The 62,422-nt window shown below is 41.1% G+C and overlaps 1 protein-coding gene across 6 annotated transcripts; it reads right to left on the bottom strand.

Annotated features, from left to right (window-relative positions):
- Nucleotides 1-11,456: 11,456 nt before the first annotated feature.
- Nucleotides 11,457-59,881, bottom strand: POU2F1 (POU class 2 homeobox 1). 6 transcript variants are annotated; one of them, XM_018077099.1, is made up of 17 exons: nucleotides 59,846-59,881; nucleotides 54,967-55,032; nucleotides 48,054-48,154; nucleotides 45,104-45,157; nucleotides 43,347-43,466; nucleotides 41,479-41,658; nucleotides 35,950-36,076; nucleotides 26,878-26,972; nucleotides 24,573-24,746; nucleotides 20,737-20,878; nucleotides 18,494-18,639; nucleotides 17,807-17,986; nucleotides 14,893-14,998; nucleotides 14,117-14,462; nucleotides 13,252-13,340; nucleotides 12,518-12,604; nucleotides 11,970-12,084 (listed from the first exon to the last, which is right to left on the bottom strand). In XM_018077099.1, the coding sequence occupies exons 1-16, from the start codon at nucleotides 59,871-59,873 to the stop codon at nucleotides 12,528-12,530; spliced, it is 2,031 nt and encodes a 676-aa protein (XP_017932588.1). In that variant the 5' UTR covers nucleotides 59,874-59,881; the 3' UTR covers nucleotides 11,970-12,084; nucleotides 12,518-12,527. The 6 variants fall into 6 exon arrangements, with proteins under 6 accessions (XP_008925936.1, XP_008925937.2, XP_017932590.1 ...); XM_018077098.1 differs by lacking the exon at nucleotides 11,970-12,084 and adding an exon at nucleotides 12,106-12,434; XM_018077100.1 differs by lacking the exon at nucleotides 11,970-12,084 and adding an exon at nucleotides 12,106-12,420.
- Nucleotides 59,882-62,422: the final 2,541 nt, after the last annotated feature.

Raw genomic sequence — 62,422 nt, 5'->3', positions numbered from 1 at the left:
AGATGGTAACGAATGTTTCTTGGGGGGGGAAAAAAAATTCCTTGATCCCTTACTGTTCTTCTGCAATGACAAAAAAAATCTGAGAGAAGTGGGTGATACCTCAGCCACCTGACCTGAAAATTACAGTAAAGTTACTACTACAAAACACCAATGCAAGAACAAACAGTACTGAAAACAGCTTTCTCTTTTTAAATAATCACAACTGTATCTGCAAGATGTAGAAATCACAAGTTTTGGCAGCCATAAAATACCAATGACTTAACAATAGGAATGAAATTCTCTAGGGAAAAAAAATATCACCTTTATGCTCTTTATATATATATAAAAATGGGTATCTTGACTCAAAAGCATCCAACGCTTGTTTTAGGGACACTCACCGTAGGTGTGAGCTGAGTCTCCTCTTTGCCTTCAAGAAGCAACTGGAGATGTTTCTGCTTTTAGGAGAGGAGCTGATAAACAGAGAAGTAGAAGAAAAGCTTCAAGCAGAGTGCAAAAAACCCATTCTGTCTCCTTCAGTTTGAGACAAAGGGCACGAAGGACCAATCTTCTGGCCCACTTTGATCCATGGGGGAAAGGGGAATCCACCTCCCCTAATACATTCAAAAACTACAAACAAGTGCATACATGTTAAAACACTTGGAAAATGGTTTAATGATGTTTACAACAGAAATTAACTGTACAATTACAGTAAGTTTAATATATATAAAAAATTACAGCAGACAAATGCATCTACACAAAATCTACCTTTTCATTCTGATTTACTGTAATCTACACAATCTCTCAATGCCTACAGCTATCTGTAGGCAACCACTGGGAAAATAATAATAATAATATAATAATAATAATAATAATAATTATAAAGGACATCTTTAAAGAGACAGCATTTCGCCTTCCTCCTCACCCTTAGTGTGATCAGCAAGGTTTTGAAATGTGTGGGACTCTCACATTTCAGTCTCAAGAAAAGCTTGGGTTGGGTTTGGGTAGGGTGCTCCCATATGGCCCTTGATTTCAAGTGTTCTGCTGACCTCAAGTGTATAAATGCAGTGTATGAGGAAGGGCAAGAGAAAAAAAAAACCTCCCAGCCAGTGTAAGCAGGCAGCTGCACAGAGCAGTGAAACCATTAGGACCGAAAACTTGCCTTATTTAGGGAAAAAAAAAGCAAAAAGGGACTGCCCAGATGCTCCAGACATTCACAAATCCTCACCTCTTTGGAAACTATAACCGGATTCAGAAGAAAGGGCTTGGTTTTCCACTCTCAATTCTTCATACAAAGGGGTACTTTTCAAACTAACATGTTAAATAATTACTTTATTTTTAAAATAAAATTTAAGCAACTTCCTCTTTGGCCCATCCCTTAAAAACAGTGAAAACCCCTTTACACTGAGAAAGAACCTCAGGTCAATGGGGGAAAAAAAAAGAACATGCTGTCTCTTTAAAAACAAAGAAAGAATCCCAGTTGGGAGCGGCCATCAGTGAAAATGCAATCCAAATTGGCGGTCTGGTGGAAATTCCTCATGGAATATTATGTACAGTTTAAAAACCCTTTGCAGTTGGTTTTTTTTCTTTTTATTATTTATGAACACCTAGGCAGTGAAAACTGTTATGTTAATACATACATAGACACACCCAAAACATACAAAAATACTATTATTTCAAACTACTAAGAATAGGACAAGTTCAGTTATCTCCATGCTATGACTTTAAGAGCATTACACTGAAACAAACAAGAATTTAAACGACAATTTTTTAATATCCCAGAAATATACCAAAATATACATCTAAGCTTTGGAATTACTGAGGTTAGACTAATGCAAGTGCTGGGTAATCGTACTTAATACACAAGTCTAAGGTTCTGCAGGAAAGAAATTATCTTTGGTATCTGCATCAGGCTAATAATATTAACATTTGGATTTTGCTTTGGGATAGAGCTTGTATGACCCTAGAACCAAACACCCCCCAATCAACTGAGATTAAAAAGATCCATGTAAAAAGTTCCTCCATTTGCAATCCCCCCCCAAAAGTTAAAAAGTCACAGGCATCTACCTAGCATAAAAGGTTGAGAAATACAATGCATAGTTGCACAGTGGTGCTGCAAAAATAAAAAGAAATCTAGAAAAAAGGAACTAGAGGAGAAATGAAAAGCTGCTTCTTCTTCTTTCAGGGATTTCTCACAACAGGACAGCCTCTTCCAAGCAGTGAAGGGGGGGGGAAAGCTCAGAAGTGCACCTCAGCGTGTATTAATCAACATCACCCAGCCCCCAGAGGGTTAAAGCACCCAGCAGAGCAGCCAATCCTGCACCCAAGTCTTCAGCTCCTCAACCCACCTGCGAAGCCCCCCCCGGGCCGCCCCCTCCCAGCGCCTGCGCCCCAGATTTCACCCTGGAGCAGGGAATTTCTTCCTGGGGTGTTTCGGAGCCCCGGGCTGGGCAGAGACCCTTGCCCTGGCCAGACCGGCCTCACAGATGGGCTTGGTGCTGAAGACGCCCTTTGTCTTTGGTTTGTTTGTTTGTTTTGAGTTTATACAATCATTAGGAAATCTTTGGTTTTGGCTGGAAATTTTAAAAGAACAAAACAAAACAAAGAAACCGCCCCCTCCCGACTTATAGCAGCCACCGTGACCTGACAAAGCTTCTCTTTCCCATTGGGGGTAGGGGAACTACATTCAAATAAAGATGGACCGGGTTAAGGATGCAGCTTCTGGCCAGGTTGGGGAGTGGGGGAAGTGATACAGGATTGTCAAATAATAAAGAAGAAAATTAAATATTTGGAGATTTCTATTTTTTTTTCTTTGTTTTTTTTTTCTTTTTTTTGGTCATGTTAAAAAGTGAGTAGCATGTACGCAGCACTGGGCTGAGAGTGCCTCGGGGCCCTGGAGTTCAGTGTGGCCCCGGGGTGGGAAAAGGCAGCGCGGGTGGCCCTTTTCCGCAGAGAGTGGAGGGGAGGGGGTGGATATTCACAGACTAATCAAGAGGACCCCTTGTAACCAAAGGAAATAAGATAAGATTGCAATTTGCCCTCACTTTGCAGTAGCTTTTAAGCAGCGACATTCAGAGGCGTTAGGGGGTCACCTCCCCAGGTTGCAGGTCACGGGGTGCTATAGGCCAGAGTTCAGTGTTAATCAAAGGAGGGAGGGCAGACTTGGCAACTCTGTGGGGTTTGGAGAAAGTTAAAGCAAGTTACTCAGTTACGAGTTAGAAATGAGGTATACGACAGCTCCTGTACCTGTGGCGGATAAACACCCCACACCTACTCACACCTAGCCTTAGACACTACCACAGAGGAAGGAAATGGAACAACAGCACTGGCGGGGACGCAGAAGCTCCTGCCCAGGTCCTTCCCATGGGCCGCTGGCACACGAGGCGCCCCAGGGGCCTAGTGCTGCTCCAGCCCTCGCCAAGCCACCCGCGGGGGGCTCTGCAGCGGTCCCTTCCCTTCCCCGGCTTGCAGGGAGGCGCAGTCTGGCTCCCCGGGAACTCGCGGGGAGCGGCCCTGATCTCCAAGTCTTTCGCTTTGCGTTTCCCCCTCGGACTCGCTCAGGTGCCAGGAGCACCAGGGTCACGGAGGCCGACACATGCAGAGTGAATGGGGGAAGAACTAAAGGTTTTGTCTCAACTGCCTTGTTCTCAGGACACTGTCACGGGTGCTCTTGTTCCTAAATTGTTTCCCAAGGGGGTTGTGCGATCTCCATGATTTGCCCCTTGGCGTGCCATTCCCGAGCTCTCAGGATTCCTACTGTTCAATAATTTCAGGTTTTTAAAGCACCGCAACGTGCCGGCTTTGAACGCACACGAAGTTACGACATTCGGGGAATGGGGCTTCAGTAGCTGCTGCTACAAAATTCAGCAAAGGCAGTGTGAATCCTGAAGTGGGGCCTACAACAGATAAGACAATTTTGGGAGGAAAGGGGAAACTAACGTGATAAATTAAGTATCTTACGGTATTATGTAAAGCTCTGCCGGAGAATATTCACCAGCAGATCAACACAGATTTAAGACAGATCAGCATTTTGGTCTGAGCTACTTGACAATGTCCTGTTTGGTAGAGAGATGAAATAAGGCAGAGGGGGTATTGTTCCAGTTCTGGGGCTGAGCCTCAGCAGCACTAAGGAACGCCAAAGGGTATCATCTTCCCTCGCCTCCCACAAGCTGTTTCATTTCCTTCCTCAGATTTGTTTTCCATAAAGCACACCTTGTTTTCCACTTCTTTTGTTCCAAGTGCTCTTTTCTTTGAGAAGTCATTTCTTCAATATCCCTATTACTATCTATAAATCTAACTAGCTCTTTGAAAAGTCACACAATATTAATACCACTTTTACATAATGTCAGAACAACAATTCTATTAGTAAAGCTTTCAGTGAAGTTCTGCAACCCGATTGGTGTCCGGAGGAAGAGTAGCTGGACAACCTGCCTCTCCCCCTTCCTCCCTCCCTTTCTTCACAAGAGCTCACCAAGTTCACTGATAAAACAGCTCAGCCCAATAGCACAATACATGAACATGTACAAGGCTGCTTTGGGGAGCAAAGAAAGGAGTCTTCAAGGTCCCTCCCTTAAGAGAAAGACCATATGCAAAAGCTGTTGAACAGACTCTGACCTTGGACTACACTGCTTCCACATTTGAAGGAAAGAAACAGTTTTCCCTGACTGTATCCCAACATCAGCCTAAGACCTGCAGCACTGGGCAAACCCCACATACTGTTTGTCTTCACAGAGCCAAAGCAACTCTGTGCAGAAAAGGTGGGAGTACCCGAAAGAGATGAGGTCCTTAGAGAAAGGGACACTGACCCAAAGCTCAAAAAACCCCCACCCAGCTTCTCCTCTTACCCGCTCTGAGAACAGCAGAGCTGACAACTTATCAGTGCCTTTGGTTCCCTACGAGGCCACTGGGAATTCTCCCGCCCCAGTGGAGTTGAGCTCCTTTAGAAACCCACCTCTCTGGATCAGCGCACACAGCCAGGCGCACACACGCACTCGCACACACACCCACGCACACCCCTCCCCTCTTCCCCTGCTCCATCAGCCTGGAAGGGAAACGGGAAGGGAGCCTTGGAGTCCGGTCGGAGTGGGCTGCAACGCCCTTCCCAAGGCAACAACCACTCGCTCTTCTGCTACTCCCACCGCAACACCAAGACGTAGGCCAGGAGAACGACCCACTCCCTCGCCAACAACACCTCAAAGCTCCTCTCCCACAACCGTCTCACAGTATTTCAACCCTTTCAGGCAGACCAGCCAGGTGTTAGGAGTAGGTTAGCTTTCACCTCTCAGTTTGGTTTTTTCTTTCATAGTTTTTGGTCTAGACAGGATTAGCATTGCTATTAGAAAAGGAAGTGTTTAAAAAGTTTTCCACCTATTATCAAGCACTACAAGCCCTACATTCAGTAACAAGACAAGGGGGATAAAAGGAACCTGTTTCACTTTTGCTCTCCCAGATAAGATTAAGATGCGACAACCATTCTTGTCCCTTCCCGAAGTTAAACACAATGGACCCAGTTCAGCTCTGGAGCAACTCAACTGGAACGGATTTACACCACCGAGGTTGATTCTAACCCAGTACAGCCATCTCCTTTCCCCCGAGCCTCCCAGGTACGTGTTGCCTCATCTTTAGATCCCAGTGAAGGGCAAGGAAAGGCCAAGAGGGAGGGAAGTGTGCGCACACTCGAAAGGACCCTGAACAGCAACCCCATCAGTAACCTGCATGCCACCACGTGCTGTGCTGCAGATTAGACCACAGATAAACCAACCAAACAACAATCCCAAACCCAGGAGCGACAAAATGTTTCCTTTGGCAAGACAGATACAAGGAAAAAAATTTATGAGCAAACATTTTCCTTCTAACATAGTCAAACCCCCCTTCTCTGCCCCCAACATCCACCCACCCCCACCCGACCCTATAAAGTTGTAACCTATAAACAGGATCTCAAATACATACAGCATAATCATGTTTATCAATCATAATAAACATCAGTTCAACTAAACTCTACAGCTAGAATTATCTCCACTATTTATAAAGTTTGCTTTTCTCTTCTGATTTTTTTCAGTTTAAAACCAGTTCTGCGACAATGCTAAGCTATGCTGAGGTATTTTATGAAGGTGCCAGAAGCCAGCTGCTACCCATAAGTATTGTTCTCAGAGCTGTATGGTGCTACCTTTTGCTGAGGGAAGATGGGGAAGGAACAAGGAGGGAGAGGGGAGGAGGGAAGGAGGGAGGAAGGGGGCCCAGACTATTCCAGTTATGGACGGTTCTTAGCAGGGTATCACTGACAGAGTTAAAAGCAGCCCCGAGACAAAGCTCAGTAGTTGCTCTGGGTTTAGGAATTCGGTCAGAAAAGAAGTAGCTGATACGTTCTGCATGCTGACCTTATTTGTCTACTTGACTAAAAGATGTCTTTTCTCCCACAGTTCAACTATTTCTAATTACAGTGCAGTCTTCCTAACGCCCTCCTAACAGCATCCCACGGGGGTAAAAGGAGTATCCTGGGAGAAGTGGCAGACAGATCAAATAAAAATAGACAAGCTGAAAAAATACCAAGTTTTTTTCCATGTGTTACTTCATGTGTTCATATGTGAAGATATGCAAGCAGAGGAATTGCTTTTCATTGTTCCTAAAGCACTGAAACTGCTTGCACTGACACAGAGGGAACCAGGTACTGTTCAGATCACAGAGACAAAGATATGAACATTTTAAGAAATGGCAAACAGTGAGCCAGCAACTTTCCCACAAATCCTCCTCTGTCAAATATCTTTAAAGTATTTTAGGGGACCTCCCTGCTGGGAAGAAGAGGAAAAACTCACAAGCAGCAACAGGAGGTTCAACAACTGAAAAGGGCAGAACTTGTGCAAGGCAGGTATCTTGAATTCTGTATTGCTATAGTACTTTGGGAGGGACAGGTAAGACGTACTGGTTTCAAAAATACAAAGGAATTTGAGTTGGCTGTGTGAGAACACAGTGGGGGCAGCAGGCCAGCTTACTCCTTTGGTAACACTCCACCCTAGGCAACAGTCAGGTGTACATCCAACAGGGATACCCAGGCCCTGTGGATATAAACATGCTTTAACCACTTCGAGCAGAACATGAATAGGGAACAGTGATTCTTCATCGAGTTAACACGGCAATAAATAGATCTAAATTTTAAGCTTCCAGTTGGAAAACAAGTATCATTAAAAGCTCAGAGCAGATGCACTACTTTGTCTGACCTAAAGCACTCCAATGATCATGAGAAGCTACTTGTTTCTCGAAGATCATTTTGTATAGTAAATCTTTATCTAAGAAAATATTAATATTTAAGGTAAATCAGATGTCGTTTTAAGTTTAATATCTGTGATATGATTCCAGCTGTAACGGTTGTGCTGCTCCATTTGTAACAAAAAAGAGGGAATTTCTGTTTTAAAGAATGTTGCTTTACAGGAATGTGGACAGAGTTAGGGAATTAACACTCCTGCATCCTTTACTAACTCAACTGCAGAAATGTGTCAACACAGTGGCATTTAAACATTAGGTCATAGTTCCAAGAGAAGTGTATATCTACATACACACCATCTCAGAGTAACATGATAAAAATGTACTTAGACTAAGACATACTGCACAGTAACTCAGAAACAAAATAAATCCTCTTAAGGAGGTTTAAACACACAGATATAACTATTGTAAGCAGCCACATCTGTATGTACTTTCATAAATCATAAATCATTCTATGGTGACTACTGTGTTCTGAGGAGATCAAGTGTGCTAAAGCCAAAGTGTGCTAGAGCAAAACATGTTTTTCTTAACATCAGAAAAAAATGTCATCACCAGGCTACACCTCCTCCTGAAGCCATTTTCTAAATTATTCTTGACCTTCTGTATCTGTGCTTCTGTAAATGTTTTGCTTTCTGAGCTAACTGTTCTCATCTGTAATGAGAGAGTTTTTCACCTTCTCTTTTCCTGCATGTGTACTGTGACATGATTGTAACTATGAAAAGCAACCCTCTCACCTTTAAATACAGGGACATGGAGCTCTGAAAAAGAGATGCTATTATCCTTTTCCAACAACACCATCAAATTCCTTCTGATCATATTTACTGGGCCTGTATACAATTGTTATCGTTTCTTTTCAGATGCATCAATTTCTGCTGCCAGCATGATTATGATTTAAAAGGAAACTTCTGCTAAGTTATAGTACGTGATCTCACGTTTTCATGCTCTGAAGGAACACATATGCTCTAACTAGGCAGAGGTACATTCCCTGCCAACCTGATTTCCATATTTCACCAAAACGCCAGAGGTAGCCAGCATCCATAAGGAAAAACACTGATAGGGACAAAAAGCAGGCTCCAGGAACAACAGTCAGTCAGTCACAGGGATGTTTTAGGACAATGAATCAGAGCACACTGGCAATGGATGCCATGGGATATGTCCTGTTTGGGTAGTATGTCAGCTTTTGCAAGCAAAACCAAGCTCTTTCTTGGATATGTGGTTACTGAGTTTCCAGTTTCTCTCAGAAAAAGACTTGCTAAGAAATTCCCTGGAATCTGGGCCCCAGAGAGGGTGATGGGGTAGAGAGGAGGAGGGTAAGGGGGTATAAGGTGCTCACACCAAAGCCATGTGACCAATGCAAAGGTAGTCAGGAAAAAAAGCAGATTTTTATAATAAATAAACCATCCAAGCTGCATTAGTGTTCCAGATATGTACTCAACAAGACCCTCTCCCAACCACAAACCAGCAAGAATGGGACATGAAAACTCATTCAGACAGCTAATGGCACAGTCTCTTTGAACTTTGGAAAGAGGATTTTCCACTGATTTAAGGCCCACCTTTCTTTGTGTTTCCTAGATATATGCAAGGACCGTGCCCCCCCACCCCACCACAAAACCCTTAGGGAGTAGAGGATACACTGGAGAAAAGACCAGTAGTATCCTCCCTTTAACAAAAAAACCTTCCTGATAAATTGTACTTTTGCACAGGCATTGGAAGTAAGCAGGAACTTTCAGAGCCAGGAACCAATGCTATAGCTGCAGTTTTCCCCATCCTCTTACTTCACTGAAGACAAGTCCCAAGGACTTGGCATTCCTTTGGTAGAAACTATAGTCCATGCTATGGCCTCCAGGCAACATAGTGGGTACCAGCATCTCCTCTTCTACTTTTCCCCCGCCTCCCTGAAGCTCACCCAGCTATATCTGTTACTGCTCTGAAGACATTACTGTGGGCCATTTCCACTTTTGCAGTATTATTCATAGCCCTAAAGTCTCCCACACAGCCTGAAGACACAGCGACACATAAAAAACACTTAGATTCATCCACACTGGGGGGATAAAGGTGGGACCTGTTGGATTAACAATCCTCTGACATCGCCATTCTATTTACACATCAAATAAAAGAAAACAAATTAAAATCAAGTTAAGAGTCTGCCCCAAGGATAACACAAATTACCAACCAAAAAAAAAAAAAAGATTAAAAACAAGCAGCAACTTTTATATAAAATTAATAAAAACAAAAGACAAATGAAAAAGAAATTGTCAGTAGCATCTATCGCCTCTCTGCATCTGAACTGCACTTATACAAACTAGTCCATTAGTACAGCAGCTTGCTAGAAATTGACTTTGGTTCAAGCTTAGTTTTAAAAAAATAAAACATAAAAAAATCAAAAACACATAAGAAACGGTGGACGGACATTTGTTAGTTTCCCTGCTTGCAGTTCACTAGTTTTGAAGTTTTAGGGGTAATTGGTTTAAATATCAGTAAAACAGGAAGGTGGAGAGTTAGAGATGAACAGAGCAAAATCATGGCGGTGGGGGGAGAGATAAGGGGTTCTGCCACTTGAGTGCAAACACAAATCCTACATGCTCAGGTCACAAACCAAAGCATATGTAGAATTTAAAGTTGCTGCCTTCCGGATCTTGGATGAGAAGCTCCAGGATCCCCCTGAATCATCAAAATAATGAATATAGCTGCATCAGCTAATTATTTTAGGACACTCCGGTGACAAAAGAAAGGGGGGTGGGTAGGAGTGGGAAAGGGACTCTTCTAATATCCTCACTAGCTAAAAGTAATTTAGTTTTATACACATGGCAGAAACCTTTAAATCCATCAGGAATGGAAAGTTCCAAGTGAACTGCATTGCAGTGATCCAGTCTTCTCTTTTTAAAAATCTTTTTTTTGTTTTTTTGGTTCAGATACTGGATTGTATATTTAAGAATATACGGATCTAACTTCTGTACAGTTCATCACCTCTTCCTCATCCACAGAAATATCCCTTTGCTACACGGATCAGACCCGCCCTTGCAAAGGCAGTGACAGTGACAGGCGACCCCGACGTGCCGCTCGGAGACGCTCATTCCCGGTTTTACTCAGCGAGCGGCGCCGCAGCTCAGAGACCACGTGAGATGGCTCAGGTGTGTGCAAAGCCCCAGAGCTGTGCTGGCATCAACAATGGCAACTTCTGCTCCCATATTCTTGGTTTCTGGGTTTGGCAGCCAGAAGTGCTCCTTTACGGGACAATTTTTCCTAAATACGATGTTGGAAGCATCGGAAAAGGAATATTGCTATGAACGGGGAGAATCCGACCTTTTGAAATCCCGTGCCAACCCACCTGGAGGGAATTTAGAATTGTAAATGCTGCTTTACATACTGCCAATTAGCCTGGGCAATCTGACATTTTTTAAACATTTGTGTGTGCTCTTGCACAGCCAAAGGAAATCACTGGAACAGAAGAGCCATCGCAACGTCACACAACCTGCCCTCGGGAGGTCACATCCCGCTCTCTGAAGTGAAAGGAGCCAAGCACACAAAGCTCAGAGCAGAATTTGGCCATTCTGTCTTAATAATTGAGAGAACTGCAGCTCGGAACTAATTCCTACCTCTGCTTGAAAAGCAGAGACCAGTCTGGAAGTTTGCACACAATGATCTCTGCTGCTACACTGAGCCTCCTGCACAAATGATGGACGTAAATCCTTCTGACCCCTACGAGTAGGCATTAGACAAATTCAAGGATGAGGAAACTGTTCAGAACGTTCCCAGAAGATTAGGACAGAAAGTCTATTTGTGCTCCATTCTTCCTCTCCACCCCCCCGCCCTCCCCCTCGTGGTGTGGGAGCTCGCTGAAAATAATCCAGGAGCAAAGACAAACGCGTCCAAACTATATATATAAAAATAATAATAATAATAATCATAATAATAATAATAGAGATACACCAGTAATACAGGCCTGCCTAAATTGTACCAGTTAAGAAAGGAACCCCCAACATGATTGATACGATTATAAACACCTTGTATGACATAATGGCCTGTACAACAGACCTATAAAATGATAATTAAAAAAGAAAGATATTTAGACCAAAAAGAACCAAGAAATCCCCTTCCTATGTTTGAACTGATAACCCACCTTAACTTGTCATTGTGACTGCTGGAAATGATAAGTAGTCCTTTCACTTTTTTTGTGTTTTTGTGGTTTTTTGTTTTTTTGTGGTTTTTTTTTTGTTTTTTTGTTTTTTTACATTTTTGGTTAGAAAGTTCTCCGATCCATGAAGCGATCCTGAAAAGACAGTGTTTATTATAAAATTAGGCAAATGTCTGTCCCAGCTTTAAATCCTTCCTGTTTCGCTTTTGGTTTTTTTTTTTTTATTATTTTATTTTTCTTTTTTTTTGTTTTTTCCTTCTCTCTCTCTCTCTCTCTCTCTCTCTCTCTCTCGTCCCCAGCAACACGGTGAGAGGATGCCCATGGCATTTTCAGTTTATAAACCCTGCTGGCAGCCAATCCCACCGCACAGTGAAACAGGCTGCTGGCAGCACAGCTCAGCCCGGCTCACTGTGCCTTGGAGGCAGTAGTGGTGGTGGACGTGGCCCCGCTCCCAGAGGCCACCGTGAGGAGAGAGTTCTGGATGGACTCGGCTGAGGTGGAGGTGGCGTGAAGGCTGGCGACTGGTCCAGAGGCCCCTGCGGAGGCTGCAGCTGCAGAGACCAAGCTAACTGGGTTGCTGGTGAGCAGAGAAAGGTTCTGAGGGTTCAGGAACAGAGGGGCAGTTACGATGTTAGGGGTACCTCCAGCATTGGCAAACACCAAGTTTCCAGTTGCATCCAGTGATGTTATTGGAAGAGAGCCACCAGATGCAAGAGCTAAAAAAAGGGAAAAATCGAGCAGGGAGGAGATAACATTAGCAGTAAGCAATAATGCAAAATGTGCCTAAAAGCAAGGGGGCTCTGCATTTTCCTTTCTCTGATACCTTTGCTCTGTGCACCACTAACGATGGCTGTCTCATCATAGGTTGTTCATTTTTTAAATAACAATCAGACAAGACCTTGCAGATACTAAAATGCCTCTGTTGTTTGCTTCTGGGCTAACCCCATTGTGCCTTTCTTCAGACCTTTAAGCACAACAGTGATCTATGTTTCCTGTCAAAGAGAGCCTGTACATTCACCAGCTTGCACTGGAAAGGGTTGAGATGAGTGTTCCTGTGAAATGACAGCTATCAGAAGAAGAAGAAGGTCATGTAACCTTGACTGTAACATTTTGAATGTTGACATATAACCAACCACTGTTGCAACTTACTCTCACCGGTCTAGTGTTCAGTCTGCCTCAGATTATGATCTCCTAAATTTATCTCTGACGCTTTATGAAATGGTTCTTTCTTGTAACCTGGAAACAAGATTTGTTCAGCTAGTTTAGGGGATATTTGAACACACAGGTTAGCTAGACCTCCTGTACTATGATAGACCATGAACTGAGAACAACTTTTGCTGAAGTCAGTGGTAACTTCTGACCACATCTGGCACTCCCAAAATAAATTTTTACTCTTCTAAACGAGGATTTATGTATTTAAAGTTCTCCATAAGGACTTTAGGAGGCAGGATCTTTGTTGTAGGTTCTTTTTAAATACATAAGAGGACAAGAATTCAGGATCAAGACTTGCTGAGAACTGCCCTCCTAACAGACCTCAGAATGGTGCAATTCTGCTCAAGCAGACTAGAGAAGAGCTATAAAAAGCAAATCTCCAGCCTGCTGAGACACAGGCCAATGAGGGGAGGAGAACAAAATAAATTCTAGAACACATTCAATATCTTAAGTGCCTCCTGTAAATCACCCTAAGATCATACACATCTGATTCCTTTCTGTAGTTGCACCTGCTCTTATCTCTGTGATACACATTTAAATTTTGTAAAACCTCAACTCCTATAAAATTTATGTCCAGTGCTGAGAAGTCAATGTTCTTCTTTGGCAGAGAAAAACAAAGCCTGTAAACTGAAGCTGTATGACAGAGATGCATTAATAGGAACACTACTGACCTTGAATAGTTGCCAGTGTACTGTTGCTCATCAGGGCTGGGCTGAGAGCACCACCTAATGTCCCTGGATTGAGACTGAGTAAGGCACCTCTGCAGAAAGCAAGATCACAGAAGAAGGGGAAAAGGGAAAGAGTGTTACTTTTTAGGAAAGGTTGTCACTGTTCATAAATACATCATCATATTTAAAATCAAAAAAAAAGGAGGATGAAGGAAAGACCAGAGACTAAGGACTATTTTTAGTTGATTTTAGTTTTCCCTCCATGAGTGATTAATGACAAGTACAGGCACTGGAAATACATGACTTGTATCGGTTGTTGCTGTAAAATATTTTTGTACAGTATTTTAGGGAAAGTGCCTCTTGTTAGAGAGCTATCATCCTCTCCCAAATTGAGATAAGAAATCTGTAAACCAAGAGGAATTAAAGAGACCAAGAGTCATCTCTCTGAGCAACATTTTTAAACCTACAACTCCAACAATTGTGCATCTTTTACAATTTCTTGCTCATAATGGAGAAATTAATACAGAGGGGTGAAGTGGGTCTAGGCACTCTCTCCATTCTAGAATTAGTTGGACAGATTCTGTGATTCAGTGGTAAGTTGCAGCTCTTAAGCTCTGCAGTGGATGAAAAACTTATTAAATAACAACGTTGTTGCAATGCAGCTTTTTCACCTTTGAAGCGAACACAACATTTGTGTACGTGGACGGGAATGGCAAATTACCACCTATGAGTAAACCTTCAGAATTTGAGATAAATGGCACTAGCATCACCATGAAAACAGTGATACATAACAGCAATTTATCCCAAGAATCCTCCTTCCCTCTTCTGTTCGCCTCACCAAGAAGGGCTGTGCAAAATTCCTCCTTACCCAGCTGCAAACTGTGAGGATGCCATCAAGCCTGGGTTTAGTCCTGCTGCAGCAGCCATGGCAGCAAGACTTGCATTTGCAGGCAACTGTGCAGCTCCTTGTAACGCAGCTGCTGCCGCTGTTTGCAACCCTGATGCCGTTACCATCACCTGGCTGGTCCCAAGAGGGGAGGACAAGGGAGTGGAGGTTGTCTGTGTTGTGCTGGTCTCACTGGCACTGGATGCCTCTGAAGTGGAGGCTGAGGCAGAAGGGGAAGGACTCAGGGAGGGTGATGTCACTGCTGAAGAAGCTGGAGGTGCTGTTGAAATCACTGTTGCCGTGTTGTTAGAGGTGGTTTCTGTTGTGCCTGGAAGATTGATTCTAGTTAGATCAGTACAAAACACAGATATGGCTAAACAGAACCCCCTGCCCACCTGAACAGAGCTGCACACCCAACTGAGAGAGGCACAAACACACATTTCTGTAGTACCAAGAAGCACCAGGGGTTCAAATGAAAAGCTTGGACTACGATGAAGTGACACTTCCCAGCAGAAGGCTGAGGAGCTCTAGAAGCCAGCAATGGAATACAGAGTGTTTCATTTCAGCATCACCTGTGATTTTTATCCCCAGACAAGTCAACTCAATGGTCACAAAGACAAAAGTTTCCTAGCAGAACAACAAGGAACAATGACAAGAATGTCCTGGGATACCAGTGACCAACACAAAATGGTATTTTTAAGAATAAAAAGGGAAAAATGGTAGAGGTTGATGTAGTGTCAGGAGAAATCAGCCCTTACCTGTGACTGACAGACTAGTTACAGCAGGACTGGCCAGAGGGAGCACGGGGTTGACAGTCAGGGTTGTAGCTGCACTGCTAGTCACAAGGCTTGGCGTGGTTGCCACCTGGAGGTCAAAAACGAATAAAACTGCTCAACTGCTCAAAGACAGACAGAGTTAGCTACTAGAGCTGGATTTCTTTCTTCCCATCCTCAGCTGAGGAAGTTATCAAGGAAAACACTGCATATGAACTATCTTTTTTGTATTTCCATTACTTTATCATTCAGTGGAACAACCATAATACCTTCTCTAATCACCAGCAATATCTTTATTCTTAATAACTCAGTATTTGAAAGGAGATATATCCATATTGTCTCAAGACTGCAAGTTAGCTCTCTCTTTCTTTCTCTCTCTCTCTTTGCCTCCCCTCGAGGAGAGCACTTGTTTAAACAGAGTCATTCTTATAGAAAGAGTTACGAAATACATTTTTCTGCATTCTTTTTCTTGTTTAAACATCTTTTCAGCTTCACACCTCTTTCTATGATAAAATTATGTCAATGCCAGCATTACCAAAGGTATTTAGGGTAATGTGTTTACATGGAGAAGCAGAATAACATTTCACTTTTACTTGACCAAACTATAAGCTTTATTTTGATAAGTTTCCTTGTGCCAGAGGAAGGATCTCTGGATTTTAAAACATACAAATGCAGTTTTCACTTGTGGATGGCTTATTACAAGAAAGCTACAATAAACTGAAGATATCACAAATAAACACAAAAGATTTAAGGCTGGAGAAACCAGCTTATGAGGAAAAATGAAATATAAGGAGAGAAAGGACTTTTTATGGACAACAAATGGTGTCCAACAGTAATATTTGAAGGCTGTTATACATCAATGAGAGAAATGAATCCTTTAGAATTGCCCAAGAGAATGTAGCCAAGGATATAGGTTAAAACATTCCTCCTTTCCCCTCTCTTACCTTAAGTTTATTATCAGAGAAATATCTCTCATGCTGCATATCCTCTTATAGGGAATCAAATGCTTCATGCATTTTAAACAAGACTGGGGCAACTGGGACAGATCTAAAAGCTTTCTGCCTATCTGGAATAGTGCATGAGATAAAGAGGAGCTGGATACACAGCACACCTCCCACTAACGCGGCCCAGATGTCGCATCTGTCATCTGTCCACCCAGCAGTTAAGGCCAAGGTCACAATCCATATTTCAGGGCAGGGAATGACCTAGAATTAATACAGCTCACCCCGTGGTCACAGTGACTGACTTCAGCCAATGCAAAACCAGGCTGCCACCAAAAGGGGCCTTCCCCTCCAATCCTGCTTCAGGGCCCCTGCCCTCGTGCAGCCAGGCTGCAACTCACACTGGTTATCCAGCCATATGGAAAATTCATCATTGTTCCTCACATGGCTAATTTGCAGTCAAACTAGTAGACTAAGCCCAAGCATCCTATGGACACAATCTCCAGAGCTGACACAAGGAATCAACAAAGCACACGGTCAGTGAAGGCTGGGGGCAGCAGGGCTGGAACATCCATTTGAGCCGTAGCACAGTCTTAGGAGAAGTTTACAATGACTGAAAATGCTTTGTGAAACATCACTGATAAAAGGGAGACCATGGTTCACACCTCAATTTCTTACATACAATGGCAGATTGTAATAACAGGAAAGTTACTGTAGGAAAGCTTCTTTAAGTTGCAGTCTGAGTGAACCTGCACAGTTCCTAGAACACACTATCATAAATCTCCCTGCTTTGGCAGCAAGGCATGCAACCTTGCTTTGCAATTGGGGAAAAAATAAAGAGTAATAGAAAAAGAGACTAAGTACATTTAACACATCCCTTCCCCTGAAACAAAAGGTTGCATGCACACACCCTGGGACAAGGATGAGGGGAAAGAATAACACATCACCAAAATTAATGGTTTAATGAAGTACTGGAAGATATTAGCTACTACGGTGATGAGGGTGGAATAAATACTACAGAAGGACAGCTACAGGCTACATAAATTCCACCACATTCCTATTAGCATAGCTACTATGAAATCTAATAGCTACTGTTTCTATTTATGAAAACAGACCTCCATGGGCATTGGTAGCAAAGATGCTGAAGGAACCTTGATGCATGTGTTTTGTTACTCTTATTTTCATGAAGTTTGTGTTTACCTGAGGCAAATACAAGTGTGGGAAATTAATAACACGAGTATTAGCTAAACTGTTTCTTTGTTCCATGCCTTTTTTAATATAAATAATTTCTGACTAAAAGTGACAACAATGGTATCAACGGATTTGCATCATGTAGGTCTCCAAACGATGCAGTATCACAGAATGGTTCATGCTGGAAGGGACCACAGTGGGTCATCTGGTCCAACCTCCCTGCTCAAGCAGTGTCATTCTAGAGCACATGGCACAGAATTGCATCCAGACAGTTCTGGAATATCTCCAGCAAGGGAGACTCCACAACCCCTCTGGGCAATCTGTTCCAGTGCATGGTACGTTCTACTGCTGCTCATTCACTTATCAGAGCAGCCAACACAAGAGGGGAGGGGTAGAGCTGTTAAACGTTTTTTTATTACTATTATTTTGCAAAAAAAAATTTGGGTTAGAGGGAAGGTCCAGATATAAACTGGAAGCACTACCTGAAATAAGTTCAAAGCAATAAACCCAAGTGCAAATTTGCCAGTCAGAATATTTGTTTATGAGCTGACTAAATAAAACACCCACACTGAAGGCCTGACTAGTGCCTGATTTCTAAGTATTATCTTAGACAGTATCCAAGAGGAATATTTAAAATGCCAGTAAAATCTAAATATGTGAGAACAAGTCTGCTGTACAAAGAAGGTGCAGCACGTGTAACTTCCACAGTGAGCAGAGTAGAACTACCTCTTTGAGTGAACTTTGCCAACACAGTTCTTAATTCTTACCAGTGAGGTTGGGCAAGGGAAAATTGCTTTGATGGGCGAGCTGCTGGTTCCACCACTGCTGGGTGGGTTGATCCTTTTCTCCTTCTGGCGCCGGTTACAGAACCAAACGCGGATCACCTCCTTCTCCATGTTTAGCTGGTCAGCTATCATGGCGATCTCATCCGAGGTAGGCTTTTGGTTCTGAGGAAAGGAAACAGGGCTTGAAAAGCTGTGAAATTACCTTTGGAGGTTTTTACATTGTAGCCTCTTCTTCAGTAGGCAGAAATCTGGATGGGGTGATTCAGGTCCAGAACCTGATCAGTGGTAGATCAGCAGAGACAAACCATAATAGGTGCTTCTGCCCTCCAGCTAAAAACCTTACATTATATATGTATAGACTGTTGTCCCATTTATCCATCCTCAGAAAGGGTAATGTTTAGATTTACTGCTCAGTATACTGGAATACAAAATCACAAAGTCAGCAAACTGCAAGAACCAATGGGTTTTTTTGAAGGGGTTTGTGTGTGTTTGTTTTTTAAAGTGAAGCAGACACTGATGTGGGCTTCTTGGCACAGCTTTTGTATTCACCTTGTTTAGTGCTAACACTGTCCTAAATAGCACAGTAATGGGCTCACTCTAACAGCTCTAATTGCTAACCAAAGTTTCTTCCTTTCTTCAAAGGCTGAGCACAGCACCAGGATCACTGACCTCCAGGAAACTCTTCTCTAAGGCCACACGTATGTTGGTCTCTATGCTGGTGCGTTTCTTCCTCCTACGGTTCAAGCCTTCGATCCCTTGCCCTGGAGAATTCAGGGCACTTGGGCTGGAGAGAGTTGAATCAGATGAGAGGTTTTCTGAAAAAGAAGAAAGTAACACAGATCAGGAGGTTTTCTCTGAATGCAGTGCAGTCTAATGCAAGTGTTCTTCATCTGTGCAAGGTATGTTAAGACCCACTCTGTATCTACTCCAAATACAGAGAGATTTATGGAGATCACATGCATTAATCATTGTATCTACAAATTACAACATATACTTGAAACTAAAAAGCTACAAGTAAGCCCAGAGGGTGCTCTCTGCTCCATATGCTACCACGTTATCCCCCATAACAAAGTTTGTCTCCTATATCTCACTCCACTCCACACTCTCTGCAAGTCCCAGTTTAAAGAAAAAAAGCAGTAACTGATATCCACGAGCCAGAGCTAAAAGTTACAGGCAATTATGAAAAAATCTGAGCAGGCTGAACTTTCTTTTACCCACTAGAGGAAGAGAAGTTCACAGTCAGCTTCACAGTGTTCAGACTCTTCTCTCTGGACATCTTAGCAGACATTCAGTGCTACCAAACAGTCTACACAGCAAGCAGCTCCCCCTCCTTAGCTTCACCAGGGCTCTAGCTGCTAACCCCTAATCCTGTCTTCACAGAGCAACAAAGAGAGAACACTTAACCCTACTCTGTAGCAGGAAGTGCAATACAACCAACAGGCAAGTTCCTGTAGGGAATTTAAACAGGGAATTTATGCCTGGAGTTCCCTCACTGCCCTGGGGTTTGTGGGTGGTAAGCAGATGTCAAAGTTCACAATGCCTAACATCATTTTGGTAGACTCAAATGGGTAAGTATTTTCTAGATTTTTTTTTTTCCCAGTAATGGCACCATAAATGTGCTGAAACCCTTCCTCAGACTGAAACCTGTCAGAACAAGCTGAGTTCTGTGACAATAAATCCTACAACACTCCCATGTAGAGTAATGGAAGGAACCATCAGTACGCTTTTCCTCCCTGCTTTTATCTAAAGGTAAAATGAATAGCCTTTGAAGTCATCTGAACCTTCTTTTCCAAAGATTTTCATGAAACTGAGTCAGAACCAGAGACAATGGTTCCCCACTTCCAAGCTGTGAAGGACCCCAACACCGTTTAGAGTCCTTAACTTTACAGATCCAAGTATTTCTTCAGGCTGGCAGGAAAAGCAAATGACGACACTCCCTGCAGCACTGGACTCATCCAGGATTGCTGGAAGGTTTGGGGATCACTGGCCTGTGGGCTAGAGCACTCAGTGTGGAGATTTTTATGTTTTCTATCACAGATCTAGATACCTAAAGATAACCCCTGACAGCACAACAGAGTGACACTTCCTTTTCTCAAGGCAGGACAAATTTTCAACACTGCATGCAATTACTTTCAAAATTTCAGAGAACACTGCAGGCACCAGCATAAAGCTCTCTCCATTTCGGTAAAAATAGGAAGGCACACACCATCCCTGCCATCTGTTTAACATACCCATCAGTTTTATACCATGTACAGTTGCATACTTGGAAGAAAAATCTGGCTGACAGAACTCCTGAACACTTTCTATCCTGACACCTAGCACCTCTGTACAAGCTCCTTTTGCTGGTGGGAGATTAAAAAAAAAAAGAACACTACTAACACTGGCATAATGAATAACTTATATCCCAGGAAAAAAAAATATTATAGGAAGGAAAAAGCAAAACCTAACCCACCAAAAAACTCTTCCTGTTGGGAGAGAGTATTTATATGGACCCTTGGAGAGAGATGAAAAGAATGCACATAGGGGTGTGGAAGGAGATGGATGCAATAAGCTCTGCCTACTGAAACAACAAATCATGCAAACCTCTCTCTAATACACATCTGAAAAAGAAAGCTGGAAGAGGATTAGAAGTTATATGCATTAACATACATGAAGGAGGAAAACCATGACACATATTGTACCTCATCCCATGCAATGACTCATCTGTCTGCAGAACACATACTGGAACTATTTTGGATGCATACAGGCACATGGAAAGGGAAGCACAGACCCTTATTTCTACACCCTTATTTGTCCCATGGACAGTTACAAAGACTGGCAGCTTCATAAAACCATAAGGGCACCAACGAAGCAGTTTTTCCAAATCCTACTGACTTTGGTAGGCTGGTGAAGAAATACACAGACTCATTCACCTGCATCATTGAGCCACTTTTCCAGAAGTGGCTTTAACTTGCACATGTTCTTAAAGCTGAGGTTCAAGGCTTCAAAGCGAGAGATGGTAGTTTGGCTGAAGTCATTTCCATAGAGTTTGCCCATAGCGAGCCCAACATCACCCTGGACAAAGAAAGAGAAAAAAGGGATTCACTGACATAGGCACTTCCAAAGCAAGGAATCCTGTCACATTCTCGTGTTCTCTTAGCGACTCCGCTGCTGTGTGGGATTTCAGTTGCACAGAAGCTTTCTCAGTGCTACCAAGATTCATGCTAAAGCAATAATCATAGAGAAATGTCAAACCTCAGTCACTTTAACCATGTAACTCTTTCCAGGAAATCCCTGATGCTTTGTCTTCTTAGCATTATCACTGAGCAGCACATTCCACTGAATATTAACTTGTGATTTTTTTCTTAGTTCTTTAAAATAAAAAAAAAAATGGCCAAGCTCTCTTTAGGAGCAGATTCAAGTTTCTGCATATTTCACACAGAAGAAAAAAAGTTCAAATAATCAGAAATGCAGTGAATTCATGTTGTCAAATTGCTAGAAAACACTTCTGAAAAGATGTCTGCGAACACATATCACAGTTAAACAGATGCAGAAATATTCTTATCTGAACTTTTAGTATCTTCTGAGGTTCAAGCCAAACTTCTCCCCAACAGATACATATTTCAAAACAGATAAGAAGTTGAACCATTTCAAATAATGATTAACTGTAGTCTTGACTATCATTACCCATCTGCCAAAAAGCTATCCAGGAGATTTACAGACAGATGCTCACCTCTTCATATCTGTTATTGCTTTTCAAAACTCAGTTTTATGAGACATTCTGCTTATCTTAATATCTATCTATCTATCTACGTAGTATATACTTTGAAAGTTTTGTTTAAAAGAAAAAATCAATCTGTTCTTGATTGTGGCCATTAAAAACACCATAGCATTTTCTTGCTTTGTTTTAAAGCTGGAAGGTCCTGCCCTTCAAAAAAACTGTATTTCTACTTCAAGTACACTGTTTGATCTAAAGTAGTTTTACTTAGATTTTTATTTTTTAGCACACAAAAAAAAGTACGAGAAGTCTAGAAGAAGAGATTGAAAAGCTTGAGCATTTCGTTAGTGGAGTTTAATTGCAAATAGGTTAGTTGGGTTGTGCATAAAGCTTGCCTTTCTTTTAGGTCAGATCCACACCCACAGTTTGGTGTGAGTACACTAATAGCATGCAGAGTGGCCACACGCAAGTGAGGAAGAAAACAACCTTCGATAAGCTTCGTAAATTGTGCAGGTTGTGCAAAGAAAACAATTTCCTTCCTAGAAGAGGACCAGAACAATTGGTTTGTGTGCCCTTCAATCAGAGGAAACACGTGGGAATTCACATTTATACCTCTACTTATATGCCAGGATTCTGTGCATTTTAAAACTCATAAATCATTCCAAGAAGAGAAACGTGGATGCTCTGCTGGGTTTATGAAGAAGAAAACCTGGCTATGTAAACCATTTTAGAGATAAGTTGATTTATGTCTTGGCAGGAAAGAGTTATGAAATTTGCTCCAGTCCCCCAACTAAATTTAATTCTGGTATTTATGTTGTTCTTACTAACATTTGCCATCTGATTTAAAATGAATAGTTAGCCATTTCTTTGTCAATGCCAAAAGGTGGCAGCATTTCAGTTGTAGGCAAAGGAATTTCCATATAGGGATGAGAATTTTATATATTGAGAAGGACCACTGAAAAGATGGATCGAACAGAGTATAAAGGCACTGTACACACATCTGATCTACTCTGCACATTGAATGAAGCTCTGGTAATGATCTGCAACTGATTATAAGATACATCATTGTTGTGTGTACTGGTCTGTTAAGAAGCTCAGATGGACTAGCAGAGGTAATATCTTTTACAGAATAAAAATAACATGGTCTAAAAAGTACACTCACGTAGCTTGAATTAGACCAAGCAATTAGTCACAGGCCTGCAATCATGCTAAGATGCAGTATGTTCATTGTGCCTCTGTATGTCAAACATGGAGATATTTTTGAGGGAAACAAACAGAAGGATTTAAATCCATCACCCACTTTTCAGGGTGGGAGAAGAGACAGAACTGCTGAAATTCAAAACAGGTTATATTGTTCACGGCAGAATGTAGTAAGTGATTAGTTTGCAATGCAAACTAAATCTTACAATTATTTTTGAGATGCAGGGGTGGCATGAGTCTGAAAAAGCTTGCACTGCCACTGGAAATAAATTTCTTTTATCCTCTGAAAGGCAGTCTATTTATCCAACTATAGGAAACCAAAGTAATCAGGGTCTCTAATTATCATCCAATTATGCAATTAGGTAGAAGTTATTAGAACAGCCTAATTACACACATACCCACTCAGAGTAGGATAGGAATGACCAAATGCAATTTTAGCACATTCTCAAGATTCCCCTTTTTTAATCTCAAAAGCAAACACTGAAACGTAAGCCTGAGCAGTTGTGTTCGTTTTTCCTCACAAGAAGGCCAATAAAGAAGGGTTAAGATACAACTTAAAAAGTCCAGTTGAGCCTTTATAATCATCTCACAGGAGGGCAGATTAAACATAATAACGAGAGATCTACATGAACCTCCTCAGTCAGGCTATGGGAAAGCTATTGTATTTTACTCTATTCTGTTCTGCTCTATTCGGGCTTTTGTGTGTGTCCATCACTTGTATTTCTGTGCCTCCCTCTAGTGGAAAGAACGGAGGGAAGGAGGCACACACGCCAGCAAAATGCACTTCATTTGACTAAGAACATTCTGTTCTTGAGTTATAATTAAGATGCTGCCAGGAACTTTCATTATGAACTTTGATTTTTCAAACATTTAAGACTTTGCCAGAAAAATAAATCTGACTTCAGCACATACTTTCAGCTAGAGCAGATATATTCTGGGGGGAGAACAAATCATGTATGTTGGACTGACTGCTCTGAGCTCAGACTTTTAAATGCTTTGATTTTTGCATACTCTTTCTTCTAAGCAAAAACATGCTTATGCTTAACCACAGAACCCTGCCAAAATTAACTGTTTACCTGGACAGATATTTTAATTTTGCAGGGGGAAAAAGCTCATTTTGATATTAATAAGAAAGGACTCCTGGATTCAAGCAGCTTTTCCCTTCAACAGAATAACAGAACATACAAATGCACTTTGTAGTTTTAATTGTGCTCTCCATTCAACCATTTTCACTAGGTTCAAGATTACTTTTCTTCTGCTCTATGGGTATTTCTGAGCTTTTAAACAAACGAAAACAAACCACAACTCCAGTTCACCTCTGTAAGGAGAAAACTTCAAAGGTGACAGTCCTTTCAGGTTTTGTTTAGGAACCTTAGCAGAAGCATTAAATACAGAAATCATTGATGTTTAATAGGAAAATACACTTGAGAGATAAAAACCCTTTGATATCCAAAGCAACTGCACAGATGTGATACACTTTTTAAACACACAGAGCAGTTAATTGTGCTGTATGATTTTTGGAACTTTGTACTTCTGAAGGCAGCTTTAAAGTGCTTTGTCCCATTCATGTCACATCCTATAGAATGAATAGTGCACATGCAATGACATCTGGAGCTGGTAAATGCACGTTTTCCCCTGCTGGGAAAATGGCTATGCTTTAAAACCAACAGGGAAGTAAGACGGATGTATGGCTTTTTCTGTTATTTCTTAGAAATCCCCTACATAAAGGCCAGAGCATAACCCTATTTAAGCAAGTTCTCCTAGGAAAAGATGGAATTGCAGTCTCTCTCCAGACTTGAAAGATGAGACCTCGGGTTCCACACTGGCAGGCACTAAGGTACGCAGTCTCACCTGAGTGAATCCAAGTTTGATCCGTCTTTGTTTGAAAGTCTTGGCAAACTGCTCAAGCTCCTCAAGGTCACTGGGCTCCTCCAAGCTGGGAGTGTCGATTCGCTTTGGTGTTGACTGGCTCTGTGGAAGTGGCTGAATGGGGGTCGCTGCTATTGTGCGTGTTGGGGTTGCTGGCTATTAGGATAGCAAGGAGGAGATGAAAATCAGACTTAAAAAAAAAAATAATTGGCCAAAATTAAATTTAAATAATAAAAAAAAAAAGGTCTTTCTCTGGTGAGAAAGATCGATGAATTGGACATTTCCTGTGATCTGAAAGTTCCTCCAGTTTATTTACATTCCTCTCCAGAACGAGCAATCACAATCCAGAAAACTCTATTAGTATGACAGCCTTTTAAAGGCTCTGTCATAACCAATTAAAGAAGAGATGTTCAATGATAACCTACAACTTTCATTTGCTGTAGAAGCTGTTCAAAGAAAGGCTGAACACTCTTACTTGATACATTTCTAACATTTATAGACAGCTTGGCATTCATCCCTTTTTAATCATTTTAAAATTGAATTTACTGCTTGTGTGAGGTGGCAGATTGTCATCAGCCCAAAAGATTCAAGTCTCCTGTTTAATCCTGGAAGAGTGAGCACACACAGGTGCAGCAAACATGCCAAGTTTCTTCTAATTCCATCTCTTGTGACTGACTCGACTCTTCCAGTATGAAAAAATTTTCCAGGAAGTCCACAAGAGATTCACTATTCCTGAACATGGGCATACCAGAGCATTTTGCTATGCAACAACAGTAAGTATCTGAAAAGAAATGAGCACCGTGGAAAATAGTAACAGGTGAACAAAATATCTGGTATTGCACAGTTCAGGCTTTATGTGCAACAGGAACACTGGAAACGTGTTTTGAATGCATAACTCTACCTTGAGGAACTGAGATGCAGAGACAAATCATTTGCTCTGGTTGAAGTCTATTCAGTTTAGCTGAGGCTCCTCAGTAAAGGTGATTTCATGCTTTTTTATGTCCTATGCCCAGCTCTGAAACTACAGACTCCTTCAGGCCAAATAAGAACAGTCTCAGGGCTGTGCAGCACTACGGTATCATGCAAAGTGTATGCAAAGGTACAGAAAAGGCTCTTCTCCAAGAAATGGCCTACACAGAGTTGAGTCTTTATGTAGCCCGTTATGTTGTTTTTCTCCTGGGTTACTGCAGTGTTTTGCAGTGCACAGCAGATGGTAGAGGGAGGTCAAGATCTATAATTCCATTACTTGAGAAATAACGTAATCATATATGATCTTTCTAGGATTGCAGGTACATGTGTCCCACTTAAAGGTTTTTAATATTTTTTTAATTTACACTAATCATAGTGGGTAATTACTGCAATATGTCTTTACTGATTTCACCCACATTACGTAATTTATTTTTTATTAGTATTTTAACATTTTTTTAAAACCCAACTGTAATTTTCAGTGAGGAATCATGCTGCTACCTGAGGTATGAACTACAGAGGTGAGACAAATTCCATTTTCCAAATGGTACATGAAAACTACTACAGGTGGTATAATAGAAAATGTAGTTTTCTAAGACTCAGACACATTATTGCAGACTAGAAAATTCTTATATGTAACCAAGTTGGCAGGAAGATACCATATGATCTAACTTGGTATTTGAGAAACAGCATGCAGTCATGAAACTAAACTGCACAGTAAAACCCAGAGCAAAGCACAACTAAATTTACAGGCATGTGCAACCTTAAATTGCTTTTCTTACAATCTGAAAGCTTAACCTTAGAGCTCTAATATTTTAATAGATATCAGAATATTTTAATATTTTATTTCTAACAATCTCTTCACTTCCACAGATGGTAACTGGTAAGACTGGCAATGACTTAGCAATGATATCACAATAACTACCTTATAATAAAGGTAGATCATCACTGCAATCTTCAGAAAAGTACTTATCAGTAATCCTCTTTTTGAGCTTTTTAGGTAGCCCACACCCTGTTGCTCTGAATTTCATAAATTTGTAAATTATCCAAGAAAATCTTACAGGAAATCAAACAATGCTCTAGTGTCATTAACTCAAGCTATCAATCCTGAAAATTTCCAGCTAAAAATAAATATTTAGGACATTAAAGCCTGAACACACAGGCACATTGGGGTGGGAACCATAAAACTGAACTATTTAGAAAGACGAATTTACTGTTATAGTTACAACATCTATTCAGGTAACTAATACAAAGGGTTCATTCACTTGGTATAGTTTAAATCCCCTCAAAGCAACTCATGAACTGTAGAAATAAGCCTGACCTGCGAGGCAAGGGTGATGCTTGGCTGAGACTGCAGGAGGTTGGCTTGGCTTTGCTGAGGTAGTTGCGTTAAGAGATTCTGCGCTTGCAGGAGACCTGGTGAGAGAAAAGTGTGGGTTTGGTTCATCATTTGAAAAGATTAAAACATAAAATGAGGTGAAACAAGGTTCTTGCTGAATGATGAAAAGTTAGACAAAAATTCGAGATGCAAGCTTTCATTTCATCCCTGCACGGGTATCTTCAGACTTTGGACTTGGCAGCCAAAATCCCCTTGCATTTTCCTGAACCCTTGCATTTTCCTGAACCCTTGCATTTTCTTACCCTTCTGTGGTGACAGAAGGGTAAGAGAGAGAAGTCTGGACTGGTCTCCTCTGCAGGAAGAGTTTGTAATGCTCTAGGTTATCCCAGTTCCATGTGCAGGAATCATTTGTTGCCCCTTTCAGCATGCAGATTTTGGATACGCCTCTTCTGATAACCAACAGATGACAAAGAATTACAGGGCCATATAAAAATACTGAGCACTAATCAGATCAAATTCAACAACTGAATAGTAATCAAAGCCACAAATTTGGCTTCTTGATCAACCTCCTTCCTCTCTGTGTGACCCTATGCCAGCTGCCTAACAAGAAGGAAACTTCCTCTGGCAAACTTAAGCAGACCACACCAGAAGACACAACAAGCCTAGATAACTCTCTCCTGGGTCAAATAAAGTAGGCATCTTTGGGAAAAGTAATTGGAATTTAAGTCCAGGTAAGACACTGAACACAGCTCGATTTGAACAAACAGAACATAAACACCACATTGAATATATGAAAACCCTGCTACTACTGAAAAGTGACAACATTAAAGAACAGTTGCAACTGGTAGAATCAATATACACAATATGCTGTCAATCTAAAAATAAATTTTCTAGCAGTCCACTATTTGCATAGTCTATTAAATCTCTGAGGAAATTAAGATACATACTTGCATCTATATATTTTAACTAAAATCCGTATGATTTTTTTCATTCTTAATACAAAAATGTATATATTTTTAAGGGATAGAATCTTGACAAAAATATATCTACAGTTAGTCAAGTCCCTCAATTTTATTGTGAAAAATACTAACTGTTATTTTTTACGTAACTCCTGGCTATGACTATCAATTTCCATTATCATAATTTAAGGACCTGACTAATTAAACTTACACTTCATAGGCACCTTCAATATACCAGGTTCCCAAAACCAGGGGAGAACAGACTGATGCTGTGCCACTCAGAGGACAGAACACCAACTAAGTGCCACTTAAATTCAACATCATCATCTGCCTGATCTACCTCTTAGCAGAAAATAGGTAGGGGACATGGGAATTTAGGACTTGATAAATAGTGAGAAATTTGATGTTTTATGCAAGGTTAAGGGCAGAGAAGACATGAAAAGAGGGACTACCATGGATAGGAAGGAGAAAATGAATCCTCAGTAAGGGATACACAACTACAGAAGCATTGTCTTCTGACAGTGATACTTGTTTTCTGTTTAACAAAGAGTTGAAAACGTAATTTAAACAGAATGTGTTGCTATCAAAATGCTCAAGACCTAGTGAATACAGCCAGCTGGTTATGCAACATAATAGCACAGCACAGACAACTATGCAAATTTGCTTTGCACCACATAATCAACATGTTCCAGCTGTGTTTTTGAAATGCCACAGCGAGAGAACAGAGCTGCTTAAGGAACTTCCAAGACAGCTACCTACTACAGTTACACGGTTCTTTTTACAATGCAATTATTTGTTCACCTAAAAGATTATTTTAGCTGCCCGAATCTAAAATACCAATTAGCGAACAGTCACCTCTAAGTGAAGAGGTTTTGACCTTCATTCAGTGACAGTGAATTTTAACTGACAGCTTGAAACAGAAAGAGGCAAACCCATCACACCCACACTGCAGGGTCTGACCAAGGAGACAAAACCCAGGCAGCTGACAGGGACCACACCTGAGCTCTAGTCCATCAGTTACAAGTTACTGACCTGTCCTACGACTGCAATCAGAGTAATTAGGGCTGTCCTTTTGTGATTTTTTGTCTTTGAAGAAATCCCAGAGGATGTTTTTCTGGCAATAACACTTTTGCTAAAGAGCACAGAATAACTACACCCTTCCTAATTTTATTCTTGCTCACACATTCTGAAGTAATCACCATGGAATGACAGTATAAAACAATCTGAACATGTTCAATATACTTTGTCTTAACATCATTTCACCCTACTTAAGACATACTGATACAAGGTGTCTCAGGCAGAAACTGGAGACAACAAGTTAGTTCAACCTGACTAAAGCAACAATCAGGGGATGGGGAAAGCAGCTGAACTGTTTTGGCAAAGTATGTGTCTCTTCTGATTACAGCCTTTTCAGGCAGTTGCCACACCCACACTTTGGGCACTTGTTGGCTTTCTTGGGTGGGCAGCTGCAGTTTCACTCCTTTCAGACATGACTTGAACTGGTCTAAGCTTTGCCTTCATTTCTTCTCTAAGAAGAAACCACTGGTCCCCACTGTGGTCTGAGATAACTTTGGTGACCTCACTTACAGCCTTTTACATCCAGTGTAAGTCCAGTGCCACCTTTTAGGCACCTGCTGAGATGTTGTTTGAAACTGGTGTTTCAAACAATGCTGTTTCCTTAGGGATTCATATTGGAATGATCAGCTCTGTTTAGTGGCAGAGCTTAAGGAAGAAGTGGAAAGGCTAAGGAGTATTGGGGACAGTGAAATGGAAATGGATGGAGTTACACCCTTCCAACCCTGAGAGAAGCTCAGGAGTCAGAGAAGGCTTGCTCCTCTTGCTTTCAGGCAGAAAGAGTAGGTGTAGTAGATGGGGGGGAATGGAAAAGGGTCTCTGCTCAGAGAGGTAAAAGAATCCCCTCCCAACTCCCCATCGCCCTCCCAGGAGCCTTTACAGAAAAGGTACAAGGCCCTGGATTTAGAGGGTCAGGCAGATGACACTAGAGAAGAAAAAAAAAATCTATCTGAAGGGTCTCCCAGTTGTGCTCTGTCTATCAGCCAGATCACAACCTCAGGTATTAAGAAAAGATGGGTAGTGGTAGTAGGTGACTCCCTTCTGAGGGGAAGTGAGGGCCCTGTGTGCCAATTGGAACCACCCCACAGGGAAGTCTGCTGCCTCCCTAGGGCTTATGTAAGGGATATCAGTTGGCTGAGGGGACAGGAGCACAGGTGGTGTTCTGGTCAGTTCCTTCAGTAGCAGGGATGAATGATGAAAGGAACAGGAAAACCCAGGTTATCAGTAAGTGGCTGTGGAGTTAGTCCTGTATCTGGACTTCAGCAAAGTCTTTGACACCATCTCCCACAGCATTCTCTTGGAAAAGCTGGCAGCCCACAGCTTGGACAGAGGCACTCTGTGCTGGGTTAGGAACCGGCTGATGGCCGGGCCCAGAGAGTGGTGGGGAACTGTGCTGCGTCCTGTTGGGATCCGGTCACTAGTGGTGTCCCCCGGGGGTCAGTGCTGGGCCCAGTCCTGTTTAATGTCTTTACTGATGATCTGGATGAGGGCACTGAGTCCACCATTAGCAAATTTGCAGATGACACCAAGTTGGGGTGAGGGGGATGTCAATCTGCTGGAAAGCAGGAGGGCTCTGCAGAGGGACCTGGACAGACTGGAGAGATGATCTGATTCCAGCGGGATGAGGTTCAACAAGGCCAAGTGCCAGGTCCTGCACTTTGGCCACAACAACCCCCTGCAGCACTACAGGCTGGGGACAGAGTGGCTGGAGAGCAGCCAGGCAGGAAGGGACCTGGGAGTTGGGATTGACAGGAAGCTGAACATGAGCCAGAGTGTGCCCAGGTGGCCAAGAAAGCCAATGGATCCTGACCTGGATCAGGAACAGTGTGGCAGCAGGACCAGGGAAGTGATTCTTCCCCTGTACTCAGAGCTGGTGAGGCCACACCTCAAATGCTGATCCAGCTCTGGGCCCTTCAATTCAGGAAGGACACTGAGGTGCCGGAGCAGGTCCAGAGAAGGACAACGAGGTTGGGGAAGGGACTGGAGCACAAGTCCTGTGAGGAGAGGCTGAGGGAGCTGGGGTTGTTTAGCCTGGAGAGGAGAAGGCTCAGGGGAAACCTTATCACTCTCTGCAACTCCCTGACAGGAGGGTGTAGCCAGGAAGGGGTCGGTCTCTTCTCCCAGGTAAGAAGCAATAGGACGAGAGGGCACGGCCTTAAGCTGCACCAGGGGAGGTTTAGGTTGGACATTAGGAAGAATTTCTTCACAGGAAGGGTGATTAGACATTGGAACGGGCTGCCCAGGGAGATGGTGGAGTCACTGTCCCTGGAGGTGAGGAAGAGACTGGATGTGGCATTCGGTGCCATAATCTAGTTGACAAGGTGGTGTTCGGTCAGAGGTTGGACTCGATGACCCCAGAGGACTTTTCCAACATAACTGGTGCTGTGATTCTGTAACATCTTTATTACCAGTAAGGCTGATGGGACAAAATGTATTCTCAGCAAGTTTGTGGACAATACCAAATATGGGGAAAGCAGTCAACAGGCCAGAAGGCAGGGTCTAGACTGGCTGGACAAATGGAACCTCATGAAGGTTGATGCAGGAAATGTTATTTGGGGTTCTTTTTTACCATGAGAGCAGTCAGCTGTTGGGACAGGTACTTGAAAATGCTGCAGAAACTCCACCCTTGGACATGTTCAATTCAACTGTCTGAGGTGCTGAGCACTCTGCTGTAATTGGACCTGCTTTGAGCAACACTTCATGACCTTTGGAGGTCCCTTCCAGCCCACATGATTTGTTTGAATCTGTAAAAGCTGATAGTGTACTTGCATACTTTACAGAGGTCTTATTCCTAACCCTCTGCCCTGGGTTTTAAGAGCCCAGTGGTATTACTGCATTAAATATGGCATACAAATTACCTGTGTGACACTCTGAAAGAATGAGGTAAAGATCTATGCAAAAGTATGACAGTTTAGAGGTATTTAATTTTTTTTAATAGTTAAAGTAAATGCATCTACCATCATGCAGGATTTTTCCTGTAATGTCTATGAGTAGCATGAATAATGGTCCAAGCCAAAAAACTCTTCCTGCCAGCCAACAGTCCCCAAGGACTGATCTGGGGTTCAGTTCTTACTATCTAAAATTAAACAAAAGATAAAACAAACATTCAAGTGCAGACTTTTTCAGAATACTTTTTAGAAAGTTGGCCCAGAAGCATAATACATAATTCATTCCTAAATGATCTCCCTAAAGAGTGAATTTTTTCATCTAAGAACTTGACTGCTTTATCTATGCCAAAGCTGCTGTTCTTCTCACAGACATATCCTGGAAGTCAGCTTGCAAGACAAAGCCATTACAACAGCTTTCACATAAGTGAAGCCTCAAAGTGTGTAGGACACGAAGGAAAAAAAGAGAACAAGGACTGAATTTGGCCTGCTATCATTATCCCTCACAACAAAAAAAATGAAATCATAAACAAGGCTTTTAATAATAAACAGCAATAACTTTAGAATAGGTAAGAGCAGTTTCAGTGTTTAAAGGGAATTAGTAGCTTGTCTTCCACATTTGCCTTTCTGGATATTTTCTTCATAAGTACTGTTTCTAAATCTCCTTGACAATGATACAGTATTTTCTTAGATCTTAACAACTTCCGTTTCCAAGATTAATTTATATTAAATGCAGCACCAATTCCCCTCTCCATTCAGATTTTTACTGATATGATTTTTATTGGCAACATCTCCCGAGTAGAAAGGTGAACAGTCACCTGATGAGGGTAATATTTCTAAGAAGCAGCTGTAATTGTAGTAAGGGATGTTGAATTGATTGTTCTAGAGACAGATCTATTAGATACAAGAACAGATACAAGAGGTATAAAGACATTACAGTCACTGCCTGTGACTTCACCAATAATTTGGACAACGGTAGCTCTGAATAAGAAATTGCTCCAAATTTCTATTTCCATTCAATCTTCTGCATAACTGCTGAGGCTTGAAACCATTCCTTCAGTTATGATGTTACCAATTACCAGCCATGGAAAATGAGAACTTGTAAATTCGTTTCATATAAGCCACTAAATAGCCAGAAATCATCTGGAAAAGGAAGGTGACTACGTCGGACACATGGCAGTGGATTTATGGGGAAAATTTCATATCTGTTGCTGGGTGCTGTAATATGTGTGTTAAAGAAAGACAGGAGAACTGATTAACATTTGAGGCGTTGAATTTTCTAAAATTTTTCTAAAATTTCTAAAATTTTCTAAATTTTTCTAAAATTTTTCAGAAGTTCGATGTAGGGTCATGAAGTTCAATCCCTTCAAGAATCTACATACAACTGCTGATGATTTTTTTTCTCTGTACCCCATCACCTCTTGAAGTAACAAGTTTTTCTTTACCAAATGTCTACATGTCTTCTAAAATCTTGTTTAGAGATACTGTTCTTTAGTTATTTCCCTCAAAACTCTTCTCATTTTAAAAACATTTATATGACTACATGGCACACACAAAACAAGTAGCATAGTCTGTAAAGCAATACATTTCTTCCAGAATACATAATCTATACATAAATCTGAATTTTCATGTTAGTTATTAAATGCATACATATATATAAAGCTCCATGCAGTACCAATGAGGCATCAAAAGTAAAGAAAACTCTATGCTAGTTTCCTCAGAATATTTATTATTTTATGAAGTTGACTAATGGAGCAATAGGACAAGAACAACCTGGAAAAGTCAGCTGCAACAGCAAACAACAAAGTAAAACCACACACTTTCTCAATCTTTCTCATAAATAGTAATGTACAGTTTGAGATCTTCGAATAATAACTGTGAAATACTGCAAAAAAGCCATATCAAAAAGTGATATGAGGGGTATTATGGCACACATGTTGCTTTATCATTGAGTGCTCATGAAGAAAATGAGATCCATTCAAGCATTTCAGTTTGGAAGGTTGTCACGCACTAATGACCTATGGTCAGAATCCAGCACATAAATCTCCCCACGTTTTTGAGCTATTCAGTTGTCCAGGCTGCACATTACCAGTAAAACACCACGTTTCTACACACACTGAGTCACTGGATGACAGCAATATGCAAGTCTTATATTGCAGTGAAGAATTAATTTTACAGATGGCCCCTGAAAAAAGGTACTATGAAAACCTCCTCTAGTAGTTAATTCTACTTCGGGAGATTTTAAACAAACAGAAAAGCCTCCCTTCCTTTCTATAATGCAAACAACTCATTTTGGGAGATGAATACAAATTTGCTTCTCTTAGTTTTCCCTTTTTCTGAGGCATCTTCAGAGGTATTTTAGAAAATCAGCAGATTTTCACTGAAAAATGTAGGCAGACCTTAATACCAATGAGTTTTTCAATACAATGCTTTTGTGCCTGCTGTTTCATTAAAAGAATTTATTTTTTAAAAAAACGCTGTTTTAAAGAATCCTTGAACTACATTTTGGTAGTTTGATTTCTTCTAGAACAATATGTTAAGTCTATAAGTTCTGCTTCATTTTAAGAAAACAGTATATCCCTAAATGCTTCCATGAACAGCCTTTTAGCCATTTTCTACCAGTACCGGTATAAAATCTCTCCTAAATCAAGTCCTATTAAAAGGAAGTTAATTTTGACTAACCCTTTATTCAAATGTGAGAGCATTCAGACAGCAAGAGCGCTTCAGCATAATGGAAAGCCAGGTTCTATCCAAGTCAGAGTATGTAAGAAGGAATGATGCATGAAAAAATTGAAAGGAACAGAAGAAAATGAGGTGCAAAGAGCTGCTTTACAGGACAGCCAGGCTCTGGAGGACTCTTCAAGCATAACAGGATTTGCCTTCTGAGCAAGAATCTTTGGATTACCAGACCTGAACAACTGAGTAGAGTTCATGTAGAACAGAGAGGAGGAAAAAAAAAAGACTACTGGAGTATATCAGCATAAGAGGCCATGGCTAAACACAGTTTTCCATGGGCAGCAACAAATGGGGCTGCAATCAGTACCGTGATGCATTGCAACTTGGGAACACGTTAGTTCTTACAGCAAAGCTGCTGTACAACATCTTAACTGGTCTGGCACACTGCCACCTCCCACTGCCCTGGTTTGTCTTTGGCACATAAGTCATACCCAGTACATTGTCAAAATATTATTACTATGAGAGCTGTTACACAAATCAAGCATTCTAGTTCTTTTCCCAAGGCGTAATTATTATTTCAGTTTATGACAAAATTCACTGTACCTGCTTCAGGCTTAAGTACTTTTCTACTCTCCCACAAGAACTTTTGATTCTGTAATCTTTTTCCTGTCTGTCCTGGTTTTGACTGGGATAGAGTTAATTTTCTGTCACTGGTATAGTGCTGTGGTTTGGATTTAGGATGAGAAGGATATTGATGACATGCTGATGTTTTAGTTGCTGCTGAGCATCACGGACTCAAGGACTTTGCAGCCTCTCATACCACCCCACCAGCAAAGAGGCCGTGAGCCACAAGAATCTGGGAGAAGACAGAACCAGGACTGCTGACCCAAACTGCCCAAGGGATATTCCACACCCTGTGGTCTCGTGCTCAGTTTATAAACTAAAGGGGGGAAAGCTGGCTGGGAACTGGCTGGACACTGGGCAGTGGGTGGTGAGGAGCTGCACTGTGCATCACTTTTTTTGTATCTCATTTTGTAGCCCTTTGAGCATTGACCTAATCCAGACAGCCAAGGCACCCTCCAGGCCTCCACCTCATAGGATTCTACCTTTGAGTTCTGGAGAGCTGTCTTCTCCAACTTCTCTTCCCAGTAGTCTTACTTTTTGAGAACCTAACCCAAAAATTCAGATGCTGCATTGTTTTCCAAGAAGCCTTGTTGTTAACAAATGTTCCCATGACACTCTCCCTGGATTGGTCCCCCCTGAGAAGTGAGCTACACAAATTTTGACAAGGCTGAGGTCTAACACCAACAAAGGGACAACCTGTTAGAATTCCCTAATTGCAGTGCTGTTTTTCTCCTAGGGATTATCAACAGTTAGTGAAGGTGTATGAACCACCTCAGTTTCACCTTATCCTCTAAAAAAGCTCTGCATGATTTGCTTTTCTGGCATGAAGCACTTACCCTGCTGCCCCTGCGGTGTTTGTGAGATGATGAACTGTGCTGGCTGCAAGTTGGTTGTTGGATGCACCAACACAAACTGTTGCAGGTTGAGATTCTGCTGCTGAAGCTGCTGCAAGTGCTGCAAATCCTTAAGGAAACAGGAGAAGAGAAAAAAAAAAAAAAGAGAGAGAAGAAAAGAAAAAAAAGAAAAAAAGAGAAAAAGAAAAAAAAAAACAAAAGAGGAAAAAAAAAGAAAAAAAAAAGAAAAGAAAAGAGCTGTGTGTTAGACATTTAGGTCAGCCATGACTCCCAATGTAACTCGATTTTCTATCAGCCAGTTACACTCCAACATTTAGAGATAAAAGTGGATGTCAAACACAGCAGCAGTCCTGCTACTGAATATCCTTTAGAACGGCAATTTGAATTGCACTGTCGTTCATAAAACCAAACAAAAGTTATTTAGTAAATAACCCAGCAAAGTATTTCTAGCACTGTTCTGCTTTAAAAACAAAGCAAAACAAAACCAAATAAACAAACAAATCAATCTCCCTCCCATCCCCACCAAATTCAGGAGTTTTCAAATACTTCAGTTTTATCAGCACTCAGACTTCTCAAATTTATTTTTTTGAGGATGGAACTCTGCTACAAATCAAGCATATTAGCTGGGAGCTATTTTTGTTTATAACAACAATCTGCAATTACCATTTGAATCAACAACAAGAAAGCAAAATATTACAGATTCCTTGTTTGCAGGCTGATTGTTCAGGTCAAATTTCAGAAAGTAGCTAACTCAATAAATAAATACATATATTTGATTAGTTCTGAAACAAATTACAATAAGCCTAATAGATATGACTATAATTAAAGTTTAAAAGAAATAATCCAAATCACTGCTTTATTGTAGAACCCTACTTTTATGTATTTAAACCATTCAGAACTGTTAATTTTCTGTAATTAAATGACTGGTCTCAACATAAAATGCTAATCTCGGAGAAACTGGATTTTCAAGAAAAATGCTTCAACCTGACATTTAGCTGGAGAATGAAAACATAAAGAACTGTTTAAAAATATTGCTCCCCCCAATAGCCTTTCTCTTTTCATCTTCTCCAGACAGGACAATAACAAGAGTAACTGAAATTGAGAACTGAAGCACATTGTGAAGTCAGCCAACATAATAGTGGTAATCCATGAAAACTATCTATACATGTAGAATTTTTCCATCTTTCTGAGAAGAAGCTGCTTCAAAATACTCACCAAGCAAATATTTTCCATACTTGCAACCTCCCACTGAAAAAACCAAACTCCCACTGAACAAGCCAAACCAACCAACCAAACAAGAAGACTAAAGTGTCACATTATTTTAAATCTGTTAAACTATAACTTCAAAGTTGCAGAAATCTCCTTTTGGGGATGAAGGGTAGGGAGTGTGTCAGTGGGTGGAAAGGAAGACTAGGGAGTTAAAAAAAAAGGGAGTCCATTGATTTATGAGACCATAGACATGCATTATAGGAAAACGACTACTTAACCTGCATTACACAGACACTGGCCATCAATCACTTGGGCAACTTAGTTGTGTTAAGTCAAGAGCGTGCAGTGTAATAATATGGCAGACAGACACCAGATGGATTGGCCAAGCAATGCTCTTAAGAAAAGGAAACTTCCATCTTATGAGGGAACGGTAAAATTTTAAGAAGTGCCCACGAGCGGAACAAAGTGTTTTCAAAGTCAACGGTATTGTTTGCTTTCAGAAAATTTCAGTAGTAATACAAACTATTCCTATGAAACTGAGGCCAATTTCCCTCTTAAAGAGAGAGAAATAACTGCTCCAGTTTTTCCCTGGAACTCCATATTTCTTCTGACTTCGTGTCATAACATCACAATGGTCAGCACCGCTAACAAAAACTACTGCTTCTTGAGCCCAACACAACATGGGCCTCCACTCATTTATTCACTGATTTTCAATGCTTGACTGGTTACCTCTGCAGGTTGTGCCGACCCTCCAGCACAGAGGGGCTCACACCAAATCGGATGCGAGGACTGGATGCAGAGTTAAAAGCAGAAATGAAAAGAGTAGGGCAAGCTGACTAAGGGTGTGAACACTGGGTGGAAGAAAAGGAAATAAAGAGAGGCTGCAGGGTGAAAACAGAGGTAGATAAGAGAAAAAGTACAAACACAAAAGGAGGAGTTGAGAAGAAACTGTGGAAGGAAGAAGTATCAACAGAAAAACAGACAGGTGGAGGACCTCTCCCACCAAAAGCAAGATGACCAAGTAGATCTCAGATGATTTGAAGCTGGAGTTATGTATTAGAAAGAATACAAAGAAACAGTGGCAGTGTATCTGTAAGATCAAAGGAGGAGAGCTTTTTGTTTAAGACTATTGTATTCATAACACCGGCTACCCAGCTAAGACATGACAGCTCTTATCATCAGGCTCTTACACTTTAATATGAGAAAACTGTTTTTAAATTGAGGCCTCAGGGATAACTGGTATAAGCAATCTTATTCTGTGCATCTGCCCTGGTAACTGGTGTGTTGGCTAAGTCTTGTTTAAATACAAAAATATAATTCTGTAACGCAAAACGAAAATGATACCTCCAAGGCTAATCACACTTAAATAGCCCTACCGGCCCCTCAAATTCATTTGAAATCCAACTTTATTTCTACCTTGGGAAAGTTTTATTATTTAGTTAATTATACCACTACAGTAAATCTCCCAATAGCAACCACATGAACAAACTTGACACTATTTTCCTATACTGATCTTTTTTCCCCTCAGTGTTAAAATTCCTTCTGCAAGCATAAGCACACAGAAAGAGATGGAAAGACTTTCAGGGAAACATGCATGTCTTCTGGTGCTGCCTGACAACTTAGAAAGATCAAAACAATCCAACTCCTACCTCAGCAGAATGATCTGTCAAGTGCTACAACTTGCCATGAAGATTTTTGTTAAAAAAACAAAATAAATCATCTGAAGTTCTACATTCAATGTCATTTTCTCTAATTACACCCTCAGCACCTCTGTAATTTTGAGGTTTACATCATAAAAACACTGATCATAGATCGTGAAAAGAAGTAAAGTTTAAAAAGAACTCCAAAGCTTGGTACAACTGTTCGCTGTCACTTTAGCAGCAGCCCAGCAGCAGCACAAGCATCTCCCCAGGCTGCTGCAGCAGATACCTTACGTGAACTGCAGAGTACGTCAAAGAAGTCATGCTTGTGCAATTAGTTAATTAAAATAAATATGGTAATCCCCCTGCAGCAGAATCCTGCCAGTTAATCAATTATTCAAAAAATCATCAATTAAAACAAACATTCAGCTATTTGTGTAATCAGCTATATGTTTACAATAGCAACACAAACAAAGCTGAGCACTGCTTACAAATCGTTGCCAAGTTGGATCAAAAAGCATGGTGTTACCTACCTATGAACCTAGATGGTAGACATTTTCCATAAGTATCTCAAATTATATCCAACCCCTGCACAAACTATGCCCTGCACTTTCATCATGGGAAGCAGCCAACAAGATTCAACCAAACTCATTTAGGTATCAAAATAACCTATCCTAAAAGAATCAATTGTGAAGTCAAACGTTTCGGTAATTAGAAACGCCAGAAAACGAGTCCAACTTTAATTTGTTCCCCATGTGGCAACAACATGATCACATGCTATTTCTCAAGTAGCACAAGCTCCTGTTTGACGGCACACGCCTGATCTTCTCGACTCCTCTCAAACATTTCTCTGGAGATTCTCTCCAGTACAAAATTAATAACTGTAAATGCTTCACACATTTCCACTGCTGTGGAAGAGAGGGATTAGCAACATCTCACACACTGCATTCAAAGGTATCTGCCCATTCAAAGGTATCCACTGCTTTGGCGGTACATTTGACAAACGTAAAGCCAGAAAGTTCAAGGTATGGGTTTTGTTACTATGAAATTTTAGTGTGCCACACTCCAGTAAAGCAGACCAAACTATCTTAAGCTGCACACCTGGAAGACAAGAGGCACACACCTATGGATTACTTACACTTGGGTTAAAAGACTTGCACAGTATCACGTGGGAACTCTGTGACAGATGCATGGCAAGAAGTTAGAAGCTGACCACCAACTCCCCTGACAAGGACATTTCCCATTCTTTTCTTGAAATCTGTCTGTATTATTGGCTACAAAGACTTAACAAAATTAAGAGATGATCTTGAGAACTACAAGTTTCCTTGAATGCTACATCCTTCAGTCATCTCCACATCATGCCAGTGAAGTGAGATCCTTTGCTAAAAGATTTGTTAATATTTGGTCACACGACTTGTCACAGTCCAACAAGAGGTTCAGTGTGGGATCTCTCACTTAAATGTGGGATGGCATCACTCTGGCCTCTCTAAGGACTGCCAGAGAGGTCAGAACTTCTAGGCCAACCCCACAGAAATTTGCCACTTCAGCTAATCAAAACCTGATAGCACAGCCAGGTTGTTATTCAGCTAGTGGACTAGCACAATAAAGGAACTGCACATTTCACCAATGGACTTCACAGTAATTGTGACATTTCCATTCTTGTCCTTAATCAGACCTCATGTTCACTTTTTAAGACACTTCACCCCAGTTGAATGCAAGAGAAAACAGCCTGAACAGAAAGCACCAGACAGTCTTAAAGAATCTGCTCACTCTAAGAAGCAGCAGCTTTGGAGATTACATATCCAACATACTTTGCACAGCTACACTAATACACAAACTGATACTACGTACTGAGAACCTTAATCTACGGAAAGATGGACCTCAGCATGAGCAACACGACAACCTAATAGTAGCACTCAAGATGCCTCAGCTGTACATTTGTTTACCCTTGTCCACAAGTCTAAGGAGTTTCCACACTCCATATACTAAGTATGGAATTAGTGGCACTGCATTCTCCACACAGAATTATCCCAATCCTGGAAGATCCAGGACAATCCTCGCTGCTTCTAGTAAGCAGAACTGCCTTGAAACGCAGTTCTTCAGAATTAACTGGCAAGTAGTACCAGACCATGAAACTGGACAGATTTCAACTCCAGACACATTCCGGCAAGTTTTTCCCTACACACACAAGAGTGCCCATCCTTTGTCACTGAACTCTGAGCGTTAAGCACCAAGCCAAAACAGCACACAGATCTGTCAAGTCAAACTGCCTTTCTTCAGCTCTGTCATTTTGCTTCCAGCAAGCACCATTTGGGTCTGATGAGCATCCTTTGTGACACACAGGCATCACTTCCCATCCACACAGGTCTCAACAAGCGCAATTTCTGTGGGTATCTCTCTGTACCCTCTTTTCCTCCTTTCCCAAGCTAACTACCAGGAGGAAAATTCAGAAAATACAGATTCTGGAGCAAACTCAGAAGCCCAGTGGAAGTGACGAGCAACTAAGACTACCAACTTCGACCTCACCAGCTGAGGACGTGTGAGGAACGACTAAAAACGCTCGAGGACTCCAGAAACCCACCGAACAAGGGAATAAAAAAAAAACGGTGCAAACGAAGTCAAAGGTCTTTTGTTTTCCACCCTCTCAAGCCTCAAGGCTCACCTGTGCAATCTGTATTGGCTGAGATAGAGGGATCTGCGTCATCGGCGTTGCAGCAGAGGCTGAGATGGTGGCACCAGCAGCGCTGTGCTGCTGACTGGCTGAGTGCTGCACTGCAGCCGCCAGCAACTGTGCCTGCGCCTGTTGGAGCAATAACTGTTGCTGGGCTGGCGTCAACGTGAGCTATAAACAATTAGAAAACACAGCCATTAATAATGCAAAGAGCCACTTCAGCTACAAAGTCATTAGCTAGCTTGTTACTAGGTATATTAACCAGACAACCCCAGAACTATTGCTACGGTTCAGCCGATGACTGTGGCCATAAGTAAGGACAGCTGGCTACTCAACACAGTGTAGGAACCAACCTACCACGGGCGTGACGTAAACCACGCTGCACCAAAGCAAACATTTGCACTTACTGGAACCTACAGAACCTAACTTCACTCCTAAGTCTTCTTCACAACTCTACCAGCAATTTCTGGGAAAAGGTAATTAAGTAGCAAGCAAAAGAAAAGAATCGGTATTGCCAGGATCTGAAAAGAAATTTACACCCAGCAGAACAGCAAGTGATTAGCCAGATGAATGCGAAGCAGGAATGCTGGCTATGGTTACTGAACAAACTGATAACACCCCAGCTGCTTCACATTAGCATGAATCTCTGCCATATTCCATCATTTCCATTATGCCCTAAGATATAAGTAAAGAACATGAGCTCCATTTGTTTCTCTCCAAGTCTCCCCATCTGCTTTTTTTTTTTTTTTTTTTTTAAATAGAATAGAGTTGGCAACTTCACATCCCTTCCCTTTCCCAAACACGCATTATCTCTGAGGAACAGGTGGCAGCAGTTTCTCCTTTACATGTAAATGAATCTTGATGCCCATATTTACTACAATCCGTATCTGCATGGGCCTGGAGTTTTGAACGTTTCACTACAGCAGACAATCATGAATTAAAACAAACCAATATTTTTTGGGAATGCAAAAAATAATAAAATATGCCAGGTTTTAACAACATATTAAAACAGTCTCACTTTTAAAGCTTTCAAATGCAGTTAACTGAAAACTAAATAGGATGTTTATTTGTACATTAACATAGATGAAGGTTTAACAATTGAGCCTGAATTTAAGATGATATTTCATTCAACTGTAGAGATGATCTAATCTAATACTTCGAATCATAAATACATTATTGGAGCAACTGCCCTAAACACACAAACACTTAAAACTGCAAAGTTGACTACGTAAACGCTCATTTTTAATGAGTCCTTTCGAAAAACTTCCTTTTTTGAAATGACTGAAAGCCTTTACAACAATTCAGAAACACCAAACAGTCTAAACCAAGTTATCTCATATTTACTCCCAAAGCCTTGCAATTAAAAAACCCTCAAAATTGGTAGGTTAAAACAGAAGGGTTGAATAGGCTTAAGGAGTACTAATACAGTTACTTAAAAAGAAATGTATTTGAGAAGAGGAAGAATTAGCAGGTCCCATAATTTTGCTCTACACCCAGCTATCTGATAAGATTTAGTCTCGTTCTCCCATGTCCCATTTTAATCTTGAAAAAAAAATAAAAATTCCTCTTTATCACATCAGTGACTGTCCTATTTGTACACACACCAGGTTTTCCTTTCATTGCAGAGTCAAGACGGGTACCGAGAACAGAGAGAAACAATTCTTTGTTGTTGTTGTTTGACAGCAAATACTATTGCAACAAACCCCAAATATTAAAGTCTGCTTATTTTTCTAGGAAGATACCTTCTGTCCCCACTTTCCCTGAAGTTTCTTCCTATGTTAATGACAATCCCCTTCACTGCCAGGCTCTGTGATACTGCCATCAGGAGGCTGACTGCAGTAAACCTGGGTAAACCTTACCCCAGTGATCTGTCCTCCGGCCAGCATGAGCTGGGTCTGGGGTATGGCCGCCTGCACTGAAGGCTGCTGGGAAGGCTGGCTTGGCTGCTGAGAGTCCCCAGATTCTTCATTAGATTTAGACTAGTCAAAAAAAAAATACAACTCTTTATAGTGTAAAACAGATGTTAATGTATAACACACTGCTATCTCAACACCGCACAATAAAAATCTTTCATCTGCATACAAAAAGCCCTTGGGTTTATTTTAAGAGTGTGTTTAAGCAATGGCTCTGTGTGCCCACCATCTCAGCCAAGATTGCTCAAACATGTCTGTAGGTAATGCAGTTTAAACAAAACAAAGAGACTCTCTGGTCCTGTGTAACTCTTTGACGTTATTTTCAGGTCCCATCTCATCTGACGCAATGTCGCTACCTCCCACCATAAAGAAAGAGAGGGCTGTTAAAATTATTCATTGCCTAAAATCCTGAACAATGGAACCAGGGAAAGGAGATTTTGTTTCCATTATCTGCATCCTGTACCTCTAAGTCGTCATACTGTTGGCTTATATGGGACTGCTTTTGAAAAATCCTCACAGGTTTATCCACCGACAGCAAAATACATAATACATAAAGTGCTTTTAAATAATCAAAGTTTAGCATTTATTCTATTTATTTATTAATGCTGCTTTATTTAAAAAGATTCGAGTTTATTTTGATTTATTTCCGTGGTTTGGTTGTTTGTTTTTTTAAACACAAGAAATTGTGAAGACATGAGGGAGGAAACGCAAGTGCATGAAGAGGGGGAGAGAGTTTTATGATAATTAAAACTGGTTATGCAGAACATTAAAATTCTGCATAGATTTGCATATTTTCCACCACCTGTTTTGGGGACTGCAGAGCGGGCTAATTAACATAAAGGCTCTGATTAATTCTGCCAGTCATTGAGTGATAATTACAGCGCAGGACTGTAAACATTCTGCACTGGAGATACAGCCTGTTTGCCAACATCTCTCTCAGGGATGGAAGTTTACCATGGCAACCAAGGCAATTTTCTGCCTCCTTCCTCTTAGAAAGGAAGGTCACTATACCTCCTCTTCTTTCCAAATTGTTATTATGTATAAGTGGGTCCACATTCTATTGCATTTCATGTAATGCACTACCTACATTCTTTAATAACAAGCAATACTGAAACCAGTCTTCAATAAAACTGCATCCCTTGCCCCTTTAATATAGTACTGAGAGGAAGTGGAACATTAACTGATACACTGAAGTGTTCAGCATCATAAAAAAGTTTGAAAGCTTTGTTGTCTCACGTACATTATTAAACAACAATTACTCTGACTTATTTTGATATCACTTTGTGTTATTTACACAAGCAATCTAAGCCTGCCACCTTACATAGTTAATGTTATGTTATAGTCCCATATTCAGGTACCAGAAAAATCGCAAAGTAATACTTGATATGTTTAAAATAAGTGAATAAATGAAAGAACATGAAATATGCCTGGATTTTCATAGTTTTCATGACATGACACCTGACTGAAATTCAGCATTAAGTTATGATTGCTGCACGTCTTAAACAACTCCAGTGTCTGAATGCTGACTACCCTGAACCTGATTTACAGCTGTAAAACTATTATTCCTTCATACCTATCACTTGCAAAACCAGTCAGACTGAAAACACAGAGTAACATACTATAGGTTAAAAACTATCTCTAATGGGACCAGGATGCTCTTCGGGATGAGAGAAGGACAAGCAGCAGAAGGTAACTGTCTTTACCTGTACATTTAAGGACTGAGCAGCAGCCTGTAAACTTGTTCCAGCGAGCTGGACCTACAACAGTGCAAAAATGGAAATGAAATAATGTAGAATCCACAGAAAACTAGCAATGTAAAAAGAACCATCTCCCCACCCACGTCCCAACAAGAACACTGCACGCCCCTCTAACACCTGAATCAGTGAAACAGGGGTTGGGCTCCAGGCTGAAAAAGATCTATAAGGCTCTTCCACAAGTGTTATTTGTCTGCCTCTTGCAGAAGGTATTCCTGCCCAGGGATCTAGATATTATCATGGATAAATCTGAAACAGAGCATATTGGGTGGACAGGCTATCTAGTCCTATTCCTGTTCGAAAAATCCAGGCTCCAGGGGAGGCCATTAAGCTCTAGTCATCACCATCCTACCCATATTTCAGGATGGGTCTTACCCCAACACTGCATTCACCCACTTTCCTACATGACAGAGGAGCAATCACCTGCACAGCACAGAATCCAGAGCATAAACACTCTCCCTCAAATCAACCTGTTCAAGTATTTCCAGTCCTCAGCCACTGAAAAGAAGATCTCAACACAGAGGACCAGAGACACTTTACAAAGGCTGTATTGATTCAGGTATACTTAAAACTTGAATCCAGTGTTTGTGATTAACAGGTCCAAAGAAGGTCTTGTGGGTTAGCAGGGAAGAAAAACAGATGCTTCAGAAAGTGAGATTTTTTAAAAGTGTTATTTTATCTCTAATAAGGATTTTCTCTGTACGACAAACACTGTATTTTCATTAACTCAAGACCATTTTAATCAGTTTTGCCTTGTTTCTACCAGCACTCCTAGTTATAAAGAAGGAATGCTATGTAATTAATTACCAACACTTTCAAAGGTCACAGTTACAGCCTGTAGAGAATTCGGTCTCTGGCCATGTTTGAAAACCGCTGCTCATTTGAAAACAAGGCAACATGTGAGGATACAATAAAGCAAAGCAAAATGTAGCACTCTTGCCTCTGTAAAATGACGTCCCCACATAAAGAGTACACATTTTCAAGCTTGGGAAAAACTGCAGTACACGAAATTAATAACTGAATATTTGAACAGGCGACCCTTAAAAGTCACCTTGGAAATATTTCCTGCCTCTCTAAATGAAGGTACCAGACTTACTAAGCATGTTCTACATCTAAGCAAACACTCTCAGAAAAGCCCCTCCTCATCACAAGCAAAATATAGTTTGATACAGCTGATGTAATGTCACCTTTTAACATAGATTAACAGCAGAGAATAACCTAAACACCACCAGCCTGCCATCCAAAAAAATATACTCAGAAATAATACAGTAAAATGACAGAAAACACACAAAAAACACCAGAAATGTATCTCAGGTACAGTCAACATAGTCCTGAAAATCTCTCTGAATGCAATTTGGACACCCCATTCACCACACAACCAACATTTTCAAATTAGAAATTAAACTGTTCCTGAATGCTGTCTACAGCCTAAGATTTTGCATTAGTCTAGAGGAAAGCACTGTGTGTTAAGGTTGAATAACACCCCACTAAGAGCAGCCACACCAGCAGCGGACAGTTTGACAATAGATCCCCACACACCTGCAGGTGAATAAAAGAATACCTGAGATTTGCCTTTGAACCAGTTTCAAGAAATGAATCACACCTTATCAAACACGAAGTTATAAAGAACCTGACAACTGTTTAAATACATACATTTCCAAAGCAGGATAAAGCACTGTGCTAAACACAATTACTGTCCTGGGTCGATCTATTATAACAAAACGAAGAGTAAAACAAACACACAAAATTCTGCAGAGCAGCTCTGTGTCTCCATGTTAAACACACACTGGCAACCCATGAAAACTAGTCACCTTCCCTCCACAGAAAGGCACCCTACAACAGCCTATTGGTTCAGCAAATTCAAACAGTGGCACTCCCTAGGTCCTACATAAACCAATCTACTAGGAAAATTGCAATTATGTGACAAGACGTGTGGAACGTTCCATACAATAAAACGGCAGTTTCAGAGCTCTTAAAAGAGGGCATAAAAGCTTCAGTACTTCAATTACACCACAATAACTGTGCAACCTCAGACCTCAAACATTCAAGGTCATCCAATTAGGTACAGTATTTTAAAGTTTAAACTTGGTGCTGAGGAAGGGAAAGAAATTAGGACATTTGTTTTCATACATCAAGTGCGAACAGATAAAAAAAAAAAAACCTACAAAAATGCCCCTTATACTTCTCTTCACCTAGGGATGCCCCACTTTGCTTCAGCCTACATCTGAAATTCAGCTTTGATTCCCTAAACACAGCAGCAGCAGCAGAACAGAGGGATAGTATTAGAAGTCTGAATATCATCTGACAAACAGGTCATTGAAATAACTTTAAAAAAAAACCTCACAAACCATATATGCTTAGTAAGTATGATCAACTTTCTTTCTAGTTAATGTGCAAGAGCAAAGCGTAGTGCTGACTACCATTCAGCATCAATTCTCACTTTTAACTAGACAGTGACAGTTTCAGAACCTTGGCAGCTGTTGGGCCGACACAATCCTTTCCCAAAAAGATTAAATTTTACCTTGCCTTTCAATTTGGTATCTCTATTAAGGTTAAAAAAAACAAACAAAAAACCCCCAAAAAAAACCAATCAACAACAACTGAAAAAAAATCCTTCAAAAACACACACCACAAAGTTTAGGCTTCCTCAAGTCCCCAAGATTTGCAGTTCTCTCAGATAGGTCCCACCCTGTCTTGACACATTCTGCAGCCCAATGCACTGCAGTGAGTGCCACGGTAAGAACTTTGTCCATCCGTGTTATTTAAGCACAGGGTCTACCCCTCTGTTCCATTACATGACTCCCTGTCATTCACAGAAAGAGAGAACAAGGCACAACCAAGGGCAGCTGCATTTGCAGCTGTCGGAGCCTCCCCTGCTTTCAAATGGATCTTCCCTTACCTGATGAAGGTGCCCAAGGAAGGCCTGGGCCTGGGCTGTAGAGATTGCTCCTCCGACAGGCACAGGCTGCTTTTGAAAGTCCAGGCCATTTGTTTGCGTGCCTGGAGGAGGAGAGAGATTAAAAACTATTAATTATTACTTTTGAGAAGCAAATGAAAAATTAACACTCCTAAGTTTCCTGCTGTTTCTACGTCGTAGAAAAATACTCTGAGAGTAACAAGAATTGAATCTTTTGCTGAAAGGGGGTTGAGGAAGGAGTGACCCAGCTTTGGTAATGGAGCATTTGTCAGCTGAACAAAATCAACATTGTATTTTCCTCAGCCTCTATTACCTTACCTAATCTGTGTACCCTGGAGATGCCTAAAAGATGTGTAGATGTGGCGTTTAGGGACACAGTTTAGTGGTGGACTTGGCAGTGCCAGGTTAACAGTTGAGCTTGATGATCTTAAAGTTCTTTTCCAGCCTAAATAATCCTGTGATCTGTGTTTCTATCTACACTATCACCCCATCATTGTCTACATGGTTTGAGAACCAAATGAGTGCACGCTGCTGAGATTAAACTGTTTCCCTTCTCCATGCACTCTCTAATCAGCAACTGAAAACTATCTTCAAGTTCAGAACATGCCAACAGCAAGGTTCATATCAAGTCACCTTTCATTAAAGACAGGTAAAATAATACTTGATGAAAATAGAGGTTCCAAATATACATAGCAGTTATGGGTCACAATTTTACTCTTTTGATAAAAGATACCTCCACGTTTCCGTTAAAATTTGTGCAAAGCTCTCATTAGGTAAGAAAACTGCCTAGGCTTGCTTCTGTTTTCACTCCCTTTCATATAACCAAAACCCGATGACTTTCCTACATTTTTGAAGATTTCTTCCTAAACAGTTCAAAAAACATTAAAACCCCCAAACTAGCCCAAAATAATCTGGCTCTGAGAAGGGAAAGAAAAATACCCAACATTTTTTCCGTAAGACACTACCACAGAATTCTCTTCTGCCAAGAGGTACTATAAATGCAAACTTTTAAGAATCATTCTGTGGGGAGATGATAAGATCAACATTAGCAATTATCAAAAAGTGGGTTTGTGTGTTGGGTGTTACTACCCACAATGGCTAATAATGAAAAGGGAGACTCCAAGTGTATCAGGCTGCGTGGAATTTCTAGAACAGATGATGCAATCTTTAAAACTGCATGACTGAAATGAAGCAAAACCAGCTTTAGACTTGCATGTTTACTTTTCATGACAATCAGATTTTGTTCAGTGTCTGTGGACAGGTGTTCAGCCGACTCCTACTTCAAAATTCCTTCCATTATCCACATTCTTTGCCATAAAAATCTAGGTTATCTACTAAGCAAAAGAGTCACAGTTGTTAAACAACAACAGGGGGTTGCTATTCCTTAGAAACATCTGCAAAAGCAAGCAGGCATAAAATGTGATTAGTAAAATAGACTACCCAGTATTTTACATTGCTATTTTGACCTACAAACAGCTTAACACAGATAACATTTCCAAAGGCTGACTCACTGTTCAATTAAATACAGACACAACAGAGATAGTCTGGCATCCATGTAAGATATACAAAGGTGGCCCTTTGATGCATCTTTGGTGGAGGTGTTGTGGGAGGAGAGTTGGTCTACTCTCAAGTTTTCAACTCTGTGCTTTGGGCCAAGGTTTAGAAACTTAGGAGACATATGAGTTAAAAATATTCCAACTTTAAACTATGTAAAATTATTTTGAGTTTAAAATTCCAATTCAAAGTGAATGGAAGGACTATTACTGGCCTGAATTGATCCTGAATGAATGCAGCTTGGTTGTCTTTCTCTAAAGAAAGGTAGATAAAAAAGGTCTGCTGGAAAGAGTTAGAAGAATCTCATCTATTTTCATTCTTTCCAGTAAACTGCAGAATTCTCTTCATGTAGAAGGCCAAAGGGAATGGAAAGATGATTGGATAAATATATAAAAATAATTCCTGACAAACAGCTACTGTAATTCAAAGGAAACAATCTACCACCTCCCCTTTTAAGCAGAAGCTTTGAATTAGTTTTCAGTGTATAGCCACAGACTCCAAAGTACAAAAAGAAACCACATAAGAAAACCTACTGTACGGCAGATACTCCTTATTCCAACTGGAAACTTGCAGGGGTTACAAAAATTACCTGTTTCTGAGAGGACTGGCTGGAAGCCTCACCTTAAGTAAATAGGTGAAGCTGTTCTAGTTAACTGTCTTCCAAAAGGAGCCTCAAATCACGACACCATAGTAAAAGAACACTCCTGAGCACGTGCGCAGAAAAAATGCTCCACTTAGCACTCCTGCTGACTCTTAATATGGAAACCTGAAATGAGCCTCCTACGTGACAGTTTTGAACAAGGCAAGCTCCAAGACTGAGCTTAAAATCTCCATGGGTCCCAATAAAGAATTTAGCTGGGCACTGAGAGAAAAGAACATTTTCTTTGAATTCAATCTTGAAAGACTTCGACTCCCTCTTCTGAGGCCTCCCAAAACCAAACTCAGAGCAAAAAAAAAACCCCACACTACACCTGTTCACCCTCTCCTGTACTTGCCTCTTAAACTTTCTTTGGTCTTTGGAAGTACAGCATTCCCTCCCCTCTGGGTGAAGCTTTAGTTTTGGAAGGAATGCTACCCGGGTTGCTTGCATTTATTACAGGATGCCTATGGCTTCTGAAGATCAGAAAGGAAAATAAAGTGAGTCCAGCATGTAAGAGGCCTTGTTTTTTAAGGTATTGATAAGGATGTGATGCCACTCCTGTGGAATCCAAGAAATCTAGAAATGTGATAAGGAGCTGGAAAAGAGAGCTGTCAGAAGCAGAATCTCAGCACATTCTAAGGACATGGAAAGACCAAAATGCCACTTTTGTTCAAGATAAGAGTTCAATACAAAAAGCCATGATGATTAATGGACACAGCAGATGCAATCACAGGTACTGGGGTTTTAACAATCCCAAGTATTCATGTATCTTCCATCTCCTACTCGAAAGGAGTGGATCTCTCCATGTCCCATCCCTACTTTCTTCTTGTTCCAACTACATTGTCGCTGCCCTGCCCTTTCTGGTAGTTCATAAGTAGTTTGTTTTGAGTGCTCCACCCTCAGCAAGCTGTTAAGACTGAGTCAAACTGTAGGATGAAATTTCACCCTTATAGTCGAGGTCCAATGCAACTTAAGCACATTTAAATTCTGGCATAAATTCAGTCATGTGCTTAACTACTTCACAGAGGTGGTTTGGATGGAGACTAACACAGTGCCTCTCCAGAGAAAGGAACAGAACACTAAGTACCAGGACACCCTGAACATGGATTAGTTTATGCCATCTTGGAGGGTAAAGGCATGAGAAAGTGGAGCAGGCAAGGTAACATTGCACCTGCAGTCAGGGGAACAACTTGACCCTCAGAATTCAAGAACATAATCATCAGACTTCAGCCTGAGTTTGCAAATTGCATAAGAAAGGAAGAGGAGTGAGGAACTCCAGGTCTGGGGAAATGTGGAGTAAGGTCCAAGAAAGAACTCAGAAAGGGAAAGGAAGAAAGAAGAAGGAAGATTTGAAAGCTGACTGGTGTGGGGATGTGCATCGTGCTCTGGGGGACATCTCCCAGCACCGCCAGTACATCTCCCCAGCTGGATCTCCAACTCTCTGCATGTGTCAAGGGAGAGAGAGATACCCCCAATGCTCAGGAATTGTTGATTCCTTGTCCACTTTTACTAATAAGAAGTTTAGCATTAATATTTGCCCAGAATTTTAGCAATTGAAGAATATTTTATGATCCTTCTCCTATAGACTTCCTTCTTATGGAAACCGGAAAAATCAGTCTCTGGAAATGAAGTAATGCAAACAAGAGCCTTTAAAATCCTTCCAAATACTACACTTACAAAAACTATTATTTTGCTGCTATGTCAACACATGTCATAATACTACAGTTTCCATAGTCATTATAACCTTGGCTTTCATAGTGCTGCACTCACACAGTTTTTAAAAGAGAAGGTGCATTAAACAAACAGAAAGGTTGAGGTGTTTTGGAAAATTTTATGCTGCAGCCTATAAAAAGGACATCCAAAGACTATCCATTTACTGTAAGACATTCTTCTTACTTCTCTTTTTTTTTCCAGTAGCTACTACATAGACTGTCCACCCACAACTGCAAGACTGGAAAAGATTACTGTAACTCTACAATACTGATGACCGATGGATCAATTCACATTCTTGAGGAAACAGCCATCCAACAACTCTTGTACTCATTTTTTTGTTGTTGTTCTTAAGTGGTCTGAAATATGGGTTGCTTTTTCAGATGTTTAAAAGGGAAGTCCAGCTAGCACAAAGATTTTAAAGTTATAATCTATTTCAGGCACTCTATTGTGTCCAACATATTTAGGGGACTTTACTACGGTCTCTAAATAGTCAGAACTCAAAACACAAAATCCTAGTTTAACTCCATGAAACTTAGTTGTTAGGTCAGAAAAATACTGATGTTGTCATCTTTAACCAGTGGTAACTGTTGTTTTTTCCTGAGAACATTAGCTATGCCAAATGGAAATTCATGCCCTAGAGTAATCTCTCTTAAAATTCTCAAGTTGCATCATCTCACTACAAGTTTAAAACAGGAATGACCCAAACAAACATCCACTGAGGTTTAAAAGATAGACTAGTAGTGTTTGCACAACAGACTCAAGTGATTTACAAATGTCCCTGGAAAATAGGCAGTTGCAGGAAGTTATAAAAATAAGAACTCTGAGTGTTTATAAAAATCATCTTCACACATTGTCTGGGGAGCACGTCTGGGGAGCACAGGCACTGAAGAAAAATCGATGGCACTCCCAGTTCCTCGGCATCTGAGCTGAAAGCTGACTTTTTTTTCCCACTAAGGATGCACTGAGTCCAGAACCATAATCCAAGCACCCTGATCAGAAGCCTAAAATTACATTCTGTGAGTATTCCTTTCAGGGTTTAACATCTGCCATTGACTAATAAAACTGATGCTCGAGCTCCCAAAGAACGTCACAAATGCCATCAATCACTATCTCCAGTGGTTTATGAACTCTGTATTTAAACACAAAACAATGACCGGAGAACAAAGGGTGCTCAAAAATTCTAGATTATTTTAGTTCACATAATTTAAAAAATCAGGGTACAAAACTAAAAGGAAAGACTGGTAACATTTAGACTACAGAAGCAATGTTCCAAAGTTCCAAACACCAATATGAGTCAAACTTTTGTAATAACTAACCTTAGTATTAGAGTATAAAAAAATATAGACATTGTATCCCCTTTTAACATGAAAGGACCTACATGCAGCTTTACAATCCATCCATTCTATGTCATGACCCCCACCTTCACAATGATGAAATATTTGCCTTGGAGAGCCGAGTCAGGGTTCTGCAGAAGCAGGTGCAGTGCTTTCACGATAATGGATTTATTTTTAAGGACTACCTTTGAATAAAGCAAATCCTCCTCCTAACAGCTCAGTTTAGGTCAAACTGCTGGTTAAGGCTGCACTGAGGGAAGGGTGTTGGGAATGCACTCTGGACAAAACATATGCTGGGAACTGTGGTCATACAGAGGAGGAAATCTGAATTTTCTCAGGAGTTTACACACAACCTCCAGCTACAAGGAGTCTACAGGGATATTTAAAAATCATTGTTCTCTTGATGCTGTTTATGATCATGAAATATTTACAGTCCATATGTTTTGGAAATACGGTTTTATATCACCCTAAACCAGTATTAAATACATAACAAAACACTTCTGTGTATAGAAAGAATTGATACCTCTCCTACTAAAAATACAATGGCAATTATAAAACCTGAGAAGCCAGTGACAAAACACACATTAATAAGCAGGCAGAATTCCTTTGGACTGACCCCATGCATTGGCAGAAAACATCCAGCCTCTCGGACCAGTGCTGGGAACATTCAGTCACTCTCAGTTGCACTAAAGCCTTGCACAAAGAATTAGGAGACAGTGGTATAGAATGAAACATAGTGTTAATTTCCTCACAACTCCAGAGTTTAAAATAAAACTCTTATTACTGAACCATGAGAAGGAAAAATAATATTCCCTCACACAAGGTAACCAGACTTCTCTCAAAGCAACAAGTTCCCTGTCATTAAAATTTTCTCCTCCCAAACGCTGTTCTGAGCTCAGAAAAGATTCTGAGTCAGGTTAAACTATTTACTTTCCATTCAGAAGTGTCATTCCTCTTGCTTCCAAAGTGAACATTAAATTACTTCCAGAAAGGAATTAAAGCATAAGATAGAATGCTTAAGCTACAGAGGCTTAACAACCTTCTCCAATGGCTTAGAACTTGGTCACATCTTAAGGATGCACCAAAAGGCACATTGGCCCTGGCACAAAGGCTAAATTTGACCAAATTTCAAGGTTCTGTTCTAACACACAAGGAACTTACAGAAAGGCTGGGCAACTTTCTTTTTTAATGTTGAGAAATTAGGCTTTCTCCCTTTCACTTGTTCTTGAGAACTGTTGTGACAGCTTGAACGAAATCTAAAATGGAAACAAGCTCAGGCAGTGGCCCACACCTGCCAGGGAAAACTTCAACCCAAAAATAAATGACGAAGTTAGAAGTGCCGAAGGTCTGTTCTGCCAGGAAAAAACGAGACTACTTATGGAGAGCTAGTGCCACCAGGCCTTCTGTAGTATCATAAACATTACAGATAGAAAAAGGGGGAAGGGGACTCTAAGATTGTGTGGGTAGTGCTCCAATACAGTATGGTTAACGACAAAAGTGTTCCCAAGTCTCTAAAAACAGTGGGTGTGGAGTTTGGTTTTTTTTTTTTTGGTTTGGTATTTTTTTATCCCAGTAAGCTGGTAAAGAAATTTGGCTTTTCATATTCATTCAATTCCACCAGAAAATATCTGTGCACCAATTCATCATTTCTTACCTGTGTTCCCGTCCCCACTCTCCATTGATGGTTTACTGGTTTCTGACGGATTGTTCATTCTTGAGTCTGCATTAAAACAGAAATAAAGATAAACCAATACAGCAAAAAAACCCCCCAAATCTATTAATACCTTTTTGCCTAGGGGAAGTACAGAACATCAGAAATTTGCTATGTACTTTACCCTAATTCAGATTATACCACAAAAAGAGCAACCAGAAGCAGAACACAACACTGAATCTTCCAGATAAATATTGTTTCAAAATTTTCTATGTCATTATTCCCATATGTGAAAAGGTGGTATTAAGGGAAGAAAAGACAGCATGCTGGAGGGCAATGATAGGTAGGAACTTAATTTTCAATACAATGAAAGTCACAGAAGAAAAAAAAGGAGGGGGGGAGGAAGGAATAATGACTACACCAAGATTCAAAAATGTGAAGTCTGACCACCATGGCCTACATTATTCTTGTGTTTGTTCTCCCCACCCCACCCTGATAAGAGAAAGGAAATTCAGTCACTACAATTAAATGGATGCCATTTTTCTAATACTGCATTTCTGTTTTACTGGAATGTCACTGACACTAAGTTATTTTATATTTCCTATATATTCATGCAAAACCATATAGGTATAAACCAACCCATTTTCTATCTCCCTCTGGATGAGTCTATTGCAAAGTCTGTTCTTGGTTTCAAAGCCTGTCAGCTGAATGTAGTGCAATGCAGAGGGCCTCTCCAGACAGCAGACAGAGAATATAGTTCCCTCAAAAAGGAATCTATACAGATGTCCTGTATACAGCATCAGCTTTCCAGCTTATTACCTCCTCATTCCTTGCTACTGACCCCACTGAGCCACATTATCACAAACCAAAATTACAAACAGAACCTCAAGACAGACCAGATCATAAAACAAAGTGTAAGCAAATCCTTAAGCCCATTCTTCCATTCCCATAACGAGCTAAAATCAAGTTCAATGAGCTTAAAATGAACCCTTTATTCCAGGATATTCTCTTGCAAGGTGTTTAAAAGGTTACCTCTGCCATGTACTTTCATCAAAGCAGTGATTTCCAAAACACCAGTGGACTGAAGAAGAATACAGTAACAGCACTAACTGCTGCATCTTTCCCCCCACCCCAGACAGTTCCAAGAATGCCCAGGCCCTTCACTGTTTGGCAGTCTGTGAAAGCTGGGAATGAGAAGTGCACTATGGCCATGTACCATCACCTGCTACTACCCAGAGACACCAGTGCCAGGAAGGACGTGGACCTATTGGAGCAAGTCCAGGGGAGGCCACCAAGCTGGGTAAAGGGATGGAGCACCTCTGCTACAGGGACAGACAGAGTTGGTGTTGTTCTACCTGGAGAAGAGAAGGCTCAGGGAGACCTTATAGTAGCCCCCCAGTAACTAAAGGGAGCCTACAAGAGAGTTGGAGAGGGACTTCTACAAGAGCATGTAGTGACAGGACAAGGGAGAATGGCTTTAAACTGAAAGAGGGCAGGTTTGGAATGGCTATTAGGATGAGAGGGTGGTTAGGCACAGGAACAGCCTGCCCAGAGACAGCGTGGATGCCACAGTCCTGGAAGAGTTTGAGGCCAGGTTGGATGGGGTTTTGAGCAACCTGGTCTAGTGGAATGTATCCCTGCCTTTGGCACGGGTTTAAGGGCTGGAACTAGATGATCTTTTTCCAGCCTAAACTATCTGTGATTCCGTGATCAATGTTTTTAAAACTAATATAATTTTCCGCATAAACAACCGTGGCAGTTGAACCCAGTAGAGCCTTGAAAACCCAGAGGCCTGTAACAAGCAGGAAACTTCCCCTCACAAGTTAACACATCCTCTCCAGAGCCTCAACTCCTCTCAGAAAGTTCCTATGCCTATCCTTACATCTTTCAAATGTTCAGCTACGTGTAAAAGAGATCTGAACTATCAGTGTTACTCTTAGTACAAAGGCAGATGTGTTAAACTGCTTTTTGAGAGAGAGAGTGAGGAGAAACTTTGCAGTTAAGCATTGCTGGCCCACACTTCAGCAAGAAGCTGCAAGTTTTGCCCCGTTTTTCACAACCTCTGCTTAGCACATTCAAGCTGTGACTTCAGTCTGGAAAGACAGAACTGTGCTAAGGTTGCTGGTGCAGAACCTTTTGCTTCCAGGCTCCTTATTTTGTCATTTTCTATGTTTGGATAGCGTGATCCACACTCTAGAAGCAGAACATGGGTTCTACTGACTGTACAGAAATGTTTGCTGTTGACACAGCCCTCTCTGCAGATAGATCTGTGTGCAAAATAAATACAAAGTACATTTCTATCTAGACATTGCATATACCTTAAATTGAGTTTAGTCTTGTGGCAACAGCACATTTATTTGGAATGATTACAGGCAACATGCATTTGATAAACAGCATTAGTTCATTCTTTTACACAGAGAGGGCTACTGAAAGTAGTTTATGTTTAGAGAGCACTGAAGGAGAGCCTCTGCTTTTGATGCAAACATCAAGAGTCCCCATCCAACAGGAAGATGAGCAAAAGCACTTTCAAGTGAAATACATTTGGTTGTGGAAACTGGGCTAACTTATGGTGCTACTGGATGTAGGATGTACATTTTTAAGCCCAGAGTAGAGGGGTGGCCTGAACTCACTATACGACTGACCACAAAATGGAAGAGCACAGGCTGAGCAGGGTGTCTCTCAACAGCATGGGATCCATTCCTTGAGTCACTTCAGAAAACTCATGCAAGAAAAACAACACAGGGCCTCCTGTTGCTGGTTTGTTGGAGAAACTGAAGTATTGGAGCTGCAGTGCAGGATACTAATGGTAGAAACCCAGAGGAGGGGACACAGGTGTCCTGTGCACAGAACTCGAAGCAAGGTAGTGACTGTTCTGTCTGTATGAGGAGGCTCCTACAAGGAGCCTTCCTGCATGATGAGCAAGTTTGCTCAGTTACACGAAGTTATCACTGTAGAGACCTCCTTCCATAAAGCAAGCCAAGACGTTTTTCTGTCAGACTGTGCTGCATGATAAACCCTTTTAGAAAAGGTTTCCAGTGTTTTCTAGTACTAGGCATATACAACTACTTATCTACTAAAAGCTTGTCTAGATGAGGAATATTTTATTGTAAAGATCCGTCCTTAACAAAGACCTCAAATGTTCCTATTGCAAAAAAGCAGCAAGTTGGAAGAAGAAACATCTTTCTGGTAGTGCTCAGGTTCAAACGAAGGATAGCATCCATTATTTCACCAGCTGACTACTTCTTGTTCAATCTGTGGGCCTTCTGCATGTAAAGCATCAAGAACAATGGCGCTATTTCCATTGCAAATGGTAGGACATACATCTGAAGCACAAAACTGCTACCAGCAAAACAGACTCATATCCGCGGGATACTGAACCTACGGACTCATTATATGTCAAATAAAAAGGCTATTTGGTTTATGCATGCTCATACAATTTCTGCTTTAAAGGTAAAAGAATAAACAAATGAAGTGGGCTAAAAAAAAACCCCAAACCTTAATGCCTTCACCTTTTCTTCTTCCTTTAGATCTTGCTTGGGTTTTAAATAAAGGCCCTGGGCTACAACTTCTGCCAACATTATCTAAAAAACAAACTCCACAGAAGGAGGGATCGAAAGCAGCAGGTGCATGATTGAAATCAAACTCTCAGGAGCGAATACATTCCATACAGCTACTCTGCTGGCAGGGCTGAGGTGTCGCCAGGCAGCGCCGTGCCAGGCTCTCACACACCCTCAGGAACGTTCCCAAAGGCATTCGGGAGGAAGAAGCAGCGGACACTGGACCAACCTGGAGTATCAGAGACTGTACACAGCTGGTAAAACACCGAAAATCTTAACGTGGTTATATTGCCATTAACTGTTTCCTTTCACCCATCAAAGTGAAACTGCCTAATGCTCCATCAGCACCAGGAATAAATGATTCACTGACGTGCATGGAAAAACCAAAGTTTAATGTGAGTGAAAACACGCCAAGAATTGCTTAGAAATTAATTTTTAAAAAAACACATCATATTCAGAAACAAACATATTCATGTGTCTGCTTTAAAATTTACCATCCAAAAATATATTCTTTTTCTTTGACATATAAGTTCTCACCTGAACTTATACGATGGAACTAAAAGAATAATAAATATATATATGCATACACACACACACACACATTGAGCTTCGTGGAAAAAGCCTTGAAAATAAATAAAACCTATTGTAAAATTGGGATGATCCATTACTATAAATAACTTTAGAAGACATGGAGAAGAAATTATGGCATGTCTGTTCTGCAGCCCTGGTGGAATCTCGGCGCAGGAAATATATTATCCCAGTAACCTTAAGCACAGCTTGCCACGGTATCAATGGCAACCACTGTGCACTCCACCTTATTTTCTATTACGCACGAAGAACCTTGCTATATTAAAAATACACAGACATAACATGCATTCTGTTGTGGAATGGCTCAATACAGTTACTAAATTCTTTGAGACTGAGGCTCCCTCTCATTCATTTTAATGCTTTAAAATTCATAACACAGGGACATGCAAGTCAAGTCCAGCATTTGTTAGAAGCCAAATGCTTCTCAGATTGAAATCCTAAAAGCAAAAGGTCTGTATCAATATCATCCAAGTCTGTGCAGTGGAAACGAATTCTCCTGGAGCGAGGAAAAGGAGGGAGGGAAAAAAAAAAAAAAACCCACAACAAAAAACAAGCCATGTATTTCCCTGGTACAGATCTAGCTATCTATCTACCAGGCAGCTACTTGCTGCCGATTCACTGGTGAGCTCCAGCCTCCCAAATACCCTCTCCCAGCCTCTGCATATGTGATTAAGCCTCTATGCATAGTCAATCTCACAGCCTCGGTGTCCGTAAGAAAGAGCTGAGCTGGTACCCACCTAGAACGTAGTCGCTGCAGTCCAGCATTGCTGTGGTCTCCTCTACGGGTTCAGATAGTCCAAGGAACGGGAGAATGGCAATTTCTATCAAATCTACACTACTGCTCTGACCGAGCACGAAAGGGAGTGGGGAGGTGGGGGGAGAAATACAACTTCAGTTACACCATAGCAATCTTCAACTGAACGGGGAAACTTCAGTTGCTGTGTGGAGTTTTAGTCTCTCCTACTAGCTGTGTCTGACATTGTCAAGGCGACTGAAGCGTGAAAAGTTCCCCTTTTTGTAATAAAATAGAAACAAAGATTGCAGCTGGCAGTTTCCATAATGAAGCTTAATCAGTATGCGCCTGATTAGGGCCTTATGCAAATCTCCTCTCGTTAGCACAGCAGCCAGCACTTTGAAGTCCATGAACAATTCATTTGCAGAGTACACTGAAAGCGCTCCCTGCATAATTTAAATCACGGTATAAATATTTATCAGCTCATTTGCATATTAATTGGCAGTGCATGAAGGGAAAAATTATCTCCCGAGTGCCAGCATAATAATTAGGGAACAAAATGAATTTTCTTCCAATAGCTTGGCTTCTCAGCCCTAACTCAAGCACAGTACCACAGGGGAGCAGGGAGGGGAAGAGACAGAGTTCTGTTCAAATGCCACTGAAATGACACGTACAAATTAGAAACAACTCTACAGACTTAAGCACCTTTAATCTTATTCCTGCTGGCAACAATAACTTCGGTAATAAAGGGGATTTGGAAAAAGCTTTCTACACAATCCGAATAATCCCACGAAAACAATTAGCAAGGTAGAAGCCGAACACAAAGCTGTCAAACCGGTGCTTGCACATCTGCGTGGAGTTTTCCACACCCGAACACGCACCGTCACAGGAAGGTCCTGGGCAGGGAAGGGAGTACCACCAGGGCAAGGAAGCGGCACGATTCCCTTTAAACAGCTAAAGAGCTTGGTGATTCATTATCGGGTAATCCCTTTGCCACGGCCAACTTAACAGCAGTGGATATGTCAAGTATTGTGTAACATTTGACACCCATTAATCTATCCCGAGTGAAATCAAAATAGATTTAGTCTTTTGCTTTCCGATGACTTCCAAGGGAAAAAAAAAAAAGAAAACCAAAAATCTATTACTAATCCCTTCAAACACATCCACAATATGGTTAAATACAGCTTGCTGCGGAGCTATGGTCTGTGAAAGGGGCACGTCACACCCGTGTTGCATCTTTGAACCACCCAATGATAACCAGAACGTGCTCGCTGCTGTTGAGGCACCGGAGAACTGGAAAGAGGCTTTGGTTCATGGAGAAATCAATCTTCTTTTCCAAAGGCGGTCCACAGAACTAAGTGTACCAACTATAAGGCTTTATTAAACCATTTCAAATAGTTTGTTTACCCGTCATATACTAGTGTCCTAAACAGCAAGAACATTTATATAAAAATTCAAGCATGATGTGGGACATCACAACACTTAATATTCCATTTGCTGATCAGGAAAACGTAATGTGATGACACAGATGATTACAGGGTTGAGCCACCCACTTCCAGATGTTAATGTGACTTTAAAGAGGAAGTTGTTGTTTGTTTTGTTGGTTTTTTTTTCTTTAAAAGAAACCCTAGCTGTACTTTTCTCCTCCTCATTTCTGAAGTGAATTCAAGCACCGCCTCTCCAAACAAGAGGGAGCGAGAGAAAAGGGACTTCTCAATCATCCAGTACTGACTGGAATTTATTTCTACGCTTGACCTCTTCTTCTGTTCAGGTTCATATCTCTACTTAACACAAGATGTTCCCAGCTATATATTTAACATGAGTGATCTACACTTGAAAAAGATTGCAAGAAGAGAAGGAGAAGGTGCTCCCTACCTCAGGGAAACAACTGCGTGCACTGAATAGGTTTTCCTAACACCTTGTTTCCAACTTGGTTTTCTACTCATTCACGTGTCCCACTGAGACCTCTGAGGCACGCCTTCATGGTTCACAGACCTTCAGTAAACTTCTCTCCTGCACACATGCTTTTGGAGTGCACTGGGAGATAATCCGTTTGCTTCACTGGAAGAGCCTGGACACAAACGGTGGAACAACCCACGCCCCTCACAAAGCGAGTGCTGGTTTAGGCAGTGGCTGAGTTGAGGCAGCAGCAGCAGAGTGGGAGGACAGCAGCGTCCTCTTTGGGGTCCTCTTCAAATGAGGGTGTTGAGCTGGTGGAGCGCAGGTGCAGCGTCAAGAGTGCAAGGCCACAGGAAGGGACCGTTGAGTTCGGGCACGTGGGTAGTGAGGGGTGACTTTACCAAACAACAGAGCCAGCAAACAGCAACGAAAGGCCAGGTAAGGACATGCCTGAAGCAGCCCTAGGAAGTGTGCTGGTGCTGCCAGCATATCAACACTGCAGGGACAGCTAAGAAAGACAAGGCAGAAAGCTCCTTCCCCTTCCCAACTGTGTCAGTGAATCCGCCTCACAAACACCGACCCCCACACAAATTTCAGCTGTAACATCCACTAACCTGCTAATCGAAATAAAAATGTGTACATTGCCCTGTCAAACTAACAGTTGGCCAAAAAAAACCCAGAC

The sequence above is a fragment of the Manacus vitellinus genome, unplaced genomic scaffold (genome assembly GCF_001715985.3).
Source record: "Manacus vitellinus isolate BGI_N305 unplaced genomic scaffold, ASM171598v3 scaffold_35_pilon, whole genome shotgun sequence".
Taxonomy (NCBI): domain Eukaryota; kingdom Metazoa; phylum Chordata; class Aves; order Passeriformes; family Pipridae; genus Manacus; species Manacus vitellinus.
The sequence above is the reverse complement of the archived record's forward strand: the minus strand, read 5'-3'. Positions and strand labels throughout refer to the sequence as shown.

Bases quoted from the DNA above. Each gene is read 5' to 3' on its own strand.
- POU2F1 (XM_008927688.4), bottom strand. From the start codon at position 59,873: ATGCTGGACTGCAGCGACTACGTTCTAG. The intron at 45,158-48,053 runs GTAAGGGAAGAT...GCACTGTTGTAG, and splicing joins TCCTTGGGCACCTTCATCAG to GTCCAGCTCGCTGGAACAAG. The intron at 41,659-43,346 runs GTAAGGTTTACC...AATTGTTTATAG, and splicing joins CCGGAGGACAGATCACTGGG to CTCACGTTGACGCCAGCCCA.